Genomic DNA, 72089 nt, shown 5'->3' on the forward strand with positions numbered 1-72089 from the left:
CTATGTAATTTATTGTCTCATATCTTATATTTAGGTTTGGATCCACTTTGAATTAATTTGTACATGGGGACAAACTGTAGTCTAGTTGCATTCTTTTGCATGTAGGTTTCATATTTTCCCAGCACTATTTATTGAAGAGGCTTTCTTTTCTCTATTGTATGTTTTTGGTTCATTTGTCAAAAATGATTTGCCCGTGTACATGTGATTTTATTTCTGGTTTCTCAATTCTTTTGGATTGGTTTGTGAGTGTTTTTGTCTGCCAATACCATGCTTCCCAGTTTTATGGAGGTAACATGGTGTGTCTTAGAAGGATGCTCAGATGCAGTGGGATTGCACCACAGAAGAAACACTTTGAGCCTAGAAAACTTCAGTATTTTTGTAATGTGCTGAAAGCTATCTTTATTTTTGTAATGTGCTGAAAGCTAACCTTTTCCCTGTAAAAGATATTACCCTTGAAAGTAGTTATCTGCTTAGCAAATAAACCTGCTATCTGGTTCAAAGAAAAGTTTTATCTCTCTACCCCACTTCTCTTTGGTATACAATCACCCTTGAAAAGATAACAAAGACAGAACAAATTCCACCAGTACCTCTGTTCACAAGACATGCCAAGAATATAAAAGCATCATAGAAAATAGTCAACATCCCAACAATGCCTTTTTATTTGTTGCTTTCCTTTGGTCTCCATCAATGAGCAAGAGTTTCTTAGTCATTCTTTGATTTTCATCATCTTAAAATTTTTGAAGATTTCAGATTTCTTACTCTGTAGGGTGTCCCTCAATTTGGGTGGCTTTATAATTTTTCATACATAAATTGAATTTATGAATTTTTAAAAGAATATTATAGAAATAATGCTCTGTTCCTTGTTTATCCCATTCAACTTGTCTCATCATTGGTAATGCTAACTTCTTAAAATTGATAGCTAATGTATTTCTTCATTAAAAATTACTGCTGGAAGAGATCCAAGATGGCGGCCATCAGTATGTCAGTGAGGAAGAGAGTATGAGTGAGTGAGAGAGCAGAAGGGAAGTGCGTGGATATGTGGGGAGTGTGTGTGTGTGTGTGTGTGTGTGTGTGTGTGTGTGTGAGAGAGAGTGAAGGACAGTTATATTCTGCAGGATGGTTGGGGGCTGGCAGCCCAGGCTCTCCTTGCCAGGCAGCTTCTACTACTGCTGCAATCTCTCTTGGGGTGGCCAGCTCTGCCGCAGACACCGCACCATCTTGAAGGGGAGAGTGGCTGTGACTAGGAGCCCAGCCTCACCTCCACCCGGGGAGACCTCGGACACCACCCAGGATCCTACAGCCACACCGGCCAGGGACCTGCTGCCTTGGCTGTGAACCCACGAACACTGAGACCCCAGCCTCCTTGGCCACAGGCTCCTAAAAAGTTTGTCCAGGGGGAGACAAGGTGGAGACCGAATAGGCAGGCAGATCCTGTGCCTTCTCACGGAGCAGACAGAAGAAATAGCTGAATCTAATAACATCCACTGGGAACTGGTGAATTAAGCACAGCTGGTGAGACAATCCAAGGACAGAAAGGTCAGAGATAGCCAGGAGACCAGCGGGATCTGGGATCTGGGCTGGAGGGAGAAATGTGCACAGCTGGGACTAGAGTGTCAGAAGGAGACTGTGCAGCACCAAGTCCATGCACATTGGGGACACGTGTAGCGCTCAACTGTGGAAGGTGTCCATAGGGCTATTATTATTAAGAACCATGCCTTCCACCAAAGAGAAAAATATCATTTGCCGTAGCAATATCTTTACTGATACAGTTCCTAGGGCAATGGAAACTAAGGAGAAAATAAGCAAATGGGACTGCATCAAAATAAAAAGCTTCTGCACAGCAAAAGAAACCATCAACAAAAAACAACAAGAAAGCCCACTGCATGGGAGAACATATTTGCCAAGGTTATCACAGATAAGGGTTTAATCTCCAAAATTTACAGGGAACTTATACAACTTAACAAAAGGAAGATAAACAACCCAATCAAAAAATGGGCAAAGGACCTAAATACTCACTTTTCAAAAGAGGACATTCAGAAAGCCAAGAGACATATGAAAACATGCTCAAAGCCACTAATCATCCCAGAGATGCAAGTCAAAACGACAACGTGGTACCATCTCACACCTGTCAGAATGGCTATCATCAACAAAGCAACAAACAACAAGTGCTGGTGAGGATGTGGAGAAAAAGGAACTCTCATGCACTGCTGGTGGGAATGCAAACTGGTGCAGCCACTGTGGAGAACAGTATGGAGTTTCCTCAAAAAACTAAAAATGGAACTCCCATTTAACCCACTTCTAGGACTATATCCCAAGAAATCAGAAACACCAGTCAGAAAAGATATATGAAGCCCTATGTTCATAGCAGCAAAATTTACAATAGCTAAGATTTGGAAACAGCCTAAGTGCCCATCAGCAGATGAGTGAATTAGAAAAACATGGTATATCTACACAATGGAATACTACGCTGCTGTAAAAATAAAAGGAATTCTTACCATTTGCAACAGCATGGATGGAACTGGATAGCATTATGCTAAGTGAAATAAGCCAGTCAGAGAAAGATAAACATAACATGATCTCACTCATATGTGGGATATAATGAACAACATAAACTGATGAATAAGAATAGATCCAGAGACAGGGTAGGACTGAATACTGTCCAACCTCAGAGAGAGGGCCGGGGATGGGGGTTAGAGATCAACCAAAGGACTTGTATGCATGCATATTAGCATAACCAATGGACACAGACACTCGGGTGGTGGGGGTTTGCCCTTGGGGGTAGGAGTGGCCGGAGAGGGGGTCCATTGAGGAAAAAAAGACATATGTAATTTAAAAAAAAATATTGCTGGAAAGTGAATCCGTGCCCACATACCTGGTGACTCCAGGTGGCTGTGGTCCATAAAAGCTCTCACTCACAGGTGGTGGTCTTGAGCCTGCTGTGGTGTAGACATTGTTAATTTATTGTCCAGTAATTTAATTCTCCAACTAGTCATAGTTGTTGAACTTTTACTTGGTAAATCCCTTTACTCCTTCAGTCTTTTTTAAGCAAGTGTGCTCTACCTGGAGTAGTTGTCCTCTGCTTTCTGAGATTTCCTGTGGCCTAGTGTCCCTGTGGTCTCCCAATACAGACAGTGCTGCACTGTCTCCTATGTTACGCCCCGCTGCCTCTGCACTCGTTACAATGCCTTCTGTCCTACTGTCTGTTGGTACCTGTTTTCTCCTACAGGAAACTTCTGCTCTGACCCCTAAAAATTACTGTTTTCCACTTAATTTAATGAGTATTTTATAAGAAGATACTTTGTAAATATTCTGGTCCTCATCAAACATTTATCATGTGTTTTATTATATACTAGGGGCGCAGTGCACAATTCGTGCACCTTGAAAGGAACTGTGGGCCACGAGACTGCGGTAGGCACAGGAGTGGGTCTTGGCTCATTCTCCGTGATCCTCTGGGCCCCTCCTGCCACAGCCCCTGGTCCCCTCTCTGCTGGCAACCCCGCTCCCGCGGCCGCCACTCCCATGTGCTGCTGACAGCCCTGGCCCCGCTTGCACCTGCTGATGGCACAGCGTGATTGTGGCCAGTGCCAGCAGCAGATGCGAGCAGGGCTGGCACCATCAGCAGGTATGAGCAGCAGCTGCTGCCCCGATTGCCCCTCAGGAACAGGGGAACATGGAGAAGCCCTCAGGGGCAATCAGGGCCGGCAGCCGCCACTCACATCCTCTGATGGCATCAAGTGATTGGGACTGGTGCTGGGCACTGGCAGCGGGTGCAAGCAGTGGCTCTGGCACTGGCTGTGGATGTGAGCAGGGCCAGCACAGGCAGCAGGTGCGAGCACCAGGTGGTACCACGGAGCACAGGAGCAAAGAATTTTCATTAACCATCAGAGGCTCGCCCTGATGACAGCAACTGGTGCCCCACCTTGTTCTGGAGCCCCCGCTCAGCTGCTCCATCCCACCGTGGCCAATGCCATCATGTTCCACACATGACCCCTGGTGGTCAGCGCACATCATAGCGACCTGTTGTTCAGTTGTTTGGTTGTTCAGTTGTTCCGGTTGTCCCGCCGTTTGGTCTATTTGCATATTAGCCTTTTGTTATATAGGATTAAAGATTTTTGCATGAATTCATTATTGTTCTGATGATTAAAAATGGTTATTTCTAAATTCTATTCCTCTATTCTGCATTTATTTATTATCATTCTAGTTCAAAGTAGTGTTTTCTCATTTATATATTCCTTTATTTCTTTACAGGAGTATGCACTCCTGAATTTCTAGTTCATTTAATAGATTAAAATGCATTTCTAACATTATTTATTTTAATTCTTAAATTTTCCAAGATTTGGCAACTGTAAGCCACTTCAAGCTAGTTTCAGATTCTTTTGACAGTTTTACAATCCTAACATTTTAAAGTGTAAAATATTTTTAGAAAACAAGATATAAACACTAGGTGGGCTCTAACAGCAATACAGTATCCAACATCATTCAGGAGGAAAAATGAGAGGGAAAATAAGGGAAGACTAAAGGCAAGAAAATACACATTTTACTTTAATTTATATGTGTTCCTCATTTTTATCTAACAGTTTTCTTAAGATATACATAATATCATATATATAGTAATATATATATACAGTAATGTTAATATATAGTAATAATATAGATATATAGTAATACTAATTATGGTATTATACATATTTTTCTTAAGGTAACATATATATGGTATTATATATCTTTTCTTAAGGTATTATATATACACATACATATATAAAATGATTATTCACTCTTGCATTTCTTTTAACTTGTCTTCATATCAAATTTTAAAAATATATGATTCCTTCATGTGTTCTCCATCTTATTTCTGAGATTTTGTAATTCTAATTTATGTTTTAATAAAATGGTTTATTCTTGTTATCATTGATTATGTTTTTAAATAGTTGCTCAGCCGCCATCTTGGTTATCTGGTAGCTCTTGCCATTTTTCAATGCTTATTCTCAAGTAACTCTTGTTTTACCTAATAATTGTCCCAAAGCACAAGAGTAGTGATACTGGCAATTTGGACATGCTAAAGAAATTCCATACAATGCTTTCTTTAAGTGAAAAGGCAAAAGTTATTGACCTTATAAGGAAAGAAAAAAGGTCATATGGTGACATTGCTAAAATCCGTGTAAGAACAAATATTTTATCCATGAAATTGTGAATAAGGAAAAAAGTTATACTAGTTTGCTGAGAGACCACATTCATACTTTTATTATAGTATGCCCTAATAATTGTTCTATTTTATTATTATTATTAATTTCTTACTTTGTCTAATTTATAAATTAAACTTGATTATAGGTATGGATTATATGCATAGAAAAAAGCATAATTTGTATGTATATGATTTGGTCCGTTTGTAGTTTCAGGCATTCACTGGGGTCTTAATATATCTCCCACAGATAAGGGGAGATTACTGTACATCCAATTGACAAATGTAACAGCCTGCCATTGATTTTAGAGGTAATATTTACTAAACTGCTTTCTTTATCATTATGGAGGAGAGAAATTTGCACATAAAATGGATGGTAACATGTTATATAGTAAATTTTAAAAGTGAATAAATGCAAATATACTGTATGTACAAGGATGGACTACATCATTAAGATAGCCCTTTTATAGTTTTGAATGTAGAAATTCTGTCCTGAATGATTGATTTTGCTTGTGAGTTTTAATGATATTTATTTTAGAGAGAATATGACTGGATACAATTAGAAAGAAGTCCACGGTCCATATTGATTGGAGAAGTTATTCTCAGCTTATACAATGCTTAATGATGTGAGAGAATCATTGATTGGCTGCCTCTTGCATGCTCCCTACTAGGGATTGAGTCCGCAACTCAGTCATGTGCCCTTGACCCAAGTAGTACCAGGGACACTTCAGTCCTCAGGCTGACACTCTATCCACTGAGCCAAACTGGCTAAGGCTACTTTTTATTTTAATCCTCACCTGAGGATATGTTTATTGATTTTAGAGAGAATGGGAAGGCAAAAGAGAGAGAAACATTGATGTGAGAGAGAAATATCCATTGGTTGCCTGCCACATGCATCCTTACCGGGATCATACTCACAAGCAAGGTATGTGCCTTGACAGGGAATCAAACCCATGACCCTTTGGTGTATGGGACAATGCTTCAACCAACTGAGCCACCTGGCCAGGGTGAGCTCCCATATTTAAGCAGGTAAACTCAGGTCCTATTACACACACACACACACACACACACACACACACACACTACAATTATGTTTGGTCAAAGCACTCAGAAATATATCCATTAATAGAATTTAGTAAATAGTCAGTAAATGTCTGAAATACTAGTCACATTCTAGGTACAAAAGATATAACAATTATCCAAATAGACAAAAATTGCATTCCATGTAGTGTTTATATGATCTTATATAATAAAGAGCTAATATGCTAATTAAACCGAACAGCAGAACCACTGTCCGGATTACCTTCTGGATGAAGCTGGGGTTATGAGGGCTGGCCGAGGCAGCCAGGGCTGTGAGGGCTAAGCTCCTTGCACGAATTTCATGCATCAGGCCTCTAGTTGTTATAATAAAAATATGTGAAATATATTGGATGTTAGAAAGTGGTAAATATTTTGGAGATATATGAAGAAGGTAAATGAAATCTGGAAGTGGGGTTTTTACAATTTTAAACTGATTAGAGAAAGCCTCACTGAGCAGGTGATGTTTGATCAAGCTTTTAAAGACGTTGAGTAGGTAAATCATGAAGTTATTTTGAGGAAGGCATATCAACCTGAATTGCAGGAACAAATGCTCTGAGCATGCTCAGCATGCTTAAAGAACAGGAAAGATGGTAGCTTTGTAGAACCTGAGCATAATTGTAGTGCAGAAACAATAGAAGAGATGGTCACTGAGAATATGGGGTGGGGGACAAAAACATATACAGCCTACTGGGCTACATTAAGGATTAGATTTTACTCTCAGTGAGATGACAAACCATTCAAAACTTTTGAGGAGAAAGATTATATCATTTGTTTTTAATTTGTAAAAGAATACTCTCATAGTTGTCCTGAGATAGAACATACTAGACAGAAAGTGTGAGGAGACAGGGCTGCAATTATGGAGTCCAACTAGTTAGCTAGAGGGATAATTCAGGTCAAAGAATATAATGGTCTGGACCACTGTGGTCTCAGTGGAAGTAGTGAGAAGGACTCAGATTCTGTGTATATTTTGAAGTTAGAACCAACAAGATTTGCTGATGGATTAGTTGTGATGGTCATTTGAGTGAGTGTCATGGGTGTGTGTCATCTGCAGTTGCACAGGCACAAGCTTAGACAGGCCCTATATGCTTGGTGTAATGCTTTGGTTTTGCCATCTTGAATTCTTAAAATTTTGTCTTTCAAAATGTGTTTTGTAAGTCTGATAGAATAATGGATCAATCCTGTGTTTGAGCAATTTTTCATATCCCTACTTATTTTTCACAGCTTAGACTGAAAGACCATAAAAAGTGCCAACAGAATTAGCATTTCTGCTTTCTATTTATATATCCAAATTAATGAGATATTTATTCTATATTTTATTTTAACAAGACATACATTCTTATGGATATACAGAAAGATTTAGATTAGTCATAAGAATCCTTCTGCTACATCTTGGATACATGCTCCACGAAGAAATTACACTTTCATCTAGAAGGAGAAATTACTACTAAACACACCTACCTGCAATTTTTGCCTATTTGGATAATTGTTATATCTTTTGTACCTAGAATGTGCGTGGTATTTCAGACATTTCTTGAATATTTACTGAATTATATTAATGAATATACTTCTGATTGCTTTGACAAAACTTAATTGTAATTATGTGTGTGTGTGTGTGTGTGTGTGTGTAATAGGACCTGAGTTTACTTGCTTAAATATGGGAGCTTGCCTTGGCCAGGTGGCTCAGTTGGTTGAAACACCGTTGGAGCATATTTTAATATTCTATTTTATTTTTAACTTCAGCATTTTCCATAGACTGGCAGCTGCACATGGGAGACAGCTAGTCACTTTCCTGGTGAAACCTGTGGCTCTGTGTAAGTTCTTCACCTGTGGCATAATGTCAGTATTGCTCTGTTCTGTGTATCATGTACTTTATTTTATGACATAAGCTTTATTACAATGCTTTTCATTTTCTTTTGGTCATTTAAAATTTTTCTCTAGCTTTGGTTATTTTTCCAAATGCCCTAGCAACTCATCATCCTTTCTAATAAGATTGAAGGTAGTTAGGTATTTCTTAAAACTATTAACCTTTCCCATTAAAAGAAAAGTCAGTTTGCATTTACAGAACACTCAATTGGTATTCACCTCAGGTAGGAATACATGCATAGCACTCACTTGAAGTTTATTGGAACATTTCCCTTAGTATCTCTACCTGCCACTTCATTGGGGAAACTATAGTCTTTTGTTAATATTCCCTAGAATGGTTTCTGAAAATAACTTTGGGGATTGTTCACAGGTTCAAACCGATATTCTTAAGCTGGTTTAATTTTGTTTCTTTTCATTCTTTCCTCAAATAGGCTCAAACATACCAACTTAATGATGAATGTTGATAATAAGTTTTCAACTATTTAATATACATAATATAAAATACATAGAATTCATTTATCTCTGTCTTCTGAGAATAATGCATCAATATTTGAAGAATAATTATTAAAAATAAATTTCTCATTCTTAAGACTTGAAAGAAACATAATATTTCTTTCTGAATTCAGAGGATAGGATTTCTTTTCTAAATATGGAATCAATATGTTTACCATATGGTTCTATATTATTCATACTACTTCTGTATTTCCAAGGAAAATTCCATTCAGTTTTTTTATTCAATCCTGTACATAAAGAATAAATGGAAAAAAGTTAAGAAAGTAAACAATAGAAGATTCCACTTGAAATATAATACTTGAAAATTTAGGTATGAAACTTTCATAACATTAATGAGGATGATGGAACTAAACTTTACCTTTTGTTTTTCTAAATCTACCTTTATATATGAGTGTGTAGTCAAGACTAAATAATCTGGCCTTAATTGACTCCATTATGCTGGGATGTTGCAGGAAGAGTGATGGGATATGTGTTCTTGATTGTAATTTGATGCAGTACTACGTATATTTTTCATTGTTACATGATAAAGTTATATTTCCAGATGCTGTGTGTGTGTATGAGAAAGAGAGAGACAGAGATGGAGAATGACAGAGAGAGAGAGAGAGAGAAAGAGAAAACCAGTGTGAACAGCTACTGATGGGGGAGAAAGACAATTCTTCATAATGATACCAGAGCTAAACAAATCCTATCTAATAAATAGAAATATGCAAATTGACTGTACCTCCACTACGCCAACAAGCCAGGCCCACCAGCCAATCAGGAGCAAGTATGCAAATTAACCCAACCAAGATGAGTTAATTTGCATATCCAGGTACAGAGCGAAGACTGAAGACAGCATAGAAGGAAGCCAAGTGCTGCAGAAGGGAGCGAAGCTGCAGAGAAGCAAGCGGGGTGGCGGAGGCGGCTGCAGGAAGCCCTATTCTTGCAGGAATAGGCCCTAGGAAGCCCTATTGTTGCAGGAATCTTTCTGCAATGGGCCTCTAGTACCTATAATAAGAACTGGAACAGGAAGCTACTCCTGTAAAAAGAGGAACGTATTATTTAACTAATCAACCTACTTATTTTTAATTTAGTGTCCTTTACTTTCTTTTATCTTTAATCTCAGTTAATGTAATGATCTGATATGGCAGCAAGTATATTTTTGGTATTTACAAATCTGTGTCTCTATGATTTTTTTCCAACCTTTCTTTTATAATCCAGCTTCAAATGGTCAGAGCTGGTTTGGTGGATATGCAGAAATATAGATTGGCTTTTTCTGACTGATTGAAGAAGTTCATATTTTATGTGAATATCAATTATGATAATATTATGGATAGAATAAGAAAAGTTCGTTTTTTTAAAAAAATATATTTTATTGATTTTTTTACAGAGAGGAAGAGAGAGGGATAGAGAGTTAGAAACATCGATGAGAGAGAAACATCGATCAGCTGCCTCTTGCACACCCCCTACTGGGGATGTGCCCGCAACCAAGGTACATGCCCTTGACTGGAATCGAACCTGGGACCTTACAGTCCGCAGGCCGACGCTCTATCCACTGAGCCAAACCGGTTTCGGTGAAAAGTTCGGTATTTTAAGTTAACCTTTAAAGAGCATGCCTGGTCCTATTTTTCTTCCATCTCCATTTTCTTCCCCTCCTTGAAGGAAGATCTAGATTGACAGCCAGGGGCACTGTATGTGTGGTAGCCCATTGGTACTTTGAATTTGACCAAATGCTCTTCCCAATAGAGGCAAAGAAAATAATTTGACAAACTAGCATTTGGTTATTGTAACACAAAGAGGATGAGGAAACAGAAGGAAAATAAGCAGAAGTATTTCATGGATACCACTGGAGAGAAGATTGCTAAAATATCTTTGGTTTTTGTTCCAGTTCATCGGCATTATAAGACAATTTACTTTGGTAACCCAAATGTATCTGTGGTCATTAGCTAACGACCCAAGTAACATGTTCTTGATTCCATAAATGTGGCAATGGCAGCAAAAGGTGAAACCTTTATTTCATTTTTGAATGATTATAAAATCTAGGTTCAAGTCATAATAAATAGGAAACTAAAATCAGTAGGTTAAGATGCTCAAGTGTGCCAAATATATGGTTTAAAATGATGACTCTATTCTTTCTAAACTTTTGACAATTGACCATTAAAATGTTTAATTGAGGTTTTCATCTTACCATTAAATTTTTGTGCTAACATTTTCTTTTTATTTAATATTTTACACTAGTGTAAATACAATTGTTATAAAATATCTAAAGAAAGTATGGTTTGCCATTACTGTTTAGCATAATTTTTTCTTAGGTAAATTTTCTTGGCTGGCAGCAGTACTGGATAACATTAAATTCAAGCAAAATTGCCATAAGAGCTCCAGGATTTTGGGACTCAATGTGTATATTTTTGGAATACTATATTTTTAAACTCATAAGGACTGAATAGTTTTGCTGTGTATAAAAAATAAAATACTGCTTGCAAATAACATAGACAAAATCAAATTTAAAATGACAAGCTGGAAAGATGTTTAAAACACATTATCATAGGCATCAATTAGCCAGGCTTCTCTTTTTACTATAAAAAGATCACCTGCAAAATAAAAGCCATCTTCTAACAAAATTGGAAAATGTACAAAAGCTTAAAAAATAAGAAAAATTTCAAACTGTGAAGATATGTCTGTTTACATCCATTAAAAGAGAAATATGAACTAAAACTACAGTGAGATATTATTTCACCTATAGGATTAACAAAAGTTTGATAACTCTAGAGGCAATGATGCACATGACTATCAACTCTCATGTATTGCTGGTAGAAGAGTAAATTGGCACAACCCACATTATATTCCATATATGGAAAAATAATCCATACAATTTTATTCACTCACATTGTTGTCTGCTATGAATATTGTCTTCAGTTTGTGGGTAGTGTCTAAAAGTCAATACACAGTGGAATTACTAAATATTTTTTTGTCATGTGCACAGTGGGATGTTATTTGGCTGTTAAAAATGTAAAAGTTGAATCTACAACAACAACACCCAGCAAACAGCTGCAAACCCAGGAACACTGGTCCCAAAGCAGTGCGAACACAGAGATTAGGAGGAGCTCTGCACCCTCTCATGGAAAGGTCAGATTTTTCCTAGGACAGTGATGGCGAACCTATGACACGCGTGTCAGCACTGACACACGTAGCCATTTCTGATGACACGTGGCTGCTGAGGCGGCCACATGCCGAGGATGAAACATTTGCGAAATAATGTTTTTTCCTCAAAGAGACACACTACCCAAGTTATGCTCAGTTTTTTGGCGAAGTTTGACACACCAAGCTCAAAAGGTTGCCCATCACTGGCCTAGGATAAGGAGAGAGATAACTACATAACCAGACACCCAGAGAAGAGAGATCATGGGGAGATAAAGAAACAGCCCACATATGAAAGAAAAGGAGGCATCACCAGAAAAGAAAGTAAATGAAATGGAAGCAAGCAACTTGTCAGAGAAATAATTCAGAGAAATGGTCATAAAGTGGATGAAAAGAATGGAAGGCAAATTCAACAATATGTATAAGAACCAAGTGGAAATGAAGAAGAACCAAGAAGAAATGAAAAATGACATTGCTGCTATAAAGAACTCAATAGGAAGCATCAACAGTAGACTAGAAGAAACAGAGGACTGCATCAGTGAGCTAGAAGACAAGGTAGGAAAAAATACCCAAGCAGAGCAGCTTCTAGAAAAAAAAAAATTAAAACGCAGGAGGAGAGCCTAAGGGAACTTTGGGACAACACAAAACAAAACAAAATCCGCATAATACGGGGTTCCAGAAGGAGAGGAAACTGAGCAATAATAGAAAACTTGTTTGAAGAAATAATGACAGAAAACTTCCCTGATATAGGGAAGAAAAAACTCACACAAATCCAAAAAGCTCACAGAGTCCCAAACAAAATGAACCCCAAAAGACTGATTCCAAGGCACATTATAATTAAATTGGCAAACATCAATGACAAGTAAGAATCTTAAAAGCAGCCAGAGAGATACAGAAAGTTACCTACAAAGAATCCCCCATCAGACTAGTGACTGATTTCTCAACAGAAACACATCAGGCAAGAAGGGAATGGAATGACATATACAAAGTCATGCAAAGGAAGGGTCTGAATCCAAGAATACTGTACCCAGCAAGGCTATCAATCAAAATCAAAGGTGAAATCAGGAGCTTCACAGACAAAAAAGGACTAAGGGAGTTTATTACCACCAAACCATCAATGCAGGAAATGCTAAAGGGTCTGCTGTAAAAAGAAGAAATAGGAAGCTAAGAAGGAACACAGGGGTAAAGAATAAAAATAATGACAAACAAGTACCTATCAATAATAACTTTAAATGTAAATTGATTAAATGCCCCAATAAAAAGACATAGGGTAACTGACTGGATAAGAAAACATGACCATTATATCTGTTGTCTATAGGAAACCCACCTCAGAGAAAAAGACGCACACAGACTGATGGTGAAGGGATGGAGAAAAGTTTTCTCGGCGAATGGAAATGAAAAAACAACAACAACAACAAAAAATGGGGGTAGCAATACTTATATCTGACAAATTAGATCTCAAAGTGAAGGACATAAAAAGAGATAAGGCCGAAACCGGTTTCGCTCAGTGGATAGAGCGTCGGCCTGCAGACTGAAAGGTCCCAGGTTCGATTCCGGTCAAGGGCATGTACCTTGGTTGCGGGCACATCCCCAGTAGGGGTTGTGCAAGAGGCAGCTGATCGATGTTTCTCTATCATCGATGTTTCTAACTCTCTATCCCTCTCTCTTCCTCTCTGTAAAAAAATCAATAAAAATAAATAAATATATATATTTAAAAAAATTCAAAAAAAAAAAAAAAAAAGAGAGATAAGGAAGGCCACTTCATAATACTAAAGGGAGCAATCCAACAAGAAGAAATTACTCTGGTAAAAATATACATACCCAATACAGGAGCACCCAAATACATAAAAAAACAAACAAACAAACAAAAAAAAAACTTCTGGAGGATATCAAGGGAGAGATTGACAGCAATACAATCATAGTAGGTAACTTTAATACCCCACTATCACCATTGGACAAATCCTCTAAACAAAAAATCAGCAAAGAAACATCAATCCTAAATGACTCACTAGATCAGATGGAACTAATTGACATCTTCAGAACATTTCACCCCAAAGCCACAGAATATACATTCTTCTCAAGTGCACATGGGTCATTTGCAAATATAGACCATATATTGGGTCACAGGCAAAGTCTCTTCAAATTCAAGAAGATAGAAATCATATCAAGCATCTTCTCAGATCACAGTGGCATAAAACTGGAAATCAACTACAATAAAAACAATCCAAAAAAATCAAACACATGGAGACTAAACAGCATGCTATTAAATAATGACTGGATTACCAGAGAGATCAAAGAAGAAATAAAAAACATCATGGCAACAAACGACAATGAAAACACAACAATCCAAAATCTATGGGACACAGCAAAAGCAGTCTTGAGAGGGAAGTTCATAGCTCTACAAGCCTACTGCAAAAAATAAGAAACAATGGTAATAAATTACCTAACCCTACAACTCAAAGAGTTAGAAAGAGATCAACAAGAAAAGCCCAGTATAAGCAGAAGGAAAGACATAATAAAGATCAGAGCAGAGATAAATGACATAGAGACAAAAAAAAAAAAAAATACAAAAGATAAACAAAACCAAGAGCTAGTTCTTTGAAAGGATAAACAAGATTGATGAACCTCTAGCCAGGCTCACCAAGAAGCAAAGAGAGAGGACCCAAATAAATAAAATCAGAAATGAAAGAGAAGAAATAACAGACCCCACAGAAATACAAAGGATTGTTAAAAAATACTATGAACAACTCTATTCCAACAAGCTAGACAACCTGGAGGAAATGGACATATTCCTAGAAAAAAAAAAAACAACCTTCCAAAACTCAATCAGGAAGATTCTTAAAATTTCAATGGGCCGATAACTATGGAAGAAATTGAAGCAGTCATCAAAAAGCTTCCAGCAAACAAAAGCCCAGGGCCAGACGGCTTCACAAGGGAGTTTTACTAAACATTTAAGGAAGAACTAAAACCTATCCTCCTCAGACTATTCCAAAAAATCAAGAGGAAGGAATACTTCCAATCTCTTTCTATGAAGCCAGCATTACCCTAACATCAAAACCAGATAAAGACAACACAATGAAAGAGAATTACATGCAAATATCCCTCATGAACATAGATGCCAAAATCCTCAACAAAATTCTAGCAAATCGGCTCCAGCAATACATCAGAAAGATCATACACCATGACCAAGTAGGATTTATCCCTGGGATGCAAGGATGGTACAATATTCGCAAATCAATAAACGTGATACATCACATAAACAAATTGAGAGATAAAAACCACATAGTCATATCAATTGATGCAGAAAAAGCATTTGACAAAATCCAACACCCTTTCTTGATAAAAACTCTCAGCAAGGTGGGGATAGAAGGATCATACCTCACCATAATAAAAGCCATATATGACAAACCCACAGCCAACATCATACTGTTATGATATTAAAATATACAAAGTGCTATTAGTTTTGGAAGAATAATTTTCTGAATTAGTTATCTGAATTCAAATGCCTCTTGTATGAAAGAATTTTCTTTTTTTTTCTAGAGAAAAAATGTTTATTCAGAAAGGATAATATCAGAAAATAGCATAACATCAGACATCTCAACAGAAATGTGAAAGCTAAAATACATTTTACACATAACAGATTAATCAATTAGGTTTTATAGTGGAACAAAGCATTGTCAGATGTAAACTTTCAAACAAAACTTTTTAAAAATAAGCAGCATCTATTTGGCTCCTCATATAGTACTTGGGACACAAGTTAATGAAATTCTATTTGTTTTTATCCTCCCATAGTACAAATGCTAACAGAATGACAAATTTTATTTTATTTAACAAGTAAACTACTAAACTTTGTAGTAGTCTGTGAAGAAACAAAGTAATATGAAAGAAAAACATCACTATGATGATAAAATAAATTATTTAGTTAACCTGAAAAAGATCTCTCAAGGAAGTCTAATTTTGCCTTTGACTCTCCAGTCATATAGATGGTATATTTACAAAGAATATTACTCTGTGTCTAAGAGAAAATGTTATCAAACTGTATACTGCAATCCACAGTCAAATTCAGAACCACTCTTTATCCTGGAGAGAATGAATGCCAAAAAAACCCACAAATGCTTTCAATTTTTCATACCAGTTTATATTTTCACTAGAGGCCCAGGTTGGGCTATGGGGGGGTGTCCCTCAGCCCAACCTGAACCCTCTCCAATCTGGGACCCCTCAAGGGATGTACGACTGCGGGTTTAGGCCCAATCCCATAGGTCAGACATCCCTCTCACAATCCGGGACTGTTGACTCCCAACTGCTTGCCTGCTTGCCAGCCTGATCACCCCATAACCACTCCCCTGCCAGCCTGATTGATGCCTAACTGCTCCCCTGCTGACCTGGTCACCCGTAATTGCCCTCCCCTGCCAGCCTGATTGCTCCTAATGGCCTCTGCCTCGGCCCCCACCACCGTGTTTTTGTCCAGATGGACGTCCGGATGGATGTTAGAAAGATGTCTGGTCTAATTAGCATATTACCCTTTTATTAGTATAGATAACATATATTCCCCTAAAAAGTTATATTATTTTACACGCTTTAAATTATACAGTACATTCAACCTCTTTTACCTTGTTTTTTGTTTGTTTGTTTTTTTCTAAATATATCTTATTGATTTTTTTTCATGGAGAGGAAGGGAGAGGAATATAGAGTTAGAAACATCCCTGAGAGAGAAACATCAATCAGCTGCCTCCTGCACATCCCCAACTGGGGATGTGCCCGCAACCAAGGTACATGCTTTTGGCTGGAATCGAACCTGGGACCCTTCAGTCCACAGGCTGATGCTCTATCTACTGAGACAAACTTGTTAGGCACACCCCCCAACACTTTTTTTTTTTTTTTTTTCTTTTTAGATTATCCACATTTGTAGATATGGCATTAATTCATTTCTATTGATTTTTAGAGAGAGTGGAAAGGAGGAGGATAGAGAGAGAGAGAAACATCAATGTAAGAAACATCCCTTCAATTGTCTTCCTTAGAAGCCCTGACCAGAGATCCAACTTGAAACCCAGTTATGTGGCAGGTATGTTCCCTGACCTGGAATTGAACCTGCAACCTTTCTGTGCACAGGACCATGCTCATGCTCAACCAACCTATCCACTTCAGCCTGGCTGTTATTCAATTTCTGGAATTTTATTTCAATTAATTCTCGCAGAGTCTGTGGTTTAGGTAATATTCACATTTTGCTGATGAGAAAAAAAAAAAGAAAAGAAAAAAAAAACCTGTTTGTTTTGAGTCATTATTCTTCCTTCATTGCTGCATTTTCCTGCCAGCCCTAGAAAGGCTCTTGACAGTGGTTTCACTGGTATCTAGAGTCAGAAGCATTCTCCTCACCACTACCCTCTCCAAAGCCTCCTCTGCACTGGTACTGAGGCTGTCCTGGAGGGTGCAGAGGCTAGGTAACGGAGACAACGACAGGATTTGGATCACTGGAGCCACCGTATCCACCTCTCCTCTCCATGCTGGAGAAGGCAGGACCAGAAACTTCCAGCAGCACGGTGCTTCCAGATAGGCCAAGGTTTGCAGGGCTAGGTGCTTCCGGATAGGCCAAGGTTTGCAGGGCTAGATGCTTCTGGATAGGCCAGGGTTTGCAGGGCTAGGTGCTTCCGGATAGGCCAGGGTTTGCAGGGCTAGGTGCTTCCGGATAGGCCAGGGTTTGCAGGGCTAGGTGCTTCCGGATAAGCCAGGGTTTGCAGGGCTAGGTGCTTCCGGATAGGCCAGGGTTTACAGGGCTAGCTCTTTGAACACCGTAAGTGCTTCAGTCTCTCCCTCTCAAAAGCCGCTGTTGCCCCGAGGTTATAGGGCTGCCCTGAATGTCCTCTGCGTGCCTCTGTCCATGGCAAACATGGCAGTGGACTCGGGGATGGAACTGCTATTTTTAGATACTTTTAAACACCCCAGCGCTGAGGTAAGACTTCGCTTCTTGATTCTGACTCTGCTTCTCGACTGTGGGACGTGTACAAAAAATCCTTAGGCATGCTTCGACTTTCCCTCCTGCTGGTGGCCTTAAATTCTGCACTTACACACCCCCTCCTCACAGCTGGGGGTGGGCACCATGTCTGCAGGAGAGCATCGGTGGCCAGGATATTTCTCTGCGTTATCTTAGGCTCCTGCGTCTTTGGTTGAGTTGGCTGTTCTGCTTGCTTTGCTCCCCTGCCCCCTTATCCCCATCAACTTTGGGCCTTGAAAATATCTTGGTTCTCAGGTTTAGCTCAGTTGGTATTTGGGAGGGTCTCAGACTGCCTGTGTTTGACAGCTGTTCCAGAGACCGAGCAGGTCACAATGGCTTTGTGATTCCTAAATCCCTCCTCTCAGGTCCTTTTTCTAACTGGAGTTAGGTTGCCCAGATGTGACACTCATTTGGTTTGGGATTCACCCATTAGGACATGACATATTTGCATGGAACGGCTTTTGCGTGGAGGATACCTGTGAGGAGGGGAATCAGCAGTGAAAGGAACCAATGGTGGATTTGGAACCCCCAGACAGAGAATCTCGCTCACTCCCTGCATGTCTCCCCACTGCACTCCCTGCATGTCTCCCTCATCAGTCGGCCTGGGCGTGCAGGAGGCTAGGCTTCCTTCATCACTGGCGACAAAGGAAGCCAAGCTTCCCACCTGCTCTCCTGGCTCCGTGGCTCCGGCCTATGCTGCCATCTTTGTGGCTGTGGGCGCCGCCATATTTGTGGCTATGGGCATGGCCACCTTTTGTCACAGAGTGATGGTTAATTTGCATATTACCCTTTTATTAGATAGGATAGCTCTTTCTCTGGAGAAGAGGATAGGTGGTAATCTGCCAGTTTGCATTTCCTCTCCTGTCGTACAATTCCTTGCATGCACAGGTAAGCAACTGGCCCTCAGCCTGCTACACTGTATGAATTGGGGAGAATTGATCTGGCTTCTGATTTTGCTGAGAGTAATCAATAAATCACCTATTACTCTTGTGCTCGAGTCTTGTTTTCATCTGTCAATATATGTATATGAAATTCTAACAGGCTAAGTTGCTATCTTATAGGCAGGGTAAGACCTTAGACTCTTCACAGAATCTGTATTATCTGAATATTTCAATGGTCTATTTGGTGCTCATGCTTCATTCTCATTGTACATAGCTGGGACATTCTCCATAGTGTCCTCACCCAAGAAAATGAGACAGGACATGACAGAGAGCTTACTCCAAGGAGAGATTCACTTTCTACTCTCACCTAACTGGTCCAAGGAAGGCATGAAAGTGTGATAGTCGGGAAAGTAAAATGTCAGGAAAATTGGGTGAAACTAATGTTTACCACATTAATTAATTCATCAAATGGATCAATCTACATTCTTATTGAAGGCCTTTGGGCTAAATAAGATGCAGTGTGTTAGACAATGTAAGGTCCTCCTTTAAAGGTCAAATAAGTAAATTCAAAGTTCAGTGTAAAAGAATCAATTTATCACCAAACCATTGGGATTTGTATCCCTTGTTTGATATTCAAAATGTGGATGCCATTTCCAAGAGAAAAGATGACATGAATTATTGGAAAAATGACAATAGCACAATTAAAAGAAAGAAAAGAGTCACATTTGTCTAGTCATACCAGAAGCATCATTTTTTTATTCTAAACTCCACAAATTAGAAAGAGAGGGGTACACTAGAATTTGATGAAGAAATTTAAAATAGTTTTATACACATATATAGTATCACTATATACTGTTTATACTTTGTACTGTTATAAGCATTTTGCAAATGGTAACAACCCTAAGATCTAGTAATTTTGTTAACTCTGTTTTACAGAAGATTAAATTGAAGCACAGATAAGTTTCAGATAAGTTTATTATGTGTTATCTTAGACCACACACATAATAACAAGTGTATGGAGAGATGCCCAGATTTTAACTAAGGCAATATGGCTCCAGAGTCTGTGCTCTTAAATAATCACAATGCTATAAAGGGGTGTCTCTTGACTTATTTGAAAATTAAATAACTTGGGGCACTTGTTTACAATATTCAAATATTAGACAACTGACTTATAAAAGAAACTCTACATTGATTCAGAATGCCACAAGGGATCAAATGGAAGACCACGGATGAAGGCATATTTGGTCTTAGAACATAAATAAAGGTTCTAAGTCAGAATAATTATAAAAATATTTTATATAGAAGGTAGTGATTTTTGTATCACAATAGCTGTCATGCTCACCCTGAATTATTAGTGATTCTACAGATAAAATGTGTTAGTGATATTAATTTGTATTCTTCCCATCCTTAAATAAGTGAATGTTTTGCTAGTCTAGGTTGAGATACAGACTTTCCCTTCTATTTTATTTGCTCCCTCACACCACATTATGTAATAAAGTCCAGGTTGGGTAAGTGTTCAGTATGTTTGTGCTCATCATTTCACTCTTCCTTTCTTCCATGAAGGTTAATTTTGTCATCCTGTAAGAAAAATTCCATCCAACAACAGTTTTCCTAAAAAGCTTAGTCCTGAATTCAACTTATAGACCTAGATTCAATTTTTTGGCCTTTTTCTTGTTTTCCTCTCTATAAGTACAGAGTGTTATTCTGAATGTCTTTTCAAGCTCTGGTAACAGTGCCCTAAAGCACAGAAACTTTCTACAATAGCAAAGCCTGAACGGATCTATAGCTATAATTTATCAATAAGACAGGCACTGGCAAAGAACCAGTCGGAGTTCTCATGGAGAACTCATGCAAAAACTGGAGTGGAAAGGAATGGGGGAAAAACGCTATAACAGAGAAATCACGTACATAAATTTCAAATCTACATGCTAGTTGAAATTAAAGTGAATTAACAATTATATTCTTTTTGTGAATATAGATTTAAAAAGGTATGAAGACATGTGACCTTTTAAAGCAATTTATAAAATTAACTGTGAACTAGCTCTCCTATTCTTTGCCACGAGAAAGCTCCCTTGCCACACACAAAATTACAGTGGCTAAAAAGGTTAAATAAAATTAGTGAAATGCTTCAGTTTGAATGTTTAATGATACCATACTCAAAAGCATGAGCTTGACTCATGTGCGGTTTTCTTGCCACCCTTGCTTTTACATCCTATCCACTTTCCATTATAATAACTGAACTCCACCTCTTGAAATATTCTGAAAATTTTCAATTAAACTGTGTAGGCAGACTTTATTCAAAAGAATTCCTGAAAAACACTGATGATTTGGAAATTTCTGCTCGCCAAGGCATAGAGACAAATATCTCATTGGGTTATATATTTTTCTCCTCCTAGAGAAAATACAAAAATTGTATTTTATTTTCATCAGAAAATCAAACTTAAATAATATTAAAGATTTATATCAACCATATAAAGTGTGCTTAGTATTCTTTATGGCCTAGGGCAGTGGTTGGCAAACTGTGGCTCGCGAGCCACATGCGGCTCTTTGGCCCCTTGAGTGTGGCTCTTCCACAAAATACCACAGCCTGGGAGAGTCTATTTTGAAGAAGTGGCGTTAGAAGAAGTTTAAGTTTAAAAAATTTGGCTCTCAAAAGAAATTTCAGTCGTTGTACTGTTGATATTTGGCTCTGTTGACTAATGAGTTTGCTGACCACTGGCCTAGAGTGTATGTCTGTCTGTGTTGCAGAGTCCCTGAAGGACATATACAGAATACTCAAAGTGATTGAAGAAAGTTTAATAGACATGCATTTTAAAGAAGTCAGGAGGGGAAAAAAGTTGAGGGTTTATTATCTTGGAACTTGACAATAGCAGGCTGCTTTTACTACCTTTAGTGATTGAGGGGACTTGGAAGGGAGAGTATATAAGAACGTAGAGCTTAGACATCACCTGAGAGCTGGCCTTTCATGAAGGGACTTAGCCAGTCCATGGGGAAATACTTATTTGGTTCTTATTCTGTTTCCACCCTTCAATATGCTGCCCGTGATGCCCATATACTTGCATATTTTGTGTTTGTTTGTTACTTTTGTTATTTTAGTTTGTTTTTGTGTTCTGTTTGTGTGGTGTGTTTTTTCACTCGGAATTAAATTCAGTTCCTACTACTCACTCAATCTTGTCTGGAAGCAGAAGTTCTGTCCATACCATTTTAATTTCTGATTGGGTTGCAAGATTATTTAGCCTTTTTTTTAAAAATAAATATGGAAGCATTTCAAATGATTAAAACTATAAATAATGCTAACCAAATACCCCACTCTCTCCTACTTGGTGTATTAAATCATAAATTGCTGTCACAATTGGTAGTTTTTTGGTGTGTTTGTTGTGGTTTTTGCCTTTTTTAAAAAAGATCTTTATTGTTGCAAGTATTATATAGGTCCTCCTTTTTCCTCATTAAATTCCTCCACCCCATTCCCATCTCCCCCCTTCCTAGGCCCTTACCACACCATTGTCTGTGTCCATGGGTTATGCATACATGCATATATGTACAAGTTAATTGGTTGATCTCTTCCATCCACCCTTCTCTCCACTCCCTCTGAGGTTCAACAGTCTGTTCATGCTTCTATGTCTCTGAGTCTATTTTTTATTATCAGTTTATTTGATTCATTAGATTCCACAAATGAGTGAGTTCATGTGATACTTAACTTTCCCTGACTGGTTTATTTCGCTCAGCCTAACGTTCTCCAGGTCCATCCATGCTGTTGCAAATGGTAAGAGTTCTTTCTTTTTGTGTGTGTGTGTGTTTTTAATTTTTTTTTTATTGATTAAGGTATTACATATGTGTCCTTATACCCCCATTACCCCCACCCCCACTGCTTGTGCCCTCACCCCCCTAGTATCTGCATCCATTGGTTATGCTTATATGCATGCATACAAGTCCTTTGGTTGATCTCTCCCTCTTCTCCTCACCCTCCCCAGCTTTCCCTCTGAGGTTTGAGGGTCTGATCCATGCTTCTCTGTCTCTGGATCTGTTTTTGTTTGTCAGTTTATGTTGTTCATTATATTCCACAAATGAGTGAGATCTTTTATCTTTCTCTGACTATTTCACTTACCATAATTCTCTCCAGGTCCATCCATGCTATTGTAAATGGTAGGAGTTCCTTCTTGTTTACAGCAATATAGTAATCCATTGTGTAGATGTACCACAATTGTTAATCCATTCATCTGCAGATGGGCACTTAGGCTGTTTCCAAATCTTAGCTATGGTGAATTGCACTGCTATGAACATAGGGGTGCATGTATCCTTTCTGATTGGTGTTTCTAGTTTTTTGGGATATATTCCTAGAAGTGGGATCACTGGGTCAAATGGGAGTTCCGTTTTTAGTTTTTTGAGGAAACTCCATACTGTTCTCCACAGTGACTGCACCAGTCTGCATTCCCACCAGCAGTGCACGAGGGTTCCTTGTTCTCCACATCCTGGACAGCACTTGTCATTTGTTGATTTGTTGATGATAGCTATTCTGACAGGTGTGAGATGGTATCTCACTGTTGTTTTGATTTGCATCTCTTGGATGATTAGTGACTTTGAGCATGTTTTCAGATGACTCTTGGCCTTCTGTACATCCTCTTTCGAAAAGTATCTATTTAGGTCCATTGCCCATTTTTTTGATTGGATTGTTTATCTTCCTTTGTTAAGGTGTATGAGTTCCCTGTAAATGTTGGAGATTAAACCCTTATCGGAGATAACACTGGCAAATAGGTTCTCCCATGCAGAAGGCTCCATTTTCATTTTGTTGATGGTTTCTTTTGCTGTGCAGAAGCTTTTTATTTTGATGTAGTCCCATTTGTTTATTTTCTCTTTAGTTTCCATTGCCCTAGAAGCTGTACAGGTGAAGATATTGCTATGACATATGTCTGAAATTTTGATGCCTATGGATTCCTCTAAGACAGTGGTTCTCAACCTTTCTAATGCCGCAACTCTTTAATACAGTTCCTCATGTTGTGGTGACCCCCAACCATAAAATTATTTTCATTGCTACTTCATAACTGTAATTTTGCTACTGTTATGAATCGTAATGTAAATATCTGTGTTTTCCGATGGTCTTAGGCTCTACAGCAGCGGTTCTCAACCTGTGGGTCGCGACCCACAGGTTGAGAACCGCTAGCAGGGTCACCTAAGACCATTGGAAAACACAGATATTTACAGTACGATTCATAACTGTAGCAAAATTACAGATATGAAGTAGCAATGAAAATAATTTTATGGTTGGGGGTCACCACAACATGAGGAACTGTATTAAAGGGTCGCATCATTAGAAAGGTTGAGAACCACTGCTCTAAGATTTTTATGGTTTTCCATCTCATGTTAAAGCCCTTTATCGAATTTGAGTTTATTTTTGTGTATGGTGTAAGTTGGTGATCTAGTTTCATTTTTTTAATGTGTCTGTCCAATTTTCCCAAAACCGTTTATTGAAGTGATTGTCTTGATTCCATTGTATGTTCTTGCCTCCTTTGTCAAATATTAATTGAACATAGTGGTTTGGGTCTATTTATGGGTTTTCTGTTCTGTTCCACTGGTCTATATGTCTGTTCTTGTGCCAGTACCAGGCTGTTTTGAGAACAGTGGCTTTGTAATACAGCTTGATATCTGGTATTAAGATCCCTCCTACTTTATTCTTCTTTCTCAGGATTGCTGCAGCTATTCTGGGTCTTTTTTTATTCCAGATGAATTTTTGGAGAGTTCTTTCTAGGTCTGTGAAATATGCCATTGGTATTTTAATGGGGATTGCATTGAATCTACAGATTGCTTTGGATAGTATGAACATTTTAATGATGTTGATTCTACCAATCCATGAACATGGTAGGTTCTTCCACTTATTTATGTCTTCCTCTATCTCTTTTTTCAGTGTCCTGTAGTTTTCCACATTCAGGTCTTTTACCTCCTTAGTTAAGTTTATTCCTAGGTATCTTAGTATTTTGTGTGCAATGGTAAATGAGATTGTTTTTTTAATCTCTATTTCTGTAAATTCACCATTGGTGTATTAATATGCCATAGATTTATGGACATTAATTTTGCATCCTGCTAGATTGCCAAATTCATTTAAGTTTAATAAATTTTTGATGGAGTCTTTAGGGTTTTCTATGTACAGTATCATGTCATCTGCGAATAGTGAGAGTTTTACTTCTTCTTTTCCAATTTGGATACCTTTTATTAATTCTTCTTGTCTAATCACTATGATTAGCACTTCTAGTACTATGTCAAACAGGAGTGATGAAAGTGGGCATCCCTGTCTCATTCCTGTTCTCAGGTGAAGTGGTTTTAGTTTTTGCTCATTGAATATGATGTTGGTTGTGGATTTGTCATATAAGGCTTTTATTATGTTGAGGTATGATCCCTCTATTTCCACTTTGCTGAGGGTTTTTATCAAGAAAGGGTATTGGATTTTGTCAAATGCTATTTCTGCATCAATTGATATGACAATGTGGTTTTTATCTTTCAATTTGTTTATGTGATGTATCACATTTATTGATTTGTGGATACTGTACCAGCCTTGCATCCCCAGGATAAATCCTCCTTGGTCACGGTGTATGATTTTTATGATGTAATGCTGGATTTAACTTACTAGAATTTTGTGGAGGATTTTGTCATCTATGTTCATGAGGGATATTGACCTGTAATTCTCTTTCATTGTGTTGTATTTATCTGTTTTTGGTATTAGGGTAATGCTGGCTTCATAGAATGAGCTTGGAAGTGTTCCTTCCTCTTGAAGTTTTTGGAATAGTCTGAGGAGGATATGTTTTAGTTCTTCTTTGAATGTTTGGTAAAACTCCCTTGTATAGCTGACTGGCCCAGGGCTTTTATTTGCTGGAAGCTTTTTGATGACTGCTACAATTTCCTGCATAGTTATGAGTCTATTAAGATTTTTCGATTCTTATTCATTGAGTTTTGGAAGGTTGTATTTTTCTAGGAATATGCCCATTTCCTCTAAGTTGTCTAGCTTGTTGTAATAGAGTTGTTCATAGTATTTTTTTTTTTTTTTACAATCCTTTGTATTTCTGTGGGGTCTGTTTTTATTTCACCTCTTTCATTTCAGATTTCATTTATTTGTGTCCTCTCTCTTTTCTTCTTGGTGAGCCTGGCTAGAGGTTCATCAATCTTGTTTGTCCTTTCAAAGAAACAGCTCTTGGTTTCCTTGATCTTTTGAATATTTTGTTTTTTGGGGGTCTCTATGTCATTTATTTCTGCTATGATCTTTATTATCTCCTTCCTTTTTCTCACTCTGAGCTTTTCTTGTTTCTCTCTTTCTAATTCTTTAAGTTGTAGAGATAATTTATTACCATTTTTCTTGTTTTTTTTAGGTAGGCCTGTAATGCTATGAACTTCCCTCCCAGGACTGCTTTCACTATGTCCCATAGACTTTGGATTGTTGTGTTTTCATTCTCATTCATTTCCAGGATATTTTTAATGTTTTTCTTCTATCTCTTTGGTAACCCAATCATTGTTTAATAGCATGCTATTTAGCTTCCAAGTGTTTGATGTTTTTATTGTTTTTATTGTAGTTGATATCTAATTTATGCCATTGTGATCTGAGAAGATGCTTGTTATGATTTCTATCTTCTTGAATATGAAGAGACTTTGCCTGTGTCCTAATATGTGGTCTATCATTGAAATGTCCTGTGTGCACTTGAGAAGAATGTATATTCTGTAGCTTTGGGGTGAAATGTTCTGAAGATGTCAATTAGTTCCATACAATCTAGTGAGTATTTTAGGTTTGCTGTTTCTTTGCTGATTTTTTTATCTAGGGGATTTATCCAGTGATGTCAGTGGGGTATTAAAGTCCCCTACCATGACTGTGTTGTTGGTGATGTCTCCCTTGATATCATCCAGGAGTTTTTTTTTTTTTTTTTTTTTATGGGTTTTAGTGCTCCTGCATTGGGTGCATATATGTTTACCAGAGTTATATCTTCTTGTTGAATGGCTCCCTTTAATATTATGAAGTGGGCTTCCTTTTCTCTTGTTATGACCTTCACTTTGAGTTCTATTTTATCTGATATAAGTATTGATTCCCCTGCTTTTTTCTCCTTTCCATTAGCCTGAAAGATATTTTTCCATCCCTCCACCTTCAGTCTGTATGAGTCCCTTTTCTGAGGTGGGTCTCTTGTAGACAGCATATATATGGATCATTGTTTCTTATCAATTCAGCCACTCGATGTCTTTTGATTGGAACATTTAGTCCATTTCAGTTTAAAGTTATTATTGATAGGTACTTGTTTGTAGCCATTTTTATTTTTGTGCCTGTGTTCCTTCTTTCATTTTTATTTCTTCATTTTACACCAGTCCCTTTAGCATTTCTTGCATTTCTGGTTTGGTATTAATAAAATCCCTTAGCATTTTTTTTTTTTTTTTGTCTGTGAAGCTCATTATTTCCCCTTCAATTTTGAATGATAGCCTTGGTGGATAGAGCAGTGGTCAGCAAACTTATTAGTCAACAGAGCGGCAAACTGCGGCTCGCGAGCTGCATGTGGCTCACAAGCCGCAGTTTGTCGACCACTGAGATAGAGTATTCTTATATTCAGTCCCTTGATTTGCATCACTTTGTAAACTTTATTCCATTCTTTTCTGGCCTGATGTGTTTCTGTTGAGAAATCATTTGATAATCTAGTGTGAGATCTCTTGTATGTAACTTTCTGTCTCTCTCTTGTAGCTTTTAGGATTCTCTCTTTGTGCTGTGCATTTGCCATCATAATTACGACATGTCTAGGTTGGGTGTTTTTTATTTCATTTTGTTTGAGACTCTCTGCTGATGTGACTTTTTTCTTTCCCAAGTCAGGGGAGTTTTCTGACATTATTTCTTCAGATAAGTTTCCTAACCCTTGTTCCTCTTCTGGTTGTTTTGGCACTCCTATTATCCTTATGTTGCTTCATTTCCTGTTGTTGCAAAGCTCCCTTAGGCTCTCCTCCTATTTTTTTAATTTATTTTTTTCTCCAATTGCAGTTTAGTTTGTGCGTGTGTTTTGCTGCCCTATCTTCTAATTCACTAATTCAGTCTTTGGCCTATCCTAGTCTACTGTTGAAACTTTCCATAGTGTTTTTTACTGTAGTTTTATTTCCTCTTAATTCTTTCATAAGTTGTTGATTTTTTTCATCCATCTGGTTTATGAACTGTATGACCCTTATTCTGAATTATTTTTGATTGGGGTGGGAGAGTCCAATCAGGGGAAGGCAGGCAAGGGGAGGGGCTGTGAGGTTGGCCATCCAGCCCACCCCTGATCAGGCCAGTTTGCTGGCCATAGTGGGCATCATAGCGACCCGTCTTTATGGTAGTTATGGCCGTTACAGTCGCTGGCTTTTTATATATATAGATTATATGTTCACCAAAATATATATACAGGCAGTCCTCGGGTTACATAGGAACTTGATGTACATTTTTTCGTAGCTATGACGCTATCTCCCATTTACCATATTTTCCGACGTATAAGATGACTTTTTAACCCAGGAAAATCTTCTCAAAAGTCGGGGGTCGTCTTATACACCAGGTGTCAGCTTACAGGGCGGGTATATCCCAAATTTTATATTTTAACGGGAAAAGTTGGGGGTCGTCTTATACGCCCAGTCATCTTATATGCCAGAAAATACGGTATTTATAAAAATAAAAGTTCCATCATTTCAACATATGTACATATGTGCTTTATGTTTTTTATTTTTTATTTACCACAAGTAAAGGTCAGGGGGGGGAGGTGGTCCCTCAGCCCAGTTTGCGAGAGGCTGCAGGCCAGGCTGAGGGACTCCACCAGTGCACAATTGGGGCCAGGGAGAGACACAGGAGGTTGGCCAGCTGGGGAGGGACCACAGGAGTGCCCCAAGGCGTGTCTGGCCCATCTCGCTCAGTCCTGATCAGCCAGACCCCAACAGCAAGCTAACCTACTGGTCAGAACATTTGCCCCCTGGTGGTCAGTGCACATCATAGCAACTGGTCAACCAGTCGACTGTCTGCCCCCTGGCGGTCAGTGAGCAATTGAGCGGCCTTAGCATATCATTAGTATATTATGCTTTGATTGATTGATAGGACAACCAGACAACCGGACACTTAGCATATTAGGCTTTTATTATATAGGATTCTTTATTCATTTTAATTCCTGTATAATTTTTATTAGTAAAATACACCTAAATGTATTATTTTTTCTCTTTGTGTAAATATTTTGCTTATTTCCATTATCTCCTTACTATTATATTACTGCAAAGGACATTCTTTTTAAAATTGAATTTTAAAATTGAATTATAAACATTGGTTAATAAATTACCTAGGTTTCAAGTGTACAGTTCTATAATACATTATCTGTATATTATATTGTGTGTTCTCCACCTCAAGTCATATCCCCTTCCATTGCTATGAACATGCTTGAAAATGAGTGTCCATGGACTTCCTTAGTAAAGTAGGACAGAAATCCTGGGTCACATTTTACCGCATTTAAAATGTTCAGACTTAAAAAAATTTATCTCCAAAGATGCTATTCCAAGCCACATAATTTAAAATATTTAAACTGCGAAGATTATGATCCCTCACCCTTACTATTCAGTAGTCTACTCTTTATTAGAGAGCCTTTTTAAAGTGATTTCTGAGGATAGAATATGATTACATAATTGGTTGGTAAATCTTTCGTTCATCCCGCACCTCTGCTGTTGAGTTACATCACTAGTTCTCGGGCTCTTTGCTGCCCTGGAGACCAGCTCTCCAGAACTACTAACCAATGAGCACCCACTCTTAAGGCCTTACTGTTCTCTTTGAGCTCTCCCTTCTTGTGCCTGGAGCTGGGCATTCCTGTAGACATTGCATTTAAAGAATATTGTGGGAATATTTTTTTCTCTCTCTCAGTCCCAAATATATTCCATTTCCAGAGCCAAATATACTTTAGAACAATTGGTGGAGGGCACCTTTACTGTATTGACCTAAGTCCCTATTAAATCACTGTACTATAGTCTGATATGGTTCCCATGGCCTGAGCTATTAAATGTTTTCTATAGTCTTTTTGTTATATAGATACTTAGTTTGTTTATCTATAATAATAAACGTGCAATATGCTAATTAGACTGGACGTCCTTCTGGTTGACCTTCTGGATGAAGCCAGGGCTGTGAGGGAAGCCTGGGTCCCAGGTGCTTGCTGGTGGCTGGAGGGAAGACTGGGTCCTGGGTGCCAGAGAGAAGCTGGTGCATCAGGCCTCTAGTTAAAGAACAAAATGAATGAGAGAGAAATCATTGGCTAAAATCTATCTATCTCTATCTTTACTTTTTCCTTTTAAACAAACTATTCTATTTCTCTTATCACTTAGAAAAAAAATTTGATCATGTGTGGTAGGCAGTGTAATGCTGCCTCCCTCTCCAATGAGAAGCTCTCATTTTAGCCCCTGGAATTGGTGAATACATTCTTACAAGACAAAAAGGGTCTTTGTAGTTGCCAGCAAGTTAAGGATCAATAGCTAGGGAGAAGGAGATTATCCTGGATAATCTGGTTGCACACAATGTAACTGCAAGGGTCTTTACAAATCAAAGAGGGAGGTAGGAGAGCCAGGGTCAGAAGAGACATGACAAGGGAAACAGTTGGGAGTGGTGGGAATTTGACTTTAAAGAAGGGAGGGGTGGGTCACTACCCAAGCAATGCTAATTGTAGTCTCTACAAACTGGCAAAATCAAGGACACCAATTCTCCCTTGGAGCCTCCAGAAGCAATGCAGTTCTGTCACCATTTTGGGTTTAACCCAGTGAGACCCATTTCAGAGTTCTGACCTTCAGAACTGTAAGAAAATTAATTTGGGTTGTTTTATGTTACCAAACTTGTATTACTTTGTTATAGCTTCAGTAGGAAACCAATGCACTGCTTTTCATTTTACTATAATGATTCTATCTGTAGACTATTTTGTGTATCACTCACATCTTTATTCACTAACAGAACATGGTCAAATATTACTTCTTCTAATAATGCTTGTTGCATTGTCAAAGCATTGCTACCCTGGTTGGCTACCCTGGTTACCCTGAGAATGCCTAACATCCTAGCTCTCACATCAAACTTGGAGGCTGGGAACACTGGCAGGTGAGGCACTTTAATGCTGGAGGCCCTGGGACAGCACTCCCACAGCTTCCCAGAGGCCTTTTCCACTCTCCAAAGAGCCAGTACTGAATGCTTTTTAGCAGGTGCCCACTCTTCAAGGATTTCTTCCAAGTTTAGGAGGTTCTTTCTCTATTCATGCTCCTCTGAAAAGCACACCTTGTTTTGCTTTTACTCTTTAAACCTTCTAGCATATTGAGTTTAGTCACTTTAAGCTATTACAAATCACAAGAAGAATTACCGACTTGCACCAACTTCTGATATTAGGACAGCAAAATTCCCTCAGAGAAAGAAATGCAAAGTTATGGCTAACGTATGGAAAGAGAGACTCTAAAATATTAAATGCAAAATAACATCTGAATGAATTATCCTGCTTATTTATATTCATCACTTTAGTTTGTATTTTGTAGTGTCTATGTTATTTAATTTTATAAATCTCTCAAGCAGCTAAGTCACAGAGTTGTTCAATAAAGAACCACAAACCTTTAATTCTTTCAGACAGAAATAGGTTTTTTGTTTTTTTTAATGTTAAACTTTGTTGTTGTTTTTTATGTTTGGCACATAAAAAGGACAATATTTCATGCCCAGGTGTATTGTGTATTTCCAGAAAATATCTGCACCCTTACTGTGGTGCTGCTTCCAGGAATATCGAGGGAGTGGGGAAAACTTCACTGCTCATCTCTAATCCAATTCCCTTCACTGCCAGCTGTACTTGAGTTTCATGAACCACATTTCTCAAATAAATGACACCTATTCCTCTAAAAAGAGACTCCTGTAATTCCATTTGAAAGCTATAACAACACAAATTTCCTTCCTTTTCACAACTTTTATGATTTGAAATAAAGTAACAACTAAACCAGTGAGGAAACACTTTAGAACTTTTACTAGAAGGACATTGTTAGGGTCTGCATTTAAAATATTGAAAACTCAGTCATGATAAGACTATGTTCTGGCTAAGAAATATGATAATAAAGTAGTCCCAGATCATGCCCCCCCTATATTTCATATGGTGTCATTTAATTTGGTATTGATTTTCATCACTTCTAATAAAAACACACATATTTAAAGATAGGTCATTTTCTAGCATCTTTAGGAATGTTACTAGCAATGGCCAAAGAGTATTTGGATTGGAGTGATGTTTTAAATATTTTTCTATTGCTATCGATGAGAACAGGTCTTTGATTATATTTTCCCATCTTTTAAGTGGTGGTATTTTTCATCTTCACCAGGAAGGAAAAAGAAGACAGGGGAGAGGGATTAGGAAGCAGGAATGAGAACTGAAACAGAAACCGAAACTTGGAAAGCAAAGCAACTGTATCATAACTCACCAAACAGACAAAGTGAACAAACGATGACATGCAGCATAGCCTGAGTTCAATTTACTTTTAATACCAACTTGTTAAGGCCATATTTTCCAAGATAAGAGAGCATAGACTGATTTAACTCTAACAACACACAAACTCGTGTTCCAAGAAAGAATTTGCCAACTTTTCTTACACATTGTCCATTTTAGGAAATCCCACCAATTGTTCCAGACTTGCCCCTCTGAGACATTGCTGAGACTCTGAAAAGATTGTACTCTGCCTCACAGGTTAATAAAGCCAGATTTGCATGATCAACAAGTGTTCCTGGTGGCCTTGGTATGAAAACTTCAGCACGAGAAACAGGTAGAAGTGCAGGACTTTGAAAGCATGGTTGTGTACAAGTCAAGCAGAACATATGACAGAACAAAAAAAAAACGGCAACTGGGACATAGTTAAAGGAATTTCTGTAAACTAGTCATTTTTTTTTTTTGGTCCAAATATTAACCATAAGAGTGACTTCTTAAGGGATTAAGTATTTTTTTTTTTAAAGTAACAAAATGGGAGCAAGTATAAAAACAGAAGAAAGCGGAAGAAAAACTAAATGTGACAACCATGCATGGAAATAAAGGAAAACAAGTTACATTTAAAAGTGTTTTTGACTAGTTTATCATTTTTGTTTGTTTGTTATTTTCTAGGTGTTTGCATCAAAGATAAGAATCATGAAGATAATAGAGGGCAAAGGAGATAAATGTACTTAGGCAGTTTCTTTGGAGCAGCAAAAGAAACAGTGAGGGTTGAAGCTAGTTGCCCAGGATAAGATTACTAATTCACCTGAGATCAACATCAATGTTTATAGTTACAAAATACAAACTTCAAGAAATAAAGTTTCTGATATGATTTTTGGATGCCTAGGATAAAATGCATGTATTTTGGGATTGTATCAGGTACAAAAGGACCAAGACATCCAAAAGTTTGATCTGAAATTAATGATATTTTAATCTTTCTGAAGAATAGATAAGGAAAATATAATAATTTTACATAAAATTTATTTTAATATTTATAATACAAGAAGAAGATAGAAGTGAAGTTCAGATTAAGATATAATTTAAAAGTTATTTCTTTAGTATCTTCTATATGTCAGATAATGTTCAAAGAACATTACATATTATATACAATAATCCCACACATCCCTATCAGGTACTATTATTGCCATCTTATAGAAGAGTGAATTGGGGATTGATAGATTTAAATTTTACTTATAACCATGTCATTGTGCATGTAGAATTTAAGTTCTTTCCTTCTCTTCAAGCTACTTTAAGTACACAAATAAAACCAAAACAAACAAAATGTCTATAAATGAAATAAATATTAAGTGCTTCATATTTTATATTTAGGAATTAAAACCAGTGTCAACTAAATTAAAATCAAAGTTGTATGCTACAATTATCAATAAAACTCTTAATATGAAAGGAATAATGAATTTTCTTAAAGTGTATAAGATGAATAGTGCATACTGGTATGCAAAGTGTCCCAAACATCTCAAAATCAAAGGCATGATGGCATAGACTGATTTATGCTAATACTACTGTTATTAGTAGTATTGTCACGACCACTGCTATATCTCCACCACTCAAAGAAAACTATTATATATTTGCGGTGTGCAAAATTTTGTGCTAAGTGCTTTATGTATTTATCACGTGATACTTTTTAATAACTCAGAAAATGAATTACCATTACTATCATTTTAATGAATTTAATAGATTCCTGAGAATACACAGGAAATAAGAAGCAATCCTAATATTAGGAGTAAATTTAAATTGCATAATATAAAATATGTTGTCAAAAATAAAGCCAAGTCTGATTTTAGTAAGTACCTGAGGATGGATTAGATAAATATGTTTAAAATCAATAAATAACATATGGGAAATAAATAAACTACTTTATTGCTAAAATTTATATCCTTATAACCCCTTAAGAGTATAGGGATTGTGCAATATAAGAAAATGTAAATAAAGTCATGCTACTTATTTAACATGAGAAATAAAATATTGTAGCTAAAGCATTAAAATTGGGAAATACTTTTTATGCCCATTAACTAAAAATAAACTAAAATTTTATAAGCAAATATGGGTAACCATATATTTTCATGATTTATCAAATTTATTTCATGAACTTAAATTAAAAACACAGTGGGCAACGTTAAATGTGAATGGATAATAGGCAACTATTATGTATATAAATAGATGCCTTTTTCATTAATATATTAAAAGCACATAAGTGAAGTAGGAAAACATGATTAATTTGGAAGAAAACATGAGCAAAGAGCATAAATAGTTACTTTTTAATTTTATTAGTCACAAAACCATTTAAAATAAGAATTCAACATCACAAGTGATCAAATAAAAGAAAGTATGATACTTGCACTATTTATCTTTATATAACTTATATGTGCTTCTAAGAATTCAATAATAGAACTATTATAGGTAAGATGGTATGAAAACAGACACCCCTAATTTAAAGTGAATATATATATGTATACTTTTCCTGAAAGGCAAGTTGAAAATGCAAATTATTGATAGTTTTCTTTTGGCAATTTATTTTTAAAAGTCTATTAGTGTTAAAAAAAAAATCTTGTGTATGGGAGATTCCAAAATGGTGGCAGGTAAAGTAGAAGCTATACCGACATGCTCCCAGGATCAAACTGGAGCTACAACTAAACCATTCTGAATAATCCACTGAAGACTAGCTAGAGAACCCTGATATCCGAGGATAGAAAGTGGAGACCATAGAGAGACTGTTAGGAAGTTCAGAGGTGTGAAAATGCTAGCCAGACTTCCACAAACAACAGCTGAAGTTGCAGAGGGATATGTTAGCTGTGGTGTGTGTGTGTGGCGCGGGGGGGGGGGGGGGGGGGGGCAGGAGGGAGGGGGGTGTGGCGCTGGGGGGGAGGGGGGAGGGGGGGATTCCCATTGAGACCTATGGAGTCTGAACACTAGAGCACTAGAACTGAGAAAGGTGCGGACAGAACATCTGTCTTTGAAAAGCAAGAGGGATGATGTCTGCTAGGGAGAGACGGCTGGAAATGCAGCCACCCTCTTAAAGGGAAAAGGCATAAAATAGCATGTGCAGCCACTCACCTTGGGCTCTAGAGGAAGGAGGGCAGAATGAACTGGAGCTGTATGAACAGACTCTAGGGTTGAGGGCTCTGGAGGCAGCCACCTCAGTTTCATGTGCTGAGTCATCCCCTCATATCACAGAGGACATCCTTCTCCGGAAGACCTTTATTATCCAGGCAACTTTTGCCTGGGAGGGGAAGCAATAACTCTACCCTGTTAATAATATCTTGCTTTACCCTGTGGTTGATAACCTGAGGCTAATAAAAATTAATAATAATCATTTCAGGAGAATTTGAGTCTTTATCTGATCTGCTTCTGGGCGCTGGGCTAGGAAAAGCACACCCTGGTGCACATCGCAGGGCTTTCCAAAGGCACCCAGCCCCAGCAGAGGGAGCAACAAGCTATGGATTGCTGACAGCTCCAAGCAGAGTATTCAGGACCAGTCAGTCACAAATAGTGTCTGACAATGTCCTGCATTAGAGGTTGGGAACACACTAATTGTGATTGAAGGATCATACCTCAACATAATAAAGGCCATATATGACAAACCTATAGCTAATATCACACTCAATGTGCAAAAACTAGAATCATTTCCCCTAAGAACAGGAACAAGACAGGGATGTCCACTTTCATCACTCTTATTCATAGTAGTATTAGCCACAGTGATCATAAGTGTTAGCCACAGTGATTGTACAAAAGAAAACATAAAAGTTATCAAAATTGGAAAGGAGGAAGTCAAACTGTTATTCGCAGATGACATGATATTATACACAGTAAATATAAAGACTCCACCAATGTTTGTCAATGTAACATGATACAAAATTAACACTGAGAAAATCAATGGCATTTTTATAAACCAATAATGAGTTCTCAGAAAGAGAAACTAAGCAATGAATCTCATTTACCATTATAACAAAAAAATTAAGGTACTTAGGAATAAACTTAACCAAGAAGGATATTGAAAAAAGAGAGAGGAAAATACAAACAAGTGGAAGGATATACGGTGTTCATTGATTGGTAGACTTAACATCATTAAAATGTCCATACTACACAAAGTAATCTACAGATTCAATGCAATCCCTATTGCAATACCAATGACATATTTCACAGTTCTAGAACAAACACTCCAAAAAATTTATATGGAACTGAAAATAGATGCAGCAATCTTGAGAAAGAAAAAGAAAGTTGGAGGGATCACAATACCAGATATCCACACTGTAATCAAAATAGCCTTGTCCTGGCACAAGAACAGGCATATAGATCCATATAGATCAATGGAATAGAACAGAGACCTCAGAAATCCATCCAAGTCATTATGCTCAATTAATATTTGACATAAGAGGCAAGAGAGTCTCTTCAATAATGCACATGCCAAAAAATGAAACTAGTCCACCAATTTATAACATATTCAAGAACAACATAAAAATGGATAAAAGATTTAAATGTAAGTCATGAAACTGTAAATTCTAGAAGAAACCATGGGAAGCAAAATCTAGTCATCTCTCACAGCAATATGTTTGCAGCTACTTCTCTTAGGGCCGTGGTTGGAAAACTGTGGCTCTTTGGCCCCTTGAGTGTGGCTCTTCCACAAAATACCACAGCCTGGGCGAGTCTATTTTGAAGAAGTGGCATTAGAAGAAGTTTAAGTTTAAAAAAATTGGCTCTCAAAAGAAATTTCAATCAGTTGTACTGTTGATATTTGGCTCTGTTGACTAATGAGTTTGCTGACCACTGTCCTAGGGCAATGGAAGCTAAAGCGATAACAAAAAAATGGGAATACATCAAAATAAAAGAGCTTCTGAACAGCATAAGAAACCATCAACAAAATGAAAATGGAGCCCACTGTATGAGAGAAAATATTTGGCAATGATACATCTAAAAATGGTTAATATCCAAAATATATATGGAACTCATACAACTTAACAAAAGGAAGACAAACAATCTAATTAAAAAATGGGTATAAGACCTAATTAGTCACTTCTCCAAAGTGGACATTATTCAGATGGCCAATAGACATATGAAAATAATGCTCAAAGCCACTGATAATTTGAGAGATGCAAGTTAAAATGACATTGGGGTATCACCTCACACTTGTAAGAATGGCTAACATCAACAAATCAACAAATGACAAGTGTTAGTGAGGTTGCGGAGAAAAGGGAACACTAGTGCACTGCTGGTGGGAATGCAGCCTGGTGTAGCCATTATAGAAAACAGTATAGAGTTTCCTCAAAAAATTAAAAATGGAACTACCATTTGTCCCATTGATACCACTTTTAGAAGTATATCCTAAGAAATGTGAAACACCAAACAGAAAGAATATATCCACCCCTATGTTCATAGCAGCACAATTTACAATAGCTAAGATCTGGAAACAGTCCAAGTGCCCATCAGTAGATGAGTGGTTAAAAACGCAGTGGTACATTTACACCATGGAATACTATGCAGCAGTAAAATTGAAGGATATAGAACCCTTTGAAACAGTATGAAGGGACCTGGAGAGTATTATGCTAAGCAAAATAAGCAAGTCAGAAAAATAAAAGTATCACATGATATCACTCAAATGTGAAATCTAATGAACAAAATAAACTGATGACTAAAATAGATCCAGAGATGTAGAGGTATGGAAAAGACTGTGGAATCTTAGAGGAAAAACAGGGTTGTGTGAGTGGGTGGGAAGAGATCAACCAAAGCACTTGTATGCATATATGTATAACCTAGGGACACTGACAATAGGGTGGTGAAGTCCTGGAGAAGGGGAAAGGGCAAGCTAGAAGGGATCAATGGGGGAATAACAGAATAATAGATAATACTTTCATAGATAATATTTAAAGAAAAACATGCATGAATATTTATTATAATTCTGTTTATAGTATAAAAGTAAAGGAGCAACATAAATGTTTTCATTCAAAAAATGATACTCTGAACACAATTGACTACAATTCAGCTGTATATATTTATTTAAATTTAGTTATTAAGATAAAAAGATTATATAAAAGGCTCTAATTTATTGTATCTGAATGGAGTTGGATTTGTATGTAAGTGTGCATATATATATGTATGACATGTGTATTACTTATCCTTATTTCTGTAAATGGAACCATACCACAATCTATTCTAATAAAAGGGTAATATGCAAATGGTCAGGACACCCTCACACATAACAACTGATCAGCAGGAGGCTGCGTACGCAGCAGGCATGGCTGGGCAGGGACTTGCAGCGTAGGGAACTTGTGTCTCTCTATCACAATCCATAACCAGGAGGCCTGGGACCCAGCAGAGGCCTCCACATGGCCCGACCCGGGGGCGGGGGCCCAGAGGCCTGGAGGAGGGACCCCTGGCTCCGGCCTACCTCTTTGGGGCAATCCATCGAGGAGCCCCGGATGGGTGGGCGAGGCCTACCTCTTTGGGGCAATGGATCACGGGGCTCCCACACTGTAACAGGGCACAGGCCAGGCTGGAGAACCCCACCCACCCTGAGTGCATGAATTTCATGCACCAGGCCACTAGTTTTAATATAACAGTTGTCTTTGAGAAATGGGATGGTAGATTTTTTTCAATTTAAGTAACTTTATTATATACTTTTTGTACAGTTTGGCACTATGTAGTAATTAAACAAAATAAATATATAAATTTGTTTACTTAAGGGAAAGTAAATAACACATAATTTTGGGGAAATAAACTGATTACTTGTTATGAGACTTATATGTTGTACATATAATTATGTATTACACTTCTTAGTAATATTAATTAAATGTATATATAATTGTTAAATATAAACAATGTATTAAACATATTTTATAATTATTAGATTAGAGGCAGCATATTAACAGTATTAGCTTTTTAAAGTATTTTTTTATTATTTCAGAGATGAACAGAGAGGGAGAGAGAAATGGAAACATCAATGGTGAGATAGAACCATTGATCTTTTGTCTCCTGCACACCCCCTACTGGGGATTGAGCTCAGAACCCAGGCAGCTGCCCTTGATTGGAATTGAACCCAGGACCCTTCAGTCTGCAGGCCAATGCTCTATCCACTGAGCCAAACCAGCCAGGGCTGGCCTGTTTTATAAACTATGTAGTCTACATTCATAAACATTTGCCATCTGTAACAAAACTAAAACATTAAATAACATTATATACTTTTTATACAGTTTGGCACTATGTAGTAATTGGAACCATCAGTGTCTTAATCTTTTTAATGTCCAACATTAAAATGTTTTGAAAATGTATTTGGAAAGAAAATTATTTAAACACATCTATAATAGTAAAAATATTTACTTGTTAATGCATTTATTAAAGATGCTTATTAGATTGTTAAAATATTTGCTTAAGCTTCTATTTTATTCTAAATATTTGTTTTTTCTTTACATTTACATAATTTATGACATCGGGTTTATCACAAATGACCTATAGTGTTATGTATCTTAATTGGCTTTATATGTCATCTTTACTATACAGATCTTTAAAATAATGCTGTTGGGTGTCTTTTGTATGTTGTGCTGCTATACTGAACAGTTGCTCTTCCCGTGAAGAGCACTCAAAATTCCAGGGGGCGGGGGAGAATTGAAACTAACTAACCTAATATTTATTTTGTAATGGTAGATAACTTCTTATTATAAAACTCAACTTTCTTAAAATCTAAAATTTACAGTGCTTATTACTTTGTGAAAGAGTGGCAATATAACCTTTGAGAAGGGTGGCAATATAACCTTTGATTCTTCAGATAATGAAAATAAATATTTAAAATAGTCAGCTGTTATAATTTTGCTTAATGAAAGGTTGCCTTAATGCTTGATGCTTAATGGAATCCACCATTGTATTCAAATTATATTGAAATCAAATAAATCTCCTGAAAATTTGAAAATTAATTAACCTTATTAAAGAAAATTTGAAGTGTTTTCCTTGGAACAATTATCTTTATTAATTAAGTGTATATAAATGAAGAAAGATGGTACAGAATATAAGGCTAATAAAGGAAACCATCAATATCTCAGATTAAATTATATGAAAGTGTGAAGCTATTTATAAAAAGCATAGTTAGTATCTTGGTTGAATTATGTTGAAGATATAGCTTTTATCTTGTATAAACAGCACTTTATTCATTTACTTTTCTTTCCTTCCTCATGATTGTTTGTTCCCTGGAGCTTTAGTAGGGAATGAGGGATTTAAATGTGAGACTGTATACTACATTTACTTAGACAATTTTTATATTTGGCTGAAAAATAATTTACTTGCATTTTATGATACAAAAATTATCAGAAAATTAAAAGTTAACCATCTTTCTTTTTTTCCCCCTTTATTCCTTTTTTTCTTCTCTCTTTCTCTACAACCAGAATATTTTCATCTAAAAGAACTTGAAATCCAAGGTCCAAATAAGCTAGCTCCTTCACACATGAGAAAATAATTCAGCAATATATCAGAGTCCCATGCCAAAAAAGTTGTGCATGACATAGACAGAGGGGATGTGACATAGACTTATCTATACTAATAAAAGAGAAAGATGCAAATTGACTGTACCTCCACGATGCCCACCAGCCAATCAGGAGTTAGTATGCAAATTAACCCAACAAAGATTATGGGTTAATTTGCATACACAGGCACTGAGCGACCTGGGTCCCGGGAACATCCTTGGGACCCAGGCCTCTCTGAGCCTATAAGTCCGAGCATAGGCCCTGAGCGGCTGGGGTCCCAGAATGCCCCTGGCCATGAGTGGCCTATGGGCACTGGCAACAAGCGGCCTGGGTCCCAGGACAAGTGGCCGGGTGTGCCCAGTGGGCTGGGTCCTGGGACAAGCAGCCGGGGGCCATGGCGACTTGGTGGATGCTTGTGGCTGGGGGCGGGGCAGGAAGTTCCTGCCCCATGGCTGCTTGCGCATGCGCCCAGGCCAAGCTACCCGGGTCCACGCCCCCAGCCCATGGACACAGCGAACAAGGGGCTGCCTGACTTTGGGGTGTGCCCCTGGTGGCTGGGGACATGCCCCTAGCCCAGTGGACACAACACAGGGGATCCTCTGCACATGGGCTGCAGAGGAAACACCTTTTCTTTAAAAAAAAAAAAAAGTATTTTATTGATTTTTTACAGAGAAGAAGGGAGAGGTATAGACTGTCAGAAACATCGATGAGAGAGAAACATCGATCAGCTGCCTCCTGCACACTCCCCACTGGGGATGTATCCCTAACCCAGGTACATGCCCTTAACAGGAATCAAACCTGAGACCCTTGAGTCTGCAGACCGATGCTCTATCCACTGAGCCAAACCAGTTCGAGCATAAACACCTTTGCTCAGCTCATTGGCTAAGCTCCCTATATACCTCCACTTGCAGTGTTCTTGGTAACTTGGGTAATAAGAATCCAAGAAAGTGATCTAGGGTTTTTCCACCACATTCCTGGAGAAAAAAAGAAGGTCCGTTCCTAGAGGGGCTAAGAAATGTCATATCCTGCCCTAGCCAGTTTGGCTCAGTGGATAGAGCCTTGGCCTGCCGACCGCAGGGTCTGGGTTCGATTCTGATCAAGGGCATGTACCTTGGTTACAGGCTCCTCCCTGGCTGGGGCCCAGGTCAGGGCTCATGTAGGAGGCAACCAATCAAAGTGTCCTTCTCACGCTGATGTTTCTCTCTGTCTCTCCTTCTCTCTCTCTTCCACGCTCTCTAAAAATCAATGTAAACATATCCTCAGGTGAGGATTAAAAAAGAAAAGAAAGAAAGAAAGAGAAAGAAAGAAAGAAAGAAAGAAGAAAGAAAGAAAGAAAGAAAGAAAGAAAGAAAGAAAGAAAGAAAGAAAGAAAGAAAGAAAGAAAGCAATGTCATATCCTATGAAAGACACAGCTTGAAAATGCCTAAAGAAAGTTGTCATTTTTTCATGGTGAAGGGACTGGAGTCCGTGTTGATGAAAACACCTTGGTGGCTACGGTGGCAATGGAAGCAGCAGCGGGGTGATGGGGCTGGCGCCTTCCCCTGATCAGCCCAGTAGCCTCCTGCAGAGGGAGGCCAGACTGTGGCTTAGGCCCGCTAGCCATCAGTAGGACATCCACTGAGGGCTCCCAGTCTGTGAGAGGGGGCAGGCTGGGCTGAGGGATTCGCCAGCCCCCCACCCGGTGCATGAATTTTGTGCACCAGGTCCCTAATATAGAAATAATTATTGGTGTAAATTAGGTATACAAATTAATGCTGATGTAAACATATACCTACAAATATGTATTTCCTATCCCTGTTCAATAAGAGGCTTAGGATAAGTAGCACTGTAATAGCATAGAGCATACACCAAATATACAGATTTGGGGTTCTAAATACAATTCATCACTATAAGATGCCAGGGCTCTTATTGTAAGTCTGAGATAAAGCATGAGATAAGCAAGGGACATCTTGCTGTACTGGAAGTTAAGAAAGTACTCAAATTAAGATGGAAAAATATCTAAAGGACACAGAAGCCATTGGAAGGAACTCGCACTAACCAAAACTGGGACTATTTGAGTATCAAATAAATAATGATATTAAAAAATTAAATCCCATTGCATAAAATAAGTTGATACAGAGAAATAAAATTATATGTAAACTAGAAAAAAAGAAAGCTCTACCCTATACTGAAATGCCCACTAATATATATAGAAGGAAGAATGGAAATTTAAAAGTCACACTCAGCAATCTTCAGAGTAACAATTTAGAAGAGATTTGTGTATGGATGCTGAAACTACTGTGAAAGTATTTGATGAAGAATAAGGTATTACATAGCCGCCAAGTATCTCCCCACGAAGTATGTATTTATTAAAATAGAGAAAAAGCAATTTTGCCATGGTAAATGTAGGAGATACCACCTTAATCAAATGATCAAAATTAATATTAAGATTATTTGGAGAAATTCAATAAAATGCAATGAGAGGAAGACCTTATTATATCTGTAATATTTCTAATGAAATTTCATAATCTGATTCTCTGCATGAAGAATGTAAGAGAAACCCAAGTTGACGGACTTTTTATAGAATGAAATATTAGAGAAACTTCAAAATTAAAGAATACTAAACATACAAGATCACAAAATCTTCATGTGATATTGAATTTGATTATTTTGCTATAAAAGAAAGTATTAAAACTTGAACAAGGCATATTGATTATATGGTAGTAAAGCATCAATCTCTTCATTTATTTTAGAAATTGCACTCTTTATATAAATAGTGTTTTAGTTTGTAGAATATATGCACTTAAATATTTAGGGAATAGTAAAACTTCAGAAATTTAGTCTCATATAGAAAAACAATTATTTGTCTGCTTATTCTTACTCTTCAGCTATATTATTTGTGTACTAATACAAACTGAGAATTTGAAGTATATTTGCATTAGCATCAGAGCCCTAATAATTTTAGGAACAATAGTACATATAAATAATATACTTAACTGATTATTTTACACAATTAATAAGTTAAAAGTTATCAATCAAATGCTCTTATGTTTATTCAAGTGCAGACAAGTATGTAGAGAAGCCTTTGTAATAACTTTAAGTACTCTTTCAGAATTAATGGCAAAAAATAAGAATCATGAATCAACTCCTCCCTCCACCATATAATTTAGTTGAGACCATGAAATCTCTGCAAAGAAATCAAAATATGATGGATAGGTTTTTATGATTAAGTCTTTCAAACTGTTACTTTAGTATTTAAAAGGGTATATACATTATATCCTATCTAATAAAAGAGTGATATGCAAATTGACCATCAGTCCAACACACAAGATGGCTGCCCCCATGTGGACACAAGATAGCCACCACAAGATGGCCAGCAGGGGAGGGCAGTTGGGAGGGATCAGGTCTGCAAGGGAGGGCAGTTGTGGGTAATCAGGCCAGCAGGGGAGGGCATTTGGGAGGGACCAAGCCTGCAATGTAGGGCAGTTGGGGGCGATCAAGCCTGCAGGGGAGGGTAGTTGGGGGGGACCAGGCTGGCAGAGGAGGGAAGTTGGGGGCAACTGGGCCTCCAGGGAAGGGCAGTTGGGGGAGAACCAGGCCTGTAGGGGAGGGCAGCTAGGGGTGACCAGGCCTGCAGGGGAGGGCAGTTAGGAGCAAACAGGCTAGCAGGGGAGTGGTTAGGGGGTGATCAGGCTGGCAGACAGAAGTGGTTAGGGGAAATCAGGAAGGCAGGCAGGTGAGCAGTTGGGAGCCAGCAGTCCTGGATTGTGAGAGAGATGTCCGACTGCCCATTTAGGCCTGATCCTAGTCAGGAAGGCAGGCAGGTGAGCAGTTGGGAGCCAGCAGTCCTGGATTGTGAGAGAGATGTCCGACTGCCCATTTAGGCCTGATCCCAGTAGGATCAGGCCTAAATGGGCAGTCGGACATCTCTCGAGGGGTCCCAGATTGGAGAAGGTGCAGGCTGGGCTGAGGGACACACCCCCTCCCCGTGCACGAATTTTGTGCACTGGGCCTCTAGTTTAAAAATATTTGTAGTGATAAATGCATTAAACTATTAAATCATGAAATATATGGTGCACCATTATATCTCTACATGGATCAATTAAACTAATTTTCAATCTATAACATAGTTGATGTTAGAGGGACATTATATAGAATTTACTTTTCCTTTGCATGTTATTACTGACAATTCTTAGTAAGATATTTTACAAACATGGTTCTGTCTGCAAAGATGCTACAGAACATTTATTTAATTTACAGCTGTCAGTATTGACTGCTGTTTATGAATTATTCAGACATACTTTTAATCCATATTCTTCTTCCTATTGCCAGATCTTTGGAAAGTTTTTTGTTTTCTTCCCCATGGAGATTATTCTATATTTACCTTATTATTAACATTTAGCTTCATCATCTTCTTTTTCTCTACCCTTAAGCAAATCCACCTTATCATTGCACAAATAAACTCCTTTACTTCTCAGATGCTAATATTTGTTACAATCTTATTATGATCATGGATTTTCCTATTTGTCATTATCTTTAGTTATATCAATTTGTATGTTATATGATTGCATATATGTATAGAATTACTGTATAGTCCTGCAGATTGATTCATGAATATGAAATGTCTCTCAATATCTCTAGTAAATTTTTTTTAAAAACTATATTTATATTGATATGAGAGAAGATGGGAGAGGGTAAGGGAGATAGAATCATTAATGTTGAGAGATTAAAAATAGTGGCAGAGTAAGTAGATGCTACACTGACATGTTCCCAGGAATTACAACTAAAATACAAAAGCAAACAAACAAAAAACACCCTGAATAATCAACTGAAGAGTAGCTGGAGAGAACCCTGACAACCAAAGATTAAAAGTGAGACAACGTAGGGACTGGTCAGAAGGGCAGAGGTGCAAGAGGACTGGTTGGGCTATCACAGACAGCAGCTTAAGTTTTGGAGAGATATTTCAGCTGTGGGGGGTTCTCACTGGGAAATCTGGGGACTAAATACAAACATTGGTCAACCAACCCAGAGCACTAAAACTAAGAAATGTGCCCACATAACAGCAGCAGCAGGGTTTCTGTCTGCCAGGAGGAGACAGATGGAAATGCAGGCACCCTCTTAAAGAGCCAATAAATAATATTTTGTGTGCAGCCACTTACATTGGCTTCCAGCAGAGGGAGGGCAGATTAACTGGAGCTGTGTGAGCATAAACCAGGATTGAGAGCTCTGGGGCTGAAACTCAGTAGGCAGACACCCTGGTTTCCTGTGCTGAGTCATTCCCTCAATCTGGGGAGGACATCTTTCTCAGGAAGAACTTTGCTATACAGGCAGTTTTTGCTTGTGGGAGAGGCAGTTGCCTAATCCTATTGGAAAACTCCTTGCCACACCCTATGGAGTTTCTGAGTCCCATTAAATGAGTAAAAATAACAATTATTCTCCTGGCAGAAGCAACTGTTATGCCCTTTAGTAAAACCTCTAGCTTCACCTGTGGACAATTGCTTGAGGCTACTCAAGACTGAATACAATCAGTCTGCTGGCAGAGGTAGGTCTCTGAAGGCTTTGAGTCTTTGCCTGATCTAATTCATCAGCAACAGCATTTGACACTGTCTTGCACTAGAGATTGAGAGGCATAGCAGATCTACCTAATACAGAGTCACAATACCAAACAGGCAGCCAAAGTAAGGAGACAAAAATTCAAATCAAATGAAAGAACAAGAGAATTCTCCAGAAGAAGTGCTAAATTAAATGGAGATAAGAAATTTATTAGACATAGAGTTCAAATTAATGATGGCAAAGATGCTCAACAGCATGAGAAATTATATAGTAACTATAAAAATGACATAGCACTATAAAAAACACAGTGTAATTAATACACAACAGATTAGGGGAATCCGAGGATTGTATCAGTGAATTAGAAGATAGGGTAGAAAAACATCAATCAGGGAACCAAAAAGGGAAAAAAAAATTGAAAAACAGGAGGACAACTTAAGGGAGCTGTTATGAAACATAACAATTTTCACATAATAGGTGTGTCAGAAGGAGTAGAAAGTGAGCAAGGGATAGAGAAGGTGTCTGAAGAAAGAATGACAGAAAATGTCCCTGACCTGGTGAAAGAAAAAGTCACACAAGTCCAGGAGGTGCAGAGTCCAGAACAAGAAGAACCCAAACAGGCCCATGCCCAAACACTTCAAAATTAAAATGCCAAAATTTAAAGACAAAGAAGAAATCTTAAAAGCAGTAAGAGAAAAGCAATTTGTTACCTATAAAGGAACTCACATAAGGATGACATCTGATTTATCATTAGAAACTCTACAGGCCAAAAGGGAATGGCATGAGGTACTCAAAGTAATGTAAAGCAAGGAATTGAAACCAACATTACTATATCCAGCAAAGATAGCATTCAAAATAGATAGTGAAATAAAGAGATTCCCAGACCAAAAAAAAAAAAAAAAAGGCTAAAGAAGTTTATCACCACCAAATCAGCACTGTATGAAATGCTAAAGGGACAGTTGTAATGAGAACAAGGAATATATATCTCTATATATAAAAGTCTAAGCAACCGTTTCAACCCAATGACTGGAATGACCAGAAAGACTGGCTGACTGGCTAGTAGCTATGATGTCCACTGACCCAGACCTTGATGCCGGGACCCTGACAGCCCTGAATCTGGTTCAACTGCATCTTGGACCCAGACAGGAGGGAGGAGGGAACCCGATTACTCATGGAATCGGCCGTTGGTTAGCTTGCTGCTGGGGCCAACCTCCTGTGGTCCCTCCCCCTGGCTGGCTAGCCCCCCACATTGGCCCCGATCACCAGCCATGCCGAGGGACCCCACCTGTGCAAGAATTCGTGCACCAGGCCTCTAGTCCTATCTAATAAAAGAGTCATATGCAAATTAACCATCACTCTGTGACAAAAATGGCGGTGCCCATAGCCACAAGATGGTGGCGCCCAGTCCCCTGGAGTGTTTGGGCCTGTCGGCCCAGCCAGGATTCACGTGGGATCTGCCCACTCCGGTAGCGGATAATGCCTCGCTGCTCTGCCACCTCTGGAGTGTTTGGGGCTGAGCAGTGAGCCTGGAGTGTTTGGGTTTATGGGCCCGGCCAGGGGTCACAGGGACCAAGGGGAAAGGCGGGATCCATGTCATAAATTAAAATTGAAAGTGGGTGCAATCATCATGCTATTGAGAAATCTTAATAGTAAATGGGGTCTTTGTAATGGTACCAGATTTATTATCAAAAGATTGTGACCTAACATAATCGAAGCTGAAGTATTAACAGGATCTGCAGAGGGAGAGGTTGTTCTGATTCCAAGAATTGATATGTTCCCATCTGACACTGGCCTCCCATTTAAATTAATTCGACGACAGTTTCCCGTGATGCCAGCATTTGCGATGACTATTAATAAATCACAAGGACAAACTCTAGACCGAGTAGGAATATTCCTATCTGAACCCGTTTTTGCACATGGTCAGTTATATGTTGCTTTCTCTCGGGTTCAAAAAGTTAAATGTGAAACTGCCATCTGACCCATTGATCCCACTTCTAGGAATATATCCTAAGAAACCTGAAACACCAATCAGAAAATATATATATACCCCTATGCTCATAGCACCACAATTTACAATAGCTCAGATCTGGAAACAGCCTAAAAGCCCATCAGTAGATGAGTGGATAAAAAAGCAGTGGTACATTTACATCATGGAATACTATGCAGCTGTAAAAAAAGAAGGATGGCTTACCCTTTGAGACAGCATGGAGGGACCTGGAAAGTATTATGCTAAGCTAAATTAGTCAGTCAGAGAAAGACAAGTATCACATGGTCTCACTCATATGTGGAATCTAATGAACAAAATAATCTGATGAATAAAATAGATCCAGAGACATAGAAGCATAGTACACACTGCGGAATCTCAGAGGTTAGGCAGGGGGAGTGTGGGTGGATAGGAAGTCATCAATCAATAACGTGTATGCATATATGCATAACATATGGACACAGATAATAGGGTGGAGAAGGTCTTGGAGTGGGGCAGTGGTGGGCTAGAAGGGGTCAATGTGTGAAGAAGGACGGCATATGTAATACTTTCAATAATAAATATTTAATTTTAAAAAAGGCACCTCAGTGATGAGAGAGAATCATGATCAGTTGCTTCCTCACACCCTACAGGGGATCAGGCTGGAAACCAGGGCTTGTCCTCTCATCAGGAATCAAACTTTGACCTCCTGGTTCATAGGTTGATGTTCAACCACTGAGCCACACTACACGGACTCTAGTAACGCTTTCTAAAATCTGTGTATTAGGTATATCTTCTATGTCTTCCAAGTGTGTTAGGAGGGCTTTTAAATCTAGGTGCCTTGTGGATCTCAATGGCGCCATCTTCTAAATCACCTGCGCTGGGTGCTTCAGAAATGTTTCTTATGTGTGTTATGTGCTCTCTCCTGTTATTATTGAGTCCTGAGTGTTGTTGCCCCATTGGTGGGGGAGTTAACCCTCAGGCTGACTGACACTAAGGATAGACCTCATTCACAGTGTATGAGTTGCTGTTCAGGAGCTGCCCCTGGAGGCAGAGTTATTCCCAGCTGGTTCTGGTATCTCCAAAGTTCCCCTTTTGTTATGCCATTTGTGTGGCCAGTCGAGTCAGGGTCCTTTGATGTTTGATGCCCACCACTGGTTGTGTTGGTTCTGGGCCTACTCAATTAGCTGGGTCAGGAGGATGGGGCTAGTGGGTCCCCTACTTGGGGGCTCTGTAGTCAGGTAGTCAATGGGGAGAATGTAGCCTCTGCAACAGCCATACAACTCAGTCTCTGCTAAAGTCCACAATTCTAGCTCCCTCAGGAAGGGCACACCACTGACTCAGATTGGTGCAGTCAGTTGTTCCTACTGCAAGAGCAAGCTCAGCAGGTGGGACAACCGACTGGGAAAAACAGATCAAGATAGTCGATTGGGGTGGTGCCAGTCAAACCTGGGAGGAGAGCAAACTCTTTGCCTTTTATGAGCTATGTAGCTGCACTGCTTGAGCCATACCAGAGTCTCTGAGGGTGATGCACTTTGAAGGTCCCAGCTATGAGCAGAGTTCCTTTACTCTGCAGATCTGAGCTCAGCAGAGCAAGGCCACTTGACTTGGGAAGGTAGCACAAAAAAACAGTTTTCCTGGGGGTGGTGTTGGCTGAGCCTGTAGGTTCAGGGTAAATCTGGCCCTTTTCCAAAGCCTCACAGTTACATGTCTATCTGAGTGTCTGCCTCTAGTTTCTCCAGTGAAAAAGCACACTAAAGGACCTTGTTGGGTACAGCCCACAGCCCTTTCTTCAGGACTTGAGCTTGCCAGCAGTTGGGGTTCCAGGTTAGTGGACTCCGCAGGCTGCGAAGATGGCACCTGAGGGCAATGTGTGGTATTGACCTGGGACCAGGATCTCAGTTGCTCATGCCCCAAATCCTCTTTATGTCTCTTATATGCCCTGTGTCACCTTCCCAATTCCGGAGCCCCAGGTTAGTGCTCAAGAGCAAACTCCTCTGTATTGGTCATTAAGGAGAGCACCTGCTATTCTAGCAGACTCCCTCCTCTTCCCAGCAGAGAGAGTCCCCATTGATTTTAACTTCCAGGTGTTACACAGGCTCCACTTCATGGCCTTGGTGCTCTGAGTTGGGGGTCCCAACCTGGGGTTGATACACCACATCCCTCAGCAGGTCTTTTGTAGCCGAGATATTCTTCCAGCTTTTCAGCCACCACACCTGGGTGCAGGGGCCAGCCCTCTGCGTCACCTCCTTCTTCCCAGTCTCTATGTAGCTTCTTCTATAAATTATTGGATGTGATACTCCTGTTAAGCTGTCCTTCAGTTTGTCATTCAAATTGATTGCTCTATAATTTAGCTGCAAATGCGGTTTGATGCCCAGAAGAGGTGAACGTAGCTTCCACCTACTCTGCAACCATCTTGAAACTCCCCAAATTTGATTTCTTTTAAGTAGTAGTAAAACATTTATGTAATATATGTTTAACATAATATAATACTTAACAAATATTTAATAACATTTATTAACAAAAAGTAATATCCAACATAATATAAGATTTTATGAATATGTATATTATTGTGAAAATGGGCAGGGGGAATACATTTGTGAAACTGAGATAAGTTCAGACCTATTGCAGTGGGATCAGGAGTAGTTCTATTTAGTGAATGCACAGATGCAATAATTAAGATTACTATCAGTGATATGAAAGTAGAAGGTCAGAAAAAATGATCAATAAATTATTTAGGACACAGAAGAAGCAGGGAAGGGGATATATACTTTTTTAATTCACTTGAGTAAAATGATGATTTTGAAGATGGTAAATAAAAGTGATTGAATTCAGTTTTAGTTTGATTATAGTTGACTGGGCTTGTCAAAAATAAACAAATAAAAATTGCAGATCAAGGAAAGTTAACTTTATTAGACTTCCTTCATAAAGGGAGTCCACTCCATCAGTACTTAAGAAAGAGTCACTGTAGCCTCAAATTAAGGAAATAAAAGAGTTTTTATTTATTTATTTTTTTTAGGTTGTGGGCTGTGGTATTTTAAGGTGACTTTTAGATGGGAAAAACTGGGTAGAGTATGAGTACAGTTGTGGTGTATTAGTTTTAAACTGGTGGGCACAGAGGAAGAAATTTGCCAGAAGCCGATCATTGTTTTAATAATTGAAGTTGGGACTCAAATATTTTATTCTTATATGTTTATTTCTAAATCTGCAGATTTTTTTAGAGGAAATAAATGGGGAAGATGTCGGAAGCCAATCATTGTTTTAATAATAGAGAGCTGTGGACAGGGAATTCGGAGGGCTGGTCAACCTTAATTGCTCTAAAGGGTCAGAGCTAATTATTAGATATTGGTAGTTGAAGAAGCCCCAACCTGTTAGTCCTAAATTCACTGATTGGCTTTCATTGGAGTTTCCTGCCTAGGGGATATGGGTGTATCCTATAACTTTAATCATAATAAAAGGGATGGAAAAGCCAGAGCGAGGAGTAGTTCTCCCACTAGAGTTGGACTACCGCCTGGCCCCCATTTCCCAAATTAAATCTTTTCTAAAGTCTCTTTTCATTTGTGTGTGGCCTTCTCCAGATCCCAAACCCTGAACTGGAACCCTGAATCACACGGGATGTGAAAGGGGGGTTCCCATAGAAATTCAATGAACAGGTTGTTAGAAGGTAAATGTTTAGGTCATTCACACAATTAATGTAGCTCATTAGATGTATTTGTTCATTTGAAAGGTTCCTTAGGACAAAAATGGTAAAAACCCTAGTGAGAAATTTTTATAGCTAGATCTATCTAAAAAAAGATGCAACTTAAAGAGAGACTACTTAAAAATAAGCTGTAAAAAACCTTTTCTTTGAGAATCAGTGTGTATGTGCACACATGCAGGTTTCAAAACAGGCAGCACATGATCATTTTCTCTTGCAGAGGGAAGATAATTAGCTTCTAACAATGAAAATTCTATTTTTGTCTAAGCTCCATCTTAATTTTCCTGTGTGTGTATGTGTACATGTATGTTCTTCTCCCATTCTTTTTTCCTCTCATTAGATATTTTGAAAATTAATCAAATTTTGTCTTCATTATGGTATAATCTAAGAATATGCATTCTAAATAAATGTTTAGGAGTTTCTTAAAGAATTAAAGCAAAATTATACTGTTGTTATTTTGCTTAAAAAAGTGATCTGTTTTTAAAAACCTTTAACTTAACATGTAAATGAGTGATAACTTTGTTTGCTAGTTACTAGATGAGAAAAAGAGCTTTTTTAAAATATATATAAAAAGAGTACTTCTAAACATGATTTAAAGAGTCATTGCACATTAGTTATGTTCACATAAATTATATTAATAAAAGTGTGTGTACTATTGTGTATAAATATATGATTCTTGGGAAAATTAGCATTATTTAATGACATTGATCTAATAATTGCTGTCTCTTTCTATACCCTAGTCTATAAAATTAATGTCAACACAATATTATAGTGTGTGTAACATAAGATTAAACTTGTTATCATTTAATGTTATTAATTTCCTACATTGATTTTGAGGGTCAAAAGATTTCTCGTTTTCACAAATGTTTAAAATTTTGAATATAAAAAAAGTATGTTTAAATAAACTTGTAATAATAAATGTCTTTTTCAAAAGATTAATACCATAAATGTGTTCATTTTGGTTATAATTTTCATTTTTAATTAATTTTAAAGCATATTAAAGTGAGTATCTGAATATTTAATCTAATAATAGACAAATATGCAAATTGACCGCACCTTCGCTACACCTAAGCCACGCCCACCAGCCAAGCCACACCCACCAACCAATCAGGATGCGTATGCAAATTACCCCAACAAATATGGTGGCTAATTTGCATATCAAGACAGCGTCCAAAGAAGCCAAGAGCTGCAGAAGGGAGTAAAGCTTCGAAGAAGCAAGCAAGCCGGTGGGGGCGGGAGGAGAAGGGCGGGGCGGAGGCAGGGCCGGGGATGAAGGGAAACGCGGGCCGGCTGGCGGAGAAGGCGGGGCGGGGGACAAGGGCGGGGCGGAGGCGGGGTAGAGTGCAGCAGGAAATCCTATTGCAGGATTTTTCCTGCAACGGGAAAGCTAGTTTTAAAAGAAAAAGCTATAAACTTTAGTGACTAAACTTTGTTTTATTAACCTAATCATTGTAAAACATTTTATAATAAACATTATAAAATATGAAAATGCCTTTTGATAATGCTGTATATGCCTGTTTATCTTTCTTGCCATCTTAACATTTGTAAGTTAATAAAAAATATATGCTCATGAAGATAAAGGATTATGGAGTCTGTGATTTTTCTATCTTCCAGTTTTCTCTGGTTCTCAAGGGAAGAAACTAGAATTCATTAGTTTGATTAAATATTTAAATTAATAAAAATATTTGAGACTATGCTCAGTATATTTATAGAGAAGCATGAATATACAAGATAATGCATATTATTTGTATATTTCTTAAATAAATAGCCTGGCCACCATAGCCCAGTGGCTGAGCATCCACCTATGAACCAGGAGGTCACGGTTCAATTCCTGGTCAGGGTACATGCCCGAGTTGTGGGCACGATCCCCAGTGTGGGGCATGGAGGAGGCAGCCAATCAATGATTCTCCCTCATCATTGATCTTTCTATCTCTCTCTCCCTCTTCATTCCTCTCTGAAATAAATAAAATTTTTAAAAAATGAGTAAAAAAAGAAATAATTATATTTCAATGATATGGAAATTTTAATATAAATAGGCATTGGTTAATATGTTGATAAAGTTACTTATATGTTAAAACTAAAAGTATGGTTTATGAAGGTATGATTACTATACTTTAATATAAACCATGAATATGTTAATATTTGACACACAATCTAAATTTTTGTGAGGGAAATTTTTATAACTTATTCACTGTAAAATATTACTGGCTATTATAAAAATACTAGAATTTTTATAAAGTAAACTAGTTTCTCTGCAAAAGAAAACCCTGTTAAGCTCCTTCTAAACATTGTCTTTAATGCTATGATTTTTCAATAACTATTTCTTCTAACCCAAAATCAGGACTATGCAGAGTAGTAGAATAAGACTGTAGAAGTTCAGGACATGCTACCCCAAAGTGTACTGCTTAGGTAGATTGTTCTCAGCTGTAGGTACAGTGAATGCAGGAAGAGGCTCTCTCAGAATCCTCTTATCTGCCTAAAGACAGACCTCCAAACAGAACTCAGTTGTCATATATCTCCTCTCCTGTAGTTTCATCAACCAGGGAAGACAAATGTTACAAAGGAGAGGAGACTAGAAGTCAACATTAAACCTAGTGAAACCTTGTTACAGATTATCTATCGTATCTCTCATCTACAGAATGGGTCAAAAGTCGGCTTACAGTTATAAGTATGTGAAAGACAGAGTTTATTCTTGCATTATTACTTATTACTTACTATATTATTTTCCTTATGAACAACTGTAAACCTACTTTTGTCTTACCCTGTATTTCTCTAAGGGTCAATTCATCTTTCCTAAAAATTGTTTCCTCTGCCCAAGAGTCCCACATTCCTCCTCCATTTTCCCTATTAAAATTTCATTCTGGATTCTGAAGAGACTTCTTTGAGTTACTAATTTTTCCCTGGGTATCGCCAAAATGCCCATGTCATATACATGTTATTTTTTTGTGGTTCTCTTGTTAATCTGTGTGTGTGTGTGTGTGTGTGTGTGTGTGTGTGTGTGTGTTTTATTACAGGAGTTGCAACTAAGAACTCAGGTGATAGAGGGGAAATTATTTTTTCTTCTTTACCAATGTAATTGTTAAGATACCATTTATCTGTGCTATTTAATCTCCACATATTTGTGTTTTTTTTAACTTCATTTTTATAATTTATTTCTAATTTCAAAACATTGTGATCACAGAATAAGCTCGGTATTATTTAAATCTTCTTTAATTTATCGAGGTTAGTTTTGTGACCCAGCACATGGTCTATCCTTGAGAATGTCATGTGCACTGGAGAAGAATGTGTAATCTGATGTTCTGTGATGAAAGGCATTTACATTGTCAATTATGTCCTCACACCTATTAGAATGGCTATTATTAGCAAGACAAGTAATAACAAGTGTTGGATAAGTTGTGGAGAAAAAGGAACTCTGATTCACTACTGGTAGGAATGTAAACTGGTACAGTCACTATAGAAAACAGTATGGTCATTCCTCAAAAATTAAGAATTGGATTACCATACAACCCAGAAATCCCTCTTCTGAGTATCTACTAGAAAAAAATTGAAAACATGTATTCACAAAGATATATGCACCCCTATGTTCACTGCAGCATTATTCACAGTGTCTTAAGACATGGAAACAACTGTCCTTCACTAAATGATTGGATAAAGAAGATGTGGTACATATATACAATGGAATACTATTCAGCCATAAGAAAGGATGAAATACTGCCGTTTGCATCAACATAGATGGACATTAAGCATACTAAGTGAAGTAACTCAGAGAGGAAAAGCTAAGAACCATATGATTTCACTTATATGTGGAATATAAAACTGAAACTCATAGACACAGTGTGGTGGTTACCAGAGGAAAGGGGAAGTTGGAGGCAGTTAAGGCTAAGGGAGGGCATAAATATATGATTTGACTTTGGGTGGTTGGCACACAATGCAATATACAGATGATGTATCATAGAAATGTACACTTGAAACCTATGCAATCTTATTAGCAAATGTCACCCCGATATAATTAATTTTTAAAAAAGCATACTCAAGTTCTTGACTAAACACAAACTGGTGCAAAATCTGTCTAGATTTATTTTTTGTTTCTAAATATTAGCATTATCTCAGATGGAGACAATTAGTGGCAGTTGTTCATGATGTCATGTGATTGCATCAAAGATTCTGGAGATGGGTCAGTGTCCTGTCCTCCTTGTTTACAATATGAAATTTCTTTCAGAGTGATCATTGACTAAATGTATATGAATTAATTGTGTGTTATCCCTCAACAAAGGATTCCATACTTTTCCATTCTTCTATTGCTGGATAACAAAATAATAGATTTAAACTGACTAAAACCTTAGATCAATATTGGTAGGATAATTTTACTTTAAAACTTTGGGAATATCTCTAGTAAATATTTCATCAGCCAAGTTTATAACCCAGACAGAATGTAAAGGTGGAACATAAATAAGAAGGGATACATAAAGATCATTTGAACATTTGAAAATGCATTTTAAACAATTGCCTTCATCTAGTGGTTAGGACGAGGGAGATAAGTGGGACATTAAGGAATCATTTCATGGTCTATTAATGATACTGCTTCCTGTGTTCTTTAGCAGAGTAATCCCATATTTTATGCTGCCCAGAATCTTAAATGCTTCTGTATAGAATGCTAACTCAAAAGATGATTGCCACCATCATTGAAAATCAAAATATTGTACTTTAGCCATCCCCCCAAGAATCATAGCTTCCAAATGTTCCTCATCACTACTTATTCCTAAATGCAAATTAAGTAGCCAATAAATGTTAAATTGAGGTTCCATCTTCCTGAATCTATATCCTGTCCCATGATTAACATAATTCATTTTTCATGTACCTTCTAAGAATCTGAACAGTGAACAATTCTTACCCGCCCCAATCAGCCTTGTAAAGTCCTTCAGCTACTTGTTCACTAGAGAACACTAATTTTAAGCTGCTTTTGATATTGTAGCATTCTTAATAAATGTTTGCATTAATGACTTTTGGTTGTTTTCTTTCCCTTTTAGGTAATATTTACCTTACAAGGGTAAGTATTTACAAATGTAAAATATGTATACAAATTATTTTTTAATATATGGTTTTATTGATTTTAGAGAGGGAGAGACAGAAACATCAATGATGATAGAGAATTATTCCTCCACTGCCTCCTGAAGTCCTCTACTGGGTTCTGAGCCCTACAACCCAGGCATGTGACCTGACCAAGAACCAAACCATGGCCTCCTGGTCCAAAGGTCGATCGATGCTCAACCACAGAGCAACACCAGCCAAGCTGTATGCAAATTATTTAGCACAGAATAGGCTTCATAGAAAATCTTCCATAAATGGTGGTAATACTGTTGCTGCCAATAATTAAAACAATATTCTTAGTCTTTCATTGGATGGTGGTGATAATGATGATGATGGTGATGATGATAATGATACCAATGAAGTCTAGGAAAGGCAAACATCAAATAATTGAGTTACAACTTAATCACCTTGAAACAATGAATTAACATTTTGGGGACAGACCAAACCCAGATAGAGAGCAACATTGCTAGAAGTAAATTGAAACATGAAACATCAGATTACTTTGGAGATTTTAAAGTACTCTTTCAATTAGTAATATCACCCAGTGTTAGGGATTTCAGGTCTTCAGTTCTTTAGTGATATTCATCTCCAAATTGCTTACATTTTTAAGGAGAGAGAATTTTGTAGGTTTCTTTTAGAGATTTCCAAACCAGGTCTCTAGAAACAAACAGGGTATTTTCCTGCCAGATAAACCTCTGACATTAGGTTAGAAGTAATAACAGAGCATTTTCCCCCTCAGTGTAACAGGGAAAATCTATTGTCCCTTGATACCAAGTTTTGTATAGTTAGGTAAAGAACTTCTACATTTTTTTTAGAAAATGAATAGATTCAGAGAGTGGATTCATTTTAAAAAGGATAAGGGAAAGTTAGTTTGTGAAACTCAAACCACTGAAAGGCCACCCTTACCTTGAGGGCACAGACCCATTAGCACTTGTTCAGGGTCCTGTTCTTCTCCCAGGAGAAGATCAAACTCAGCAAATACAAGGTTGGTGGTCATTAGTTCTTGGCATTTGTAAAAGCAGTTGCTTCTGAACTTTATTCTTAACCCAATCCACTTGAGATCCTGATTGCTTAGGTGAACTGACCTTTAGTCTTGTAGCCAGAGTTTTTATAGAACTGTATACTAGTTCAAGTTTTGGGAGCTTAGATCTGTTCTTAGTGGAGTTCTCTCTTGACTTCAAGAGGTAAATGAGGGTTAAAATTTCTTAGAGCAAGCAATTTCTTAAGGATATATTTTTGTAATGAGATTGCTCCAAGTTTGACTAGGAATAGTTTTTCATATATCTTTTTATTATAAATTAATTGAAGCACATATGTAAGTTAATAATTTTTTTTTGTTAATCCTCATATGAGGATATTTTTTCCTTTTTTCTCCCCCTTTTTTTTTGGAGAAGTAGAAGGGAGGGAGGGTAGGGAGGAGAGAGAAAGAGAGAGAGACATTGACATTCGAGAGACCCATTGATTGGTTGTGTCCAGCACATACCCCAACCAGGGCTAGGGAGCAAACCTGCTACCCAAGTACATGCCCTTGACTGGGAATCAAACCCTCCAGGCCAGTGGTCGGCAAACTCATTAGTCAACAGAGCCAAATGTCAACAGTACAACGATTGATATTTCTTTTGAGAGTCAAATTTTTTAAACTTAAACTTCTTCTAATGCCACTTCTTCAAAATAGACTCGCTCAGGCCCTGGTATTTTGTGGAAGAGCCACACTCAAGGGGCCAAAGAGCCGCATGTGACTCGCAAGCTGCAGTTTGACGACCATGGCTCTAGGCAATTGATAGATTTTCATTTTCTGCATTGAATGGCAATGTGCAATGGTATCCCACTGCAATGCAATTTACTTTATAATGGATTCAGTAAAAGTTATTCAACTATGGTTTCATGCTAAAAGGCAATGAGGCAATCAAACGAACTTATTTTCATTTGTCTTGCTCATGGATTCACCTCATAGCATAGAAAAGCAAAGGTAGAAAAAGGGCATGAAGCCAGTGCTAGAAGTGGCAGGATTAGCGAGAAATACTGGCAGTTGAATCATTATGAAATAGTGGACTGCAATTCTTGTTTCTACAAAACACAATTCAAATTTTATAACTTTCTTCTCAGTGCCAGTATGCAGCCATCATTATCTTTGTCACAATTATTTATTTAGCATTCACAGGTACGTGACAGGTACTAAGTGCAGAATGAAGAAAGTAAAATATGCATTTTCCATGTTCCTCTAGGCTCTCTGCCAGGGAGTGCTCTTTGATTTCCACACAGAGCATATGAAAATGTGAAGTTTTCTTACTTTCCTCAATGTGGATACAAGAAAATATTTTTTTGTTATTTTTTTGTTTGTTTGTTTGTACACACATTATCCCTTGAAATAGAAAATCCTAGGTAAAAAAGTTTGGGGATTTTGATTGATTCTAAAATATATTATTAAAGATTTGAATTGATTGACACCACATAAGGGCTATGCTTCTTGTGTGGAATAATGGTAACATACCAAATCCTTGTATCCCCACAAAATTCATTTGTCAAAATCTTAACCCTCAATGTGATTGTATTAGGAGGGGAGGCCTTTGGGAGGTGATTAGTTCATGTGGGTGGAACCCTCACGAATGGGATTAGTTCTCTTACAGAAAAGACCCCAGAGAGCTTTGTGGTTCCTTCTGATATTTGGGGACATATGCAGAACAGGTCCTCCACAGACACCAAACTTCCTGGCTCCTTGATCTTGGACATTATAGCTTCCAGAACTTTGAGAAATAGATTTCTATTGTTTATAAGCCACATGGTCTATGGTAATGTGCTACAGCAGCCTGAACAGTTTAAAACACTAACATTTTATCTTTATTATAATGATGGTACAGGAATCACTTGTCCCCATAAAACAACTTTTATTACTCCTCTCCTAAATCATCATGCAGCATATGATATTATAAATCATTAAATTTGTAGATACTAAAATATTTCTTAAATACTTACATATTGTATTTTTGGATTTGTTGACTTTGTATTTAATAAGCTCATAAAAATAGTATTTGTAAATATAAAAAAAAATATCATTCTCCTATAAGCAAACATGAAATAGTTATTTAGAAGATAAAATATTTAAGATTTAAAATGAAATTGAATAAAAACTGGCTTTTCTGTTGTTCCGAGGCATATTGACTTTAAGACAGGTTTAAATTATAGCATTGACATGTGAGGAATAAATGGAGAGAATTTTAAAATAGCCAATTTCTAGACTTCAAAAAATCACTTTAAAGACAGTATGTAGAAGTGAAAGATAAAACTTTAGGAAATATATATATATCTAATATTTTTCAATTTAAAGGGGAGGGGCATTGTCTGCTATCTGTCATCTTTTCCTAAACTCACCTTCTTCTATTATTACTGAAACTCTACATTAAAAAATTGAGTCTGAGCTATACTTCTTTATTACTATAGCTCTACTTTTGAAATATGGCATGTGAAACTAATCTTATGACATTGTATTAGTTGCATGAGTGTAATTATTATAAATAGATATCTCCTGTTTCTTATGTTTGAGGAGAATAGAACATTGTGGCTATGTATCTAGCAATGAGTTTTCTAATCCTATCTAATAAAAGAGTAATATGCAAATTGACCATCACTCAAAGACACAAGATGGCCACTCCCATGTGGTCAAAGATGGCTGCCCCCATGTGGACACAAGATGGCCTCCACAGGATGACTGGCAGGGGAGGGCAGTTGTGGGCAGTGGGGAGAGACCAGGCCAGCAAGGGAGGGCAGTTGAGGGGGACCCATGCCTGTAGGTGAGGGCAGTTGGGGGGCCCAGGCTTGCAGGGGAGGGCAGTTGGGGGGGACCAGGCCTGCAGGGGAGGGCAGTTAGGGGTGACCAGGCCTGCAGGGGAAGACAGTTAGGGGCAATCGGGCCAGCCGGGGAGCAGTTAGGCGTTGATCAGGCTGGCAGTGGAGTGGTTAGGGGGTGATCAGGCTGGCAGGCAGAAGCAGTTAGGGGAAATCAGGCAGAGGCAGGTGAGCAGTTGGGAGCCAGCAGTCCTGGATTGTGAGAGGGATGTCCAACTGCCCACCTGGATTGGGCCTAAATGGGCGGTCAGACATCCCTCAAGGGGTCGCAGATTGGAGAGGGTGCAGGCTGGGCTGAAGGACACCCCCCCCCATGCATGAATTTTGTGCACCGGGCCTCTAGTAAACTGCATAAAAGTGCCTCTCCATTGTACTTTATTATTGAAACATACAAAGTTAAAATTTCAAAGCTCTATTTTCATATACTATAAACTTTTGACATTGTAGAAAATTTTACCCATTAGCAACATTTCTCAGAAACCTAACCATGTGAAATGAAGTGAAGAAATTATAGCATTGTTCTTCCTATTACAGTGGAAGAAGTATTCTTTACCCTCTCCACAGCTAATCCTGCCATCTGTACAATGAATTCTATCCTGTTCCATTAAGCAAAGGACAACACACCATGAAGTATCTACCTTCCTTTTTTCTTGCATTTCTTCTTCCCCTTCAGCACACAAACCTGCTACAAAAATCTGAAGAGCATTTCTCCTTATAACTTAACTTCCCTTGATATAACTATGTTTACTTTTATCTTAATTCAGAATTTTCTGAAGTGTTCTTTATTCAATGCTCCTACCCTTTCCTTTTTCTGTCTTCAATTCTCTTCTCTGAACTGTCTGCAATTTGATTTCTGTTTACAGCTTCACTGACAAAACTATTACCAAGGTGATTAGCATTATCTAATTGCACAAATTAATTAAGATATTGACTCTATATACAGCTTACTTTATTCTCTAAAACTTATCTTTCATACCCCTTTTAAATTTTGATGTTACCTCCATTATTTCCCAAAACATTTTTCTTTCTTTCCTTAAAAAGTCTTCCTGGACAGTTTCATAGGCTTGACTGTCAATTTGCCTAAGGTTTCTTATATAGGAAATGTTGAAACCAGGTCTGTCCAATTCCATTTTTTTTTTTTATTGTCTGAAGTTTTACATATGTCTTCCTTTTCCCCAATTAACCCCCCGCAGCCATTCCCACCCCTAGCAAGCCCCCACTACCCCAATGTCTGTGTCCATTGGTTACGCTAATATGCATGCATACAAGTCCTTTGGTTGCTCTCTAAACCTCCTCCCCTGCCATTTTTCTCTGTATCTATTCTTGTCCATCAAATTATGTTGATCATTATTTCCTACATATGAGTGAGATCATGTGATATTTATCTTTCTCTGACTGGATTATTTCACTTAGCATAATGCTCTCTAGGCCCATCCATGCTGTTGCAAATGGTAAAAGTTCTTTCTTTTTTATAGTGGCACTAGAGACCTGGTGCACGAAATTTGTGCACTTGAGAGTGTCCCTCAGCCTGACCTGCACCCTCTTGCAGTCCGGGAGCCCTTGGTGGATGTCCGACTGATTCTTAGGCCCTCTCCTCACAGGGAGCAAGCCCAAGCTGGCAGTTGGACATCCTTAGCACTGCCGTTTAGGCAGGAAAGGCTCCTGCCACCTCCGCTGCACTCACCAGCCATGAGCCTGGCTTCTGGTTGAGTAGTGCTCTCCCTGTGGGAGCGCACTAACCACCAGGGGGCAGCTCCGGCATTGAGCATCTGCTCCATGGTGATCAGTGTGCATCATAGTGACTGGTCATTCAGCCATTTGGTCAATTTTCATATTATCCTTTTATTATATAGGACTAGAGGCTCAGTGCATGAAATTCGTGCATTGGGGGGGTGTCCCTCAGCCCAGCCTGCACCCTCTCCAATATGGGACCCCTTGAGGGATGTCCAACTGCCCATTTAGGCCTGATCCTACCAGGACATCCCTCAAGGGGTCCCAGATGGAGAGGGTGCAGGCTGGGCTGAGGGACACCCCCCATGCACGAATTTCATGCACTGGACACCCTCAGTTGGACATTCACCGAGGGCTCCCAGACTGCAAGAGGGTGCAGGTCAGGCTGAGGGACACCCTCAAGTGCACGAGAATCGGGCCTAAACGGGCAGTCAGACATCTCTCTCACAATCTAGGACTGCTGGCTCCCAAATGCTCACCTGCCTGCCTTCCTGATTGCCCCTAACCACTTCTGCCTGCCAGCCTGATCACCACCTAACCACTCCCCTGCCAGCCTGATTAATGCCTAACTTCTCCCCTGCCAGCCTGTTTGCCCCTAACTGCCCTCCCCTGCAGGCCTGGTCACCCTAACTGCTCTCCCCTGAAGGCCTGGTCACCCCTAACTTCCCTCCCCTGCAGGCCTGGTCCCCCCAACTGCTCTCCCCTGCAGGCCTAGGTCCCCTCCAACTGGTCTTCCCTGCAGGCCTGGTCACCCCCAACTTCCTCTTCTGCTGGCCTGTTCACCCCTAACTGCCCTCCCCTGCAGGCTTGATCACCCCCAACTGCCCTCCCTTGCAGGTCTGGTCCCTCCCAACTGCCCTCACCTTCTGGAAATCTTGTGGCAGCCATCTTGTGTCCACATGGGGGCAGCCATCTTTGACCACATGGGGGTAGCAATCTTGTGTGTTGGAATGATGGTCAATTTGCATATTACTCTTTTATTAGATAGGATAGTATTCCATTGTGTAGATGTAGCACAGTTTGTTAATCCACTCATCTGCTGATGGGCACTTAGGCTGTTTCCATATTTTAGCTATTGTAAATTGTGTTGCTATGAACATAGGGGTGCATATATCCTTTCTGATTGGTATTTCTGATTTCTTGAGATATGTCCTAAAGTAGGACTACTGGGTCAATAAACTTAACTAAGGATGTAAAAGACCTGTACTTGGAAAACTATAGAACATTGAAAAAAGAGATAGAGGACATAAACAAATGGTAGAACATACCATGTTCATTGGTTAGTAGAATCAACATCATTAAAATGTCCATACTACCCAAAGCAATCTACAGATTCAATGCTATCCCCATTAAAATACCAATGGCATATTTCTCATACTTAGAACAAACTCTACAAAAATTCATCTGGACTAATAAATGACCCCGAATAGCCACAGCAATCCTGAGAAAGAAAAACAAAGTTTAAGGGATCACAATATCAGATATTAAGCTATATTACCAAGCAATGGTTCTCAAAACTGCCTGGTACTGGCACAAGAACAGACATATAGACCAATGGGACAGAACAGAGAACCCAGAAATCGACCCAAGCCACTTATGCTCAATTAATATTTGACAAATAAGGCAAGAGCATACAATGGAGTCAAGACAGTCTCTTCAATAAATGGTGCTGGGAAAATTGGTCAGATACATGCAAAAAAATGAAACTAGATCACCAACTTACACCATACACAAAAAAAAACCTCAAAATGATGAAAGGACTTAAATGTAGATGGGAAACCATAAAAATCTTACAAGATTCCATAGGCAGCAAAATAGCAGACATATGTCATAGCAATATCTTTACTGACCCAGCTCCTAGGGCAATGGAGACTAAAAAGAAAATAAACAAATGGGACTACATCAAAATGGGACTACACCATTTTCCACTGTCAGCATCATTACATTTCTAATGAACAGTTAGCCTATTTCTTCCTTGATATTTTTCTTGTTCTAAATTTAATCAGTAATTTGATTTTTTTTACTTGTGTCTTTTCCTATTTTACATTAGGTTGTAGACTTCTTTATAATATTATTAGATATGTCTTCATATTCTTCTTTTTATTTATGTAAAAATGTGACTTTTTAAATTGTATTTTTCAATTTTCCTTCAAAATGTCAGTTTAACTAGACAGGTCCTTTTGTGTTCATATTAGGTTCTTCCTATAATAGAATCATTCAAAATTTTATAGTCTCAATTTTATATTTAGAACTTCTCTCATTTTACTTGCTTTTCACTTTTGAAGACTCTACTTGGTCATTCTCAAATAGTAAATTTCAATTGCTCTTTTAGGGCTGTTCAGAAGATAATACTGTATTCATGACAGTTGTCTCATTCATTAAATGTCCTCTTTTATTAGAACATCTTGATTATTTAAATAAAATAAATTATATTAAGTTTAAGAAAATTGCTAGGCAAAATATTTATAGCAGAAATTTAGAAGACTATAAGTTATCCATCCTGCCTGCTAAAATCTATAACATTTCCATTTAATTTTTTATTTAAATTTACAAAGAGTTTTCAATGTTATCATAGCTTGTTTTCACAATTCTTTATTGTTTAAAGTACTATGTAAGTCTCCTTTTTTCCCCATTGACCTCTCCCCACCGCTCCACCGCGCCACCCCCAGCACACGCCCTTGTTTATGTTTTTGCTCCTCCTAGTTCTAAAGTAAAAACTGAAATACATTTTTGAGGACATGAAGTTATTTAAGTGTTATTTACTGTTATGAATCTGTGAAAATTTTCAGAGCTGTTTCTTGGTTCACCTTGTTAGGTGTCTTATGAAAATATAATGTTTGTTCTTATTGATGTTGATGATATTCTTGATATTGCAAGAATTCAGCCACTCCTTGGAACATTCTCAAAAATTATTACAAAATTCTTTTTAAGTATTAATTTGTACAGCAATGCAGGGTGGAGGTCATGATTTATGTCAACTTTTCTAAGAAAAACTAAAACAAAAAATAAATAAAAATGCCTACCAAAATTTCAAGATCATCTAACAATTTTTTTCACGTACAGTAATGTGACCATTAATGTAAAAAATATGTGATAGATTAAGAAATGACTATAGTTATATTTTTCAACACAAATATTATCAATGTAGTTATAACAGATTGCATGCATATAAATACATACATATATGATCTTTTTATTTTTCAGTTACAGTTTACATACAATATTATATTAGTGTCAGATATGGAACACAGTTATTAGACATTTATATACCTTAGAAAGTGATCACCCTCCAAAACCGGTTTGGCTCAGTGGATAGAGCGTCGGCCTGCGGACTCAAGGGTCCCAGGTTCGATTCCGGTCAAGGGCATGTACCTTGGTTGCGGGCACATCCCCAGTAGGGGGTGTGCAGGAGGCAGCTGATTGATGTTTCTCTCTCATCGATGTTTCTAACTCTCTATCCCTCTCTCTTCCTCTCTGTAAAAAATCAATAAAATATATTTAAAAAAAAAAAAAGAAAGTGATCACCCTGATAACTCTAGTACCCATCTGACACCATACATAGTTAATATAATATTATTGACTATATTCCCTATGCTGTACTTTACATCCTATAAATATATATATTTAAATGTACATCTACATTTTTATACTATTATAAAGCTATTCTAGAAACATTAGATTTCCATATCTCTGCCAATTCAGAAACATTGTTGAATATCCTGAATATGTTAATCCAGTGATATTAATATAGCTATTAATTGAACATACTCTCTAAATCTTAGTTGTTTCCTTTGTTTGCACTTATATGAAATGATTACCACATAGTCACTTCTGGTTACTTCTTGAAGAAAACCCATAGCTATACTTAATAGAGATAATAGTTATTTCTTTAAATAGAGTTGTGTGGTTTTTTTTTTTAAATTGGTTTATATTCAGAATAGTTTCTAAAAACATACCATATTTTGGATATTCCATGTTCTTTGTTTTCAAAGATATCTGTTGTTGTTTTTTGTTTTTTTCTGGAACAACTCATAAAATTATCTAATGCAGGGGAAATCCCTTTATTTCTTACAATGCTATGTATCTATTCATGAAACGCTGCATCTGTTAAGGAAAGCAAGTTTCTGTGCAGCCATTTACTTCTAGGTTCTGAAGAAATGTCTGCAGGCTGGTCAAAATGAGAGACAGATTTATGTCCCTGTGAGGATTGTGAGCTCTTCTATAGATTATAAATTTCAGGAGTTATTTGTATACATTATTATCTTTGTATTGTTAGGTCAAATAAAAATTTGGCACACTAAATACACATGTTGGTTAAATTAGCAGATTTGTTTTGTTTCAACTGTCCTTTTAAGTGAGCCTTCTAAGATATTTGAATGTCCTTTGCAACCACCCCAAAAAAGACTTTTCCCTTCACAAAATTGATGAAGAACCTCTGACAATACAAATTTACTTCAAGTTCAAGTTGCAGATTAACCTCAAGATGCAAATTTGACTAAAATGATTAATATGTAGACAAATGATATTGATTTAAGCATATTTACATTTAATTTCATAGAAATCTAAAAACAGAAAGGAGGATAGAGCTTCAAACCCTCCCTGAGATAAATTGAAAGTTGGCCCTTTTTGTTTAAAAAATTCAGAATAGAGATAAGTTGTTTTTGAAATAAAAAAGTTGAAATTTGACTCTAGCAAAGAAAAACAATCAAGTATACCCTTTTAGATGACTCCTACTGACATTTACTAGTAAATTCTTATTTTATAGTAGCTGTGTACACACATATTTATTCATAGTTATGTTATTTACATTCATTTTAAAATGTGAATTTATTTTCTAAATATGTAATGATCACTTTGAATATACAAATATCATTAATAGTTTATGTGTGCATCATTATGCTTGACATTATTTGAAGAAACATAAACAGATATTAATCATCTGTTTTTTTCAAAAAATAATACCATATTAGTCATTACAAGTTCCAGAAAGATAATGTAAGAATAATTTGTCAATGCTATAATGACTTAAAATTTGACCTATTTTAAGAACTCTTGGGCAGCATTATCTGTTGTATGATTTGTTTAATTTAATGAATTAACCTATGTTTTTTAAGGGAAGTCAATCATGTGTAAAAATAAATTGACCGCTTTGGAAATCAATACATGTTACAGAGCCTCTGACCATAATTCTCAAATGGGATTCAGATATGTTCTTGAGTAGAGGGTGTAGGTATTTAAGTTTGATGATGGAACAGCTAAACTAAACCTCCATGTTTGCTAGTTCATATGCATTAGGCTAAGATGGCATCAACTCATGTTAGCATTCTGGAGTCTAGTCTTCCAAATTTAATTTATTTACTAGTTGCACTAGATACTAACTAAGCACCATTTGGTCTGACAACCAAAGGGGAAAAATCATTTTTTTGAAATAATGGAAAAGACTATCTTGGAAAAAAGCTGTATAATATCTGTATTTCTAACAGGTGTTGCTCTAAAAGATGTTATTTATAGTGAAACATAATTGGGTCACTTCCAATTATGAGAATTTAGTTTCCTTATCATCCTGGATGCTATGGATCATCTCTTATTCCAAGTGTTGGCTGGATTTGCATGGTGATATCTTCATAATGACTAAAACCAATGGTTCAGTTAATGGGGTTATCAGTATGATTGTACATGCTGCCAAAATATTTTGGCTCAAAATCAACTGCTACAAACCATGTCCAATTTATTTTCAAATATGTAATAGAATATAAAGGAAGAGAGCAACTCCATCACAATGTAGAATTATAAGAACTACATACTATGGTTATACATGCAAAACATTAATGTACTAATATAATTGTTATCTAATAAGTATATTATTTTTCAATTTACACATAGCCACCTATTTCTTTTCAAATTAATCAAGGATTAAAGAAAACTATGTGGACATATTTGGTCTTAAATATTATCAGATAAATTAGCATTACTGCCCAGCCAGTGAGACTCAGTGATTGAGCATTGACCCATGAACCAAGAGTCACACTTTGATTCCTGGTCAGGGCACTTGCAAGGTTGCAGGCTCTATTCCCAGTTGAGAGCATGCAGGAGGAAGCTAATCAATGATTGTCTCTCATCATTGATGTTTCTGTGTCTCTCTCCATCTCCCATCCTCTCTCTGAAGAAAATAAAAACATATTTAATATAACATGTTCATAGATTGGTAAATTAACATCGTTAAAATGTCCATACTACTCAAGGCAATCTACAGATTCAATGCAATCAATATTAAAATACCAACAGCATATCTCACAGTTCTAGAACAAATATTCCAAAAATTTACATTAAATCAAAAGACGCCGTCTCTCTTCTTCTGGTACCCCCCATAATTCTGATGTTGGTTCGCTTGAAGTTGTCCCAGAGGCTTCTTACACTATCTTCAACTTTCTGAATTCTAGAGAGAGAGCAAGATGCTGAAAACCTATTTGAAGAAATAATGAACGAAAACTTCCCCCACCTGATGAAAGAAATAGACTTACAAGTCCAGGAAGCACACAGAACCCCAAACAAAAGGAATCCAAAGAGGACCACACCAAGACACATCATAATTAAAATGCCAAGAGCAAAAGACAAAGAGAGAATCTTACAAGCAGCAAGAGAAAAACAGTTAGTTACCTACAAGGGAGCTCCCATACGATTATCAGCTAATTTCTCAACAGAAACCATGCAGGCCAGACGGGAGTGGCAAGAAATATTCAAAGTGATGAATAGCAGGAACCTACAACCAAGACTACTCTACCCAGCAAAGTTATCATTCAGAATTGAAGGGCAGATAAAGAGCTTCACAGATAAGAAAAAGCTAAAGGAGTTCATCACCACCAAACCAGCATTAAATGAAATGCTGAAAGGTATTCTTTAAAAAGAGGAAAAAGAAGAAGAAAGATAAAAATTATGAACAACAAATACATATCTATCAACAAGTGAATCTAAAAGTCAAGTGAATTAAAAATCTGAGGAACAGAATAAACTGGTGAACTTAATAGAATCAGGCATAGAATGGGAGTGGATTGATAATTCTCAGGGTGAAAGGGGTGTCTGTGTGGAGAGTATGGGAAGAGACTGGACAAAAATCATACACCTATGGATAAGGACAGCGGGGGGGGAGGTAAGGGAAGGGTGGGGTAGGAACTGGGTGGTGGGGAGATATGTGGCGAAAAAGGAGAAACAATTGTAATCTGAACAATAAAGATTCATAAAAAAAAAAAAAAAAAAAAAGACGCCGAATAGCTGCAGCAATCTTGAAAAATAACAAAGTTGGAGGAATTACAATATCAGTTATCAATTTATACTACAAAGCCACCATAATCAAAACAGCCTGGTACTGGCACAAGAACAGGCATATAGATCAGTGGAACAGAACAGAGACCCCAGAAATTGACACAAGCAATTATGTTCAATTAATATTTGACAAAGGAGGCAGGAGCATACAATGGAGTCAAGACAGTCTCTTCAACAGCCCAGGGGCTCTATATTCTGGAGCCAAGCGCCTGGCTGTGCCAGCTGGGGTGACCCTCTCTGGGGACAGTGCCAGGTGGGGAGTTTGAAAACAAAACAAAAACAAAGAAACAAACAAACAAACAAAGAACAGTCTCTTCAATAAACGGTGTTGGGAAAATTGGATTGATACATGCAAAAAAAAAAAAAAAAAGAAACTAGACCACCAATTTACACCATACTCAAGAATAAACACAAAATGGATAAAAGACTTGAATGTAACTCGGGAAACCATAAAAATCCTAGAAGAAACCATAGGCAGCAAAATTGCAGACATCTCTCATAGCAATATGTTCACTGATACATTTCCTAGGGCAAAGCAAACTAAGGAGAAAATAAACAAACATCAAAATTAAAAGCTCTGCCCAGGAAAAGAAACCATCAACAAAATGAAAAGGGAGCACACTGTATGGGAGAACATACTTGGCAATTATACATCTGATAAAGGGTTAACATCCAAAATATATAAGGAACTCATACAACTTAACTAAAAGAAGAGAAACAATCTAAGTAAAAAAATGGGTAAAGGACCTAAATAGGCTATCTGTATGTCTCCAAAGTGGACATACAGATGGCCAAGAGACATTTGAATGAATGATCAAAGTTACTGATCATCAGAGAGATGCAAATTAAAACCACAATGAGGTTTCACCTCCCACCTGTCAGAAAGTCTACCATCAACAAATCAACAAATGACAAGTGCTGGTAGGATGTGGAGAAAAGGGAACCCTAGTATACTGCTAGTAGAAATGCAGACTGGTACAGCCATTATGGAAAATAGTATGGAGTATCCTCAAAAAATTAAATATGGAACTGACATTTGACTCAGTGATTCCACTTCTAAGGATATATCCTAAAAAAAACCCAAAACACCAACCAGAAAGAAGGCATGCATCCCCATGTTCCTAGCAGCACAATTTACAATAGCTAATGTCTAGAAACAGCCCAAGGGCCCATCAGTAGATAAGTGGGTAAAAAAAGCTGTGGTAGCCCTAGCTGGTTTGGCTCAGTGAATAGAGCACTGGCCTCCGGACTGAAGGGTCCCAGGGTCGATTCTGGTCAAGGGCACATGCCCAAGTTGCAAGCTCTATCCCCAGCAAGGGGCATGCAGGAGGCAGCAAATCAATGATTCTTTCTCATCATTGCTATTTCTATCTATCCCCTCTCCCTTCCTGTCTGAAATCAATAATATATATATATATATATATATATATATATATATATATATATATATATATTTTTTTTTTTTTTAAAAGCTGTGGTACATTTATACCATGGAATACTACACAGCAGTAAAAAAGTATAGTTTACCCTTTGTGACAGCATGGAGGGATCTGGAGAGTACCATGCTAAAGGAAATAACTCAGTCAGTGAAAGACAAGTATCACATGATCTCACATGTGGAATCTAATGAACAAAATAAAGTGATGTACAGAGGGACCCAGAAACATGGAAACAGGGGACAGTGTGGAATCTTAGAGGCAAGGCTGGGTAGGTTAGGTGGGTAGGGGATAGTCAACCAAAGGTCTTGTATGCATATATGCATAACCAATGGACACAGACAACAGGGTCGTGAAGGTCTGGGGAGGGGGGTGAGCGCAAGCTGGAGGAGGTCAATGGGAGAAAAAAGGGGACATATGTAATACTTTCAACAAAAAAAGATTAAAAATATTTTTAAAAATAACATTTACTTAATTTTATTAAGACATTAAGCAGAGAGAAATATTTTCTCATTTAAAAAAAAAACCTCAAAAGTTAGCATATTCACAGATTTTTTTTTTTTTTTTATTTGCTAGACAGTTTTAAGAAAATGAGAAAAAAGTTTAGCTCTCTTAGGTTTTATCAAGCCTGGAGGAATTGCAAACAGAGTTACAAAGGATTTCCACCAAAAGCATAGGAGGGTACCATTTCTGTTTATGTGATTGATGCTAGGGACCAATCAAGAATAAAGAACCTTAAATCTAAGAAAAATTGAGACAGAACCTTTTCAGAAAATGTAACAGATATTTGTTCACTCTGAGCAAATAGATAAGCAAAGTCTCAGGAGATATTGATAATACATTAGTTATCTTAATTTTATCTTAGATCATTAGGTTTAATCAAGCTGGTTGCAAGAAAGGATACTTTCTTTTTGTGCTTCCTGCTGATCTGCTGA

Source organism: Eptesicus fuscus, chromosome 3, assembly GCF_027574615.1.
Source record: "Eptesicus fuscus isolate TK198812 chromosome 3, DD_ASM_mEF_20220401, whole genome shotgun sequence".
NCBI lineage: Eukaryota > Metazoa > Chordata > Mammalia > Chiroptera > Vespertilionidae > Eptesicus > Eptesicus fuscus.